At 40.5% G+C, this 72089-nt stretch overlaps 3 protein-coding genes across 4 annotated transcripts in view; all 3 read left to right on the top strand.

Annotated features, from left to right (window-relative positions):
• The window catches only part of LOC111261376 (uncharacterized), a 9856-nt gene extending 5445 nt beyond the window's left edge, over positions 1-4411 (top strand). Inside the window, exons 3-4 of one of the 2 annotated variants that reach the window (XR_002680926.2) lie at positions 3733-3833; positions 4135-4411. The gene's annotated coding sequence lies outside the window, so the exon portion shown is untranslated. Of the gene's footprint in view, positions 1-3722; positions 3834-4134 lie in introns of both variants that reach the window. The other variant, XR_002680925.2, reaches the window with a different exon arrangement.
• A 19663-nt stretch (positions 4412-24074) lies between these two features.
• LOC111261372 (carboxy-terminal domain RNA polymerase II polypeptide A small phosphatase 1) lies at positions 24075-26397 on the top strand. The gene has a single exon (XM_022834822.2). The coding sequence runs from the start codon at positions 24884-24886 to the stop codon at positions 25634-25636; it is 753 nt and encodes a 250-aa protein (XP_022690557.1). The 5' UTR covers positions 24075-24883; the 3' UTR covers positions 25637-26397.
• Positions 26398-28428: 2031 nt separating this feature from the next.
• Positions 28429-29151, top strand: LOC111261371 (CTD small phosphatase-like protein 1). Its single transcript, XM_022834821.2, has one exon. The coding sequence runs from the start codon at positions 28429-28431 to the stop codon at positions 29149-29151; it is 723 nt and encodes a 240-aa protein (XP_022690556.1).
• Positions 29152-72089: the final 42938 nt, after the last annotated feature.

Below are 72089 nucleotides of genomic sequence, written 5' to 3'. Positions count from 1 at the left end.
CACACGAGTTCATCCTTTCTAGTGAATGCTTACCCCACCGGAAAACCCCTAGGTTTTCCTTACTCTCGTTTTCCGTCATTGCAGGCGTTCGGTCCCTCCATTTTCATGGACGTACCATACTCGATTAGGACGGTATTTGTACGAGAAGAGTCTCTGTTGCTTCTAGAACCGAGATACCTACTGTCAATTAATGGTGCTAGTGTCTGGCTCCCAGTCACGGAGTTCCATGAACTTTATTTGCGTGGCCGGAGCGAGGCGGCTTTGTAACGTTGTGGAAAAAATGTAGGCTGGCATGGTACTAATTATACGCCAATGACCAATTATGGTGTAGCAAGTATCGTCGGCTATGCGAAGTAATACGGTATGTATAAGCTCATCTCGAGCTGGAGAAAGCTATTGTACACTCCGTAAATAGCGTAGGGTTTAAGCGTCGTAGGAAAAAACATAACTGCAGTTAGTAGTTTCAAAGGCATACTTCTTGTGCTCGCTTGGGTAATCGAATCTTTACGGTTATCCGAGATACATGTGAAGCGCCGGATTAAATACGAGTCTATTTTAAATGTGTCTCTCACTGAGGCCCAAAAGGGGCGCGAAGTGTTTGAAGGAAATACAGGAAACTGAGACAGCCTCTGGCCAGTCGATAAGTACTATTAAATATAGGCTTGTAAACCACGCGTTTGTTTTCCGCTAAATAATCTTCAAACCCATGTTTACATTATAATTACCATTATATTATTATATGCTATTTTTTATATATGGTTAGATAACAATTACATGCATGCCTACGGTTCTCAACAGTAAATGTTCTTTTGTGCTGTTTCACGTTTATCATCTCGTTTCTTTGCGATATATTAAATGCTTGGCCATCTTTACGCCCTCTGCTACGCCTTTCGTACAAGGACGAAACAGAATCTAACATAGATTTGTGTAATGTTCCAAAAATGCAGAGGCTATCACGACAAAGCACGACCTTCGAATTTTGATTTGATGAAGAAGCCCGTTTCAAATCATGCGCACATCGTATTTGTCCGCCATAGTTCTCGTTGTTTGTTTCTGGAAATTTACCAATTGATACCTATCGATGTTCGATACGCTTTTTTTCTAGAATGTTTCCGGAACGTCTCTAATTAATGAACCGTTTTATTTTACGGCAGCCGAACTGAGTGTCAAAGCTAAAGGTGGCGTCCACTTCCTGGACACCGTTTGTGCTGGAAGGCTGCGGTAATATACAACAATAGCGATCAATTATTAAAGGTCAAATCTGTGTGGTACGGATGCTGTTTTTTAAAAAAAAATCAAACTCATCGTAACACTCCGATAGTTTCGTTCTTCCACCCTTCTAAGACTGTTTTAGTGTCATTCCGTTGTTCCAGGGCGACGTAGCCTGGAAAGGTTGAATGTTTAGTGCCAGCTAACCACGTCGAGCTACGCTCTCTGAAAAACCTGAAAGGCTAAGGTAGAAAAACGAAGCAGTGTCTTTGTTAAGATAAGGCCCAGAAGACAAAGGGCACATAGCTGTTTAACATGTGCATATCGTTTTCATCATACCACCGTCGCCTGAACCCGTGCGTTGAACAGTGCTGATAACTTCTAGTGCTCAGGGTATCTAGCACAAACTGTAATTTCATCAATCTACGAAAGCCATACAGGCGAGCTAAACGAGTGTAGACGAGAACTCCCTATGCATGTATAATGTGAAGAACTTGCTTCAAAACTTACTTTTTGTTTCTAAATAGGCTGGTCCATTCGTTTTTGCTAAATGGTCCTAAATGTAGACCTCAGCTAAGGCAACCTTTTTGATTCTGGCGCAGAGCACCCTAGACGATGTACAAAGGCCTATCTACTACTGGTAAGCAGAAGGACTTCATATTGAGCCATTGATTATCTGAACTGCGTCTAGAACGTAGAGACATACAAATTTCATACATAGTTCTCATGATTTTAATTTTAGTTATTCTTTAGTTACGCATATTGCTTGAATTTGAATTGAATTTTACTACTTTTCGAGCTAGAGATACACTGATATTATGGGTGGCTAGAACGGACCGAGATGATTATCTAATTCGTTCTTAATTTTATTGTTACAGTATAGCAAATGTATGTTTACCACTAAATAATACAGAGCAAATTTTTTCAGAGAGCAAAAAATAGCTTTTACAATAGAACACTATTTTGAGTATGTCAAATATGTCCGAGAGAAAAACAAGTACGAGTTCCCGTATACGAGGTGTGAAGTTTTAGAATGATTAAAGCCGTCCGGCTGTAACTTTAGGCTGATTTTTGGGACCTTATACGATTGATAAACATCACTAGCCTAGATGTCGCATTCTGTTAAATGTTGGTAAGGAACGCTTAATGCGAACTAGCTAAGGAACCGGTTTCTAAAAAAGTAAACTTCGTTAGGTGTTTTAGGGGTTTCTTCACAATGAATAGTGTTTTTATTATCAATAGGCCTCCAAGTAATACGACTGCATCGGTTTACAGGCGTCTAACGGCCCTAAATTTAGCCTAAACCCTCCTCCCTGAAGTGTTATTTGGTATGGCCACTTACTGTTAAAGTTTTAAGTAGTTCATGGGTGTATTGATCATACGAAAGCATCGAACGGGCGTGATCTTAACGGTCAACAGTAGCATCGAATCGATGAGGCTATTCAGCAAATATTTCGAAACGGTCCTATAGAGAAGTGATCTGAAGAACTTGTGTTATGAGCCAAACACAGGCGTTCTTGTTCAATTAGGGACGACGTTTTGCCTTCCAGCCGGAACTAGCTTGCAACACCAAACGACTGGCACACTTAGTAAACAAACAGGTCGTAAATACCCCAAAAAAGTGTTTGGGTGTCGCCCATCACAATGGCAGGTCGTAACAATGCTGTCGCGTGTAAACTACAGTGACATTTCAACAGACGTATTTGTTTAAAGGAGACACTGAAAGAAACTTTGAAGAAAAATCCCCGGTGAAAAATCGAATGTTAGCGCTTTTTTTTTTTTTTTTTTGTTCAAATAGAAACATTGTCACATTGTGTCAATATATCCACATTAGCGTAGCAACAAACGTTTTTGGCCCTATCTCTCTACCAATATCCTTGTCGAATACGCATGCTTCGTTGGTACACCGCTTTAGTATTGAAATGACTACGTCCGGATTCTATGTCTGGTACCGCCGTTCGACATTTTATTAAGTCGTTGGCTCCTGCACAAACACTTTGAATATTTAATCGATTCATTCTAATTTCTACGAGTAAAAACATTTTATATTTCCAAAAACAACGCCAGGATAATTTGACAAAAGTACTTATTCAAGCCTTATTCATGTATTCGATTGTTCAGAATTTATACCTACCTTCCCTCAGCACAGCAAACAGCAATTAAATATCGTCGTTGCACTATAGCTAAAATAACAACAACAACAACAACAAGACAATAGCGACTATTAAATCGATACCCTATAATTTAAAGCCATTTATTTATGTTGTCCTAAACTTGGTCAGCTCGTACAGCATAAGTCTGGTGTACATAATGGGCGTTATTAGTTGAAATAGTCATAGGATGCTTATAAAGCCAGGCTTCGAAACAGGTATTGGAGAATCTGTCATAAAGAATAATAGAGATAGTTGCCAGATCCTTTGACCACCAAACAAGTGCTATGCCTTCGATAGAAAAAATTAATTTTTAATTGCTCAGAGGTCGCCAAGCTACATCGTGTCCTCAACATGAACCAGTTCCTTTCAGCTGTGAAAAAAAAAGGACACCGGAAAGGATAACCATACGCCAGTTGTCGCTGTCATCCCTGATACGCTGAGCTGGCTCGACGGAATGTACCACTGTGTCAAGTAAGTCGCGCTCGTGTGCTCAGAATTTTCCATGTATGAAGGAACCAGAAAATGTGCATCCATGTTGGGTGGCATATAGGCACTTTCTTTCTTTTTCAGTTTAGCCATGTGTAAAACCCACGTCTAATCATGAACGAGAGAGAAGTTACTACAGGGAACGTGCTTTATTCGTATAAAAAAAAGCGCTAGGAAGCGGTCGTGGGGCCCGGGAGGGCAGGCGACTGGATGTCCGTTGTCGAAACTGATTATTTAACAGCTGAGCTAAATAGGAATGGAATACTATCTTCTGCACTCTGTCTAGGTTGCCTCTTTTCGATTGTCCTGCTGGACGAAAAGGTGACTCGGGATAACGTCGAGTTTGAGTTGATAATCCTTGCAGTTGTGCAGTCCAGCCGCGACGCGAACCGACCCCCGCATACATGTGGGAAAGAAGACTTTGGAACCACTGGACAGCAAACAGTAATATTGTGCAATAATTTTGCTGCAAGTTGAACTTTAATTGTGCTCCACTTTTGTAACTTAACTTAGCAAGTTATAGCGTGGAGCTTTATGCTGAATAAACGCAGGTTAAATTTAAACGCGCCTGAGATATTCATTGTCTAAGTTTAAGCATTTCTATATTTCTAGTTGTAGTAACCTAACACAGTGTAACTCTTGTTTCGATTTAGTAAATAGAGTAGATGTTTCAAGTTTTAGTTCCGATACTGCCGTTATCGTTGTCGTTAAAAATGAAATTACGTTACAGAGGAAACAGGAAGCAAACGCTTAAAGGAAACCAGACGTAGGCAGACGATCGGTACCGTGGTCCGAGACTATATCAATATCATATATGCTAGTTATCTGAAAAGGGAACCATTAGTAGAATGATGATCTTAAGTGCTTCGATTTTTATATACGCTACTTAACCCGTTATCCTCAGACGGGCGACTCCTGCCAGCACAAAATGGAATGCGTCTATGACCGACTTTGAAATATAGGCCCTCAAGTTTGGTAGTCAAAATACCTTACCACTCCATTGTCCCTGGGACGCGAGTCGTAGTTTTTTTTACATAATAACTTCCTTTATTTGTACAAATTGTATAGTGCTTGTATGTGGTTTCTCATATGCGCACCTTGTGACGTCTAGTGTACACTTAGAATTTCCAATAAGCATTAAGGGACCCTAGGAGAATTTTATCTTAACAACTAATTGATAACGTATAGGTAATCATAATTAGATAGAGACTTTATGTAAATCGTTGTAAGCGTCAACCTACTGACCTCGCCCAATATTATGCATAGGTACTGCAATATATATTCATTGTATGTAGCTAGTGTGTTTGTTTTTTTGCATAAGTCTTTGTAGTCACACGAATTTGACAGAGATTCCAACGCTCGGATGTCCTTTTAGGCCAAACGATTGTCCAGGCTCTGTGACTCCAACAAGGTTAACCCCCGCTGTAATCATCACACTCTATCTAATTCTGACCTCTTTTAGCCTGAGTATCCAATCTGTCAGAGCTTTTGTGGCTAACAGACAGACCGTCTCTATGAGTTCTGTACAAACCAGTCACTATCTGACGACTTTATCTTGCTATAGTGAAAGCAGGAGGTCATAATGTGCGGATGCACCGACATCAGTGAACCGCTATAGGAAAGCGGATGAACGAGACCTACTGGCACTAGTCAGCAGAGGCACCCGATAAGAGATGGGAAATTCTGGCCGACCGTCTCGCCAAAAGCAGGGAGAAAGGTAGCAACAGTGGCAAAGGTCCCACGAGGAAAAATGATGTCCTGAAAACCTGACGACCAGTCATACAGTGAGGCAGCGCATATAAGGTAAGCTGAAGAAAAACTCCATTCAGCCAAGTGGTGGTTATGGTTAGCCAAAGCTTCGTCAAATCAGGTTGAGATAGAGGAGAAGATGGAGCTGTATGATTGCTCCGTGTCCTAACTGGGACGGAATGACAGCCAGAGCAACCGCAGAGGCCAAGCTTGAACCGGACGGAACTCGTTTAAATTCAAGATACGTAGTAGAAGCAGCTTAATGAACAGTTGGAAGCGGCAAACCGCCGTTTTGTGCACCCGTTGGGGTAATGATAGTACGCGGAGAAAAGGGGTGAGGCTAAGCGAAATCCGATTCAACCTTAATGCACAGTTATATTGCAGCTTTATGTGCTGGAAAAGTTAAAAAAAAAAAAAGCTGCTTAGGTAGACAGACGATGGCGACGAAGGAGTAAAAAAGGCACTGAACGCCGGCGGGTAAGTACGCGACAATTATTCCTATCACAATGGATTAGTTCGTCAATGGCTCGATTGATGTTTGTGCACGGTGCCATGACGGACTCAAACGTACGAGCATAACCCAAGAGATATTGTGTGGAATACTAAAGTTGGGCGGTTGGCTCGTACGACCTATGTGAAAGTTTGGCACATACGATGAATTGCAAAGGAAATTAGAATCACTATGATGAGAAGAGCCAAATATTGGTAAGGCTATTAAGCCCTACGTAAGAATAAGTGAAGCATAAATAAAGTTCTTCAAGCTGTAAACGAATAAATAACACTTTATGAGTACCGGAATGGAGAGGAAAATACAAATTTCTGGTAGGTGTTATTCTATCCTATAATAATAAAGATACTAATTATTGCTCTTCAATAATGTGGACGAATAGCTGGCTTGGATGGACACATCTAACTAATCTTCAACAATGTAAAATTAACATGAAAACAACTCAATGGAGGTAGTAATGTATTTCTGTGAAACGAATATTGGTATATAAAAACACTTTCTCGTAGACAATCATAGTTTGCTAACGACGGTGTGCCAATGGTAGTATCAATGCAACTTGTCATTGTAAGACCCTTCTAATCTCTATATCCATCACAAGTGGTTTAAAATTATCGCGTCAAAAATATCGTTTCTCGATGTGAAGAATTCAAAATTTTTTTGTGGCTCTAGTATTTTATTTATGTATGCCATTATGAAGCACCGTTGGGGCCCCATGGTGTTTGGTGCTTCGTAACAGCGATTTACCGTTCAGAGATTAATTATCAGTTTGTTTACTACCTTGAGTAAAATACTATATATAGTTACCCGTTTTTCCCATGCGAATTATGAGAAGCCATACTTCATAACTATTTAAAAATGTCTCCCTGGCAAGCTTGCATACCTTCAGAACGGAGAAAAATTAGCTTTAACTAACAACGAACCGCAATGGAAGCATAGCAGTTACTTCCTAATGTGATGTTATATGCGGTATTGGCCTCGTAAAGCCTCATGGGGTAAAGTGATGTCAACAGCTAAACTAGCTAGCGAGACGGTGATCTTTGCGTGTTTCGAACGATGCGCAAATTCAAAATACAACCTTTGCTTATAATACAAACTTACTAAGCCGTATGAAAACCTTTCCCATTTCTCTATTACACAATATTATTTAAATCGACATATCCGCGAGCACTTTAAAGAGCTCGCCAGCTTACGAATCGCCGGAAATTTCCCAGTTGTGTCAGTAGTTTTTAGATATGGCCAACGTCCCGCGTACAAAACTATTGAAAATTATCTCATTTTTTTTTTAAAATAGCTCACTACTAAAAAAATATTTCAATACAATTATTCCGCCAAATCGGCTAGGGAATGCTCCTTAGCAGGCATTGAACGCCTGTCATGAAGGCAAACAGGCAATTCAGGCTTCAATATGAAATGTTCGTTATTTGAGAAACGACTTAACTGTCTCATGGTTTCCATCATACGTTTAGATAAAGAAACATCTTTATTTACTCTCTTTACCAGCACCTCCCACATTGTCACCCATGATTGATTCTGCAGGCGGCCAACCGCATTGCCGGTAATTTCAGTTCTAACAAAGTATAATAATATATGTTCAAATAAAGGGAATACAACTCAAGCAAGCCTTTCTCACAGCAATAGCAAACACGAATTATTTTTTCAGTTTAATTTAGTATCATTATTATATCCGACAGACCGTGCTAATCGGCAAGCCATCAATCGCCTGAAATGCAACGAAGCGTTGTCTTCATTTACAGTGCCGCTACTGGCAGTCTGTGCTCAATAGTGACAGAGACTCTCTGACTGAAAACTGACAGATCTAGCGAATAAGCGGACCTTCTTATCGTTTTCCACCTGTCGCCAACAAGAAAAATTAAGAGAAGCTCTTATCTCGAAAACGTACGTATATTTGCATACGGCTGAGATCGTATTTGATACAGAGCATGCCTGCTCCTGTAGTGCGTTTGTGGTGAGTAAACAGGTTTCATGTGTGTGTGTCTTTGTGCAGTATTTACTTAGTGGGGCCAGAGAGTAAACTTTTATTCAGGGCATTCTGCGAAACCTGCAAGGTACGGAATTGATGATGGCCGACTTGGCAAGCTATAGAAATGAAGCAACGCTTTGAAGTTTAGGTGAGGGAATACAAGTTAGAATAGGGCGTATGCTGACGTTTATAGGACAGTGAAATATCTCACACGCGGTCTCAAGAGGCCTGCAATGGCTCTCCGATCGGTTGAGGTTCTTACTAGCGCCGTAAGCCTTTTTCAGATGTTCGCGCCTGTGATAAAAATGGACCCACACTGTCTTCTTGTGGTATAACCCATCGCGATGCTTGGTGCGGAACAGAATCATGCTTTCGGCTGTATTTGTGGAATGGGAGGTAGCAGCCAATTTGTGGAGGTGTAGTAAAAGGCACAAAGAATATTTTTTTTTTTTGAGACAATAGGTCGTAATGGAAAAGTGAGGTAAAGATATAGCAGAGGAAAGGTTGCAAGACATGTGGGACATCTTAACATAGAGAAAAACACTCTCAGGGGTTTCGATGAAAGAAAAAGCTCGGTTATCTGGTCCTAGATGGTTCGCGGGACGAGATCTTTGCCCAGTAAGTGTTCGTGGGGCTCTACCAAATGGTTCTACATTGATGCTGGCTGTACTCAGTGATCCCACAACTGAAACACACTTGACAATTGATGCCCCTAGAGGTTTTTTCATTCCGTTTCATGGGGAACCATATGTTGAGCGGTGATCCGTATTGTCTTTACGTCCTGGAGATAACTGCTTAGCCACTGTAAATGCCAATGCGCCTTTGGATTTTTTCGCTGTTGCAAATAGGCCACATTGCTACAGAGAATAGGACTGAGAATGCTAACTGGACGCAATAATGAAAAAAGATTTTTCTATACCTCCAACCTGGTTTTGCCAACCAGTATTCTATGGCGACTGTTAGACAGTCATAAAGTTGACAATGTAGAGCGTCGCATGAAGCTGATTGAGGCAATCAACACTTATTTTTACTTCGAGGTAAATTAGGTTAAATGATGACTATACTCATTGGACGTCGTTCTTTAGGGTTACGATACTCCTAAGAAGCGAAAAAGATTCGAAAAGAACACCCTGGTCTTTTTCATACTTGTTATCCTGATAACTAGACACATGTCGTCACTGTGTGCTTGCCGCTTGTTGTCGCTCTTGCAAATAGTTACAGTCGTTCTGTGCTTAGGGGCCGACGTACAGGATTAATAACCGACTAGCGAGCAGAAAAAAATCGCCGAATGAACGTATTATTGTTTACATATAGAACAACGATATAAGAAAAAAATAAATAAATCGATCACATAGGGTGAGGGGAGGGGAGGGGAGGCGAGGCTAATTACAAGCGGGGGTATCTAATAGCAAGTTATTTTTTTACTACAGCATTGTACTGTAATAAATAAATATGAGTTAGTCTACTCATCTACGGTTAATAAAGGTCATAGGTTTTAGCTAAACAGTAGATAGGAGCCACGCAATGCGATACTATATTGATGTCCAATGAGACTTGCTATTTTGGTAGTAATAATGAACCGCACGAACCCTATTTAAAAGTTAATATTAGACAATATTTAAACATTTTATACGGCGTTAATGTTTCGATGCCTTAGCTAGCATTTAGGTATCAACCGATACAATGATACACCGATCAATGATACGAAAACGTGCAAGAAAACTAACTGATTGTTTAATGCAAGGGGCATCATGCCACTTCCAATCCCACATCTATTTGAATACGGCCAGTTAACCGCGACATTCATTTAGCACGTGCCATAGATTAAGAGCAGACAAACAAGTATGATGAAAGGAAGTTATCCATACACGTTTCTTGAAACAGAGCGATACAAGCCATACTAGAGAGTCGCGCCGGGTTTTGACGCGGCCCATATTTCTTTGCGGGTGCAGTGTTGCGCAGGACCAACGAGTTTTGCATAGCCCCATTACTAGATACATTTGAAGTTCTAAAACGACCAAGTCTCAAATAGTTACAATGTAATCCATTCTTCCAAAGCATAGTTTGCTACCTTGAATCAATGTTCTTTTTGCTGTAAATAATAGTATGCATATTGTTTTCCGTATTAAAAACATCAACTTCGAATAAAAGAGAAACAAGTTGTTGCTTTGGTTAAATAACTTTAGTAGCTTAACGTTGTGTTTAACGTTCTGCCATCAAGGTGAGAAAAATAGTTCCGTATTGAAAATTTCGTTAAACGTTAACCGAAACAATGCTGAATATTGTGTATAGTGCCCATTTAGAAGATACACATGTGAAATTCAAGGGAAATACTTAAAGACTATAGCGCTTAACACATTTTCGCATATACAAACACATTTAACTAACCTTAAAGATTTTATCCTCAAGCGAGACAGGCTATCCCTTGCTTAAAATTCTATCGCAGGTTAATGAACCTGTATTTTTTTTTGTGTGAGGAACATGTATTCTCCTTCAGTTTACAGATAAGTATAAAAATAAAAATTCTAGCAATTAAATAGTTATAGGAAAAGGAGTCGAATTGCTGATATAAGATCACAGTTAGCCTCATCGACCCACTCGTCACGATTAAAAAATCCTACATTACTTATAGACTACTTAGCACTTGTTCACCTTTTGTCCTGTCAAAAATTAAACCTTGAAAACGATAAAGACCGCGATACAAAAATCTATGTTGACACTATGGCGTCACACAGCAGCAAAAGGATAGGCACGGGCTGCAGTTTGAGCGGTTGAATTAGAATTCGTTACAACCCCCGCCGAGATACCTGGAGGGTATTCAGTTCACCGTCTCCGTGTAGCGTTTGTACGTTTCAGGTGCTTCGCTTAATCCGGACCTCGATTTCAGCGAAACAATCTTCGTTGCGCTTCATCGTACCTGTGCTGATTTGGGTAGGCAACCAGACCCCTGCTTGAAAAACTTATCAACCTGAGGTTTCATGGCAACGTCAAGCAAGGCCCTCCTAATCCTCTTACGGCTGCTGCTGCTGTTGTCGTCGGAGACGTCGAAAGACGGACCTCTAATAAGCGAGCTAATTAGGCACGCTTGAAAAGAGTGACCTAATCCATTATACCGCAAATTTTGGCATAGAGAAAATACGCTTGGCATCATTGATGGATAGCATGGCCGAGGAAGACAAGCACACTTTGAGAGAGGTGTTAAATTTGATTATTTGAACCCGTTTCCAGCTGAATGTGCAAAAAAAGTTCAAAGAGAAATTTGGGAAGTTTGACACGGGTCGCGACTATGTTCAGCGATACGGCAATATTTTGAAGAAGAAGTAGTCAGAGGTCTAACTTGACTCTACTTTTAAACTACTTGGAGTGTTGTCACTTATAATAAAGAAATTCTATTTTCATTATATATTTAGGATCAACACCTCCTTTTCCAGTAAGTTTAAGATGATATTTTCCAACTTTCAATTAAAAGAGAAAAAAGCAAAATAAATAAGTTTCTCTATATAAATAAACTCTATATAACAAATATCTATCTTCTATATATATATATATATATATCTATCTGTATAAACGTCCTAAAGAGTCGCCTATTTTCTAGGAGAGCATTCCATAAATCAACCGTATCAGTAGGTCGACCGTTGTTCACAGTGAGTTTTCTGAGTTAGCGTCTGTTGCAGGTGCTAAATACCTATTAGGTCGTTAAATACAGTTTTCTTAGCTGAAACTGAACAACGTTGTTACGCAAGAAGCATTTGTCGTGTTATTGGCGTTCACTTCCCTAGAAATTATCGAGCCCGATGGGCCCGGCGTTAATGTCCGTGTGTCTTTTTCTTAGCCGATCAAAGAAAATAGGAAGCGTGCGTTTGCTCCATTGATTTGACGCGTCGCCAATGAGTTCAAACGAAGAAACTCAAAGGGTATGTAACGAAAAGGTAAAGCGATAAAAACAACTAAAGCAACGGCACAATTTTAAATACAGTCTCCTAATGCTACCGGTCGCTGCCTAACGCCCCGAACAGACTTTTTGAGCGTGTCTTTACAAGCTAACACACAATTACGACGGAATAATTGAAAAGTAGATACACACACACGTCGGCCGTACACTGTCTAACCACTTCGTAAATAAAGTTATATCTCGAGGCTGCCAAAAATATTTTATGAGCTATTGGCAGTTTGAATTCTGCGCGTAGATGTATGTACTTGTAAATATTCATCGTTTACGTTACTTAGAGGTGGGCAAACACAGGGCACTGGAGGATCTTTTGTGCTTTAAGCATTCCGCTGCTGTATTTAGTTTTAAACTTTCAATTATGCTTGGCTACACAGTAAATCTGTAATAGCCAATTCTTCCCTTCCTGACGAAAGATTTATTTAGGAGGCTATTTCTTCTATAGGCAGCTTGACATCGGCTATCATCTTGCCTATTCTTTTTTTCAGTTTAAATTCTTATCAAGCTTATAAATTTGAAATGATAGTAAAATAAAATACAATTAGAAATATTGGCCCTAAAAGGGTTTCCATCTTGAGAAGCCTAGCATGAACAAGTACTGCAGGTTTGTTAGACTTTCGTAATCCTTGTATCAGTGAATTGGCTTGCGTGCTGTCTTGACCCAGCATGCTCTCCGCTAGCTTATACTGTCAACGAATAGCGTTTATTATAAGCTTAGAGAAAAAGGCGGACTTTTCCGCTATTATTTGACAACTGGACATTAGATTGAATAGCTGTCCTTGTAGGCTCGTTGTTTTACATGCAGTGAGCTGTTACCAAGAGACAATGTTTGGACGATTTTGGCCGCAGTCACAATTCTGACTAGTTCCTTATATGATCATTTGTGTCTATTCCTATAAACAGAAAGGGGCCCACAACTTCTTTTCCGCAATAGTCTCACATACTGTCTGACTATGTGCGAATTTAACATTACCGAATGTTGTACCGTTTAACACGACCTATAAACATTGAAAAAACCATTGTGACACCTGATTCGAGCTATCGTTAGTTAGGAGTGCAGCATAGAAGTTTGGCTCGAGCACGGGCTAGAAACATATTCCTTAATTAGAATATCTAGCATATATTTCTACTCAAAGAATAGCTCGATTTGCCTCAGTTAGGCATAAAACCCAACCAATTCCCGCATGCATTTAATTGGAAATTTTATCACGTATAATATTCTTCGCTGCTACCTAAAGTTTACTGCACCGTGCAGGTCGAAGCTCATACTTCTATGGCTTAGAGATTCTAGCTGCGTAAGGGAGCTCCATCCATCCATCCATCCGTCTATTGAAACAGCAAAGTTCGTGACATATCGATGAGAAGACGAAAGCGCAATTGACAGACCACTTCCTAGTATGTTAAACATGCCGTAAGGTACTCTGCTTATTAGCTATTAGATCAAAGTAAAGTCCTTAGACCTGAGTCGACCTAGACGCTATCCTAAAACAGACTAGCTGCGCAAATTATCCTTAAGGATATTCGGATATTACGTCGTTTCACTTTATTATATGTTCAGTTTCTGCTAAATAGAGTTCATTATGTGCGCACGCATTCAGCTTTGTGGATGCGTAATTTCTAATTTGTCTTAACGCTCGATTGTTTCTTAGCAAACAAATACATTGGTTTTGTCCCTACATTCTATGTACGTTTTAACTAAATGCTAGTAATAGCCCTTACTTTAGCTGGACAAAGAAGCCGTCCTTTAGAACGAACGAAGGTCAAACATCGATTTTTCGGAGCCCAGCATTAGGGCAAAGAGTGGTCCCCTTCCACGAATTGATATGCAGAACATATTTATTTATAGCTAGAGTTTTATGTGCTTCGATCTATAGCACAGTAACAATACGCCTCAAAGACACACGCGGACTTCCGTCATCGGAACGAATAAGAGCTCAAAGTTGTGGTGATTTAAAAAGCGTCCTACATGTACATCTAGGTAAAAACTTGTCGCTTTTGTTAGTCTTCATTGTAAAAGTGTTTTTTCATATATGACACAATTTTATTCAGCATTCGTTTGTGTATGTCTTGCTAGGGAGGATCCGAACATAGCTACGACGTTTTATTACTACTGTTATTATTATCATCATATATCGCCAAAAAATGACAGAAGGTGAACACACAGACTTGAATCGTCTAATGAAGTTCATTACGCATGGAGGAAAAACACTCGAAGCCCTCTATGAAGAACTCAACTCTTGACAGGCCTCAGCATGTCATGCACATTGTTACCGGAAAAGCGTAAACCACTGGTATGATTGATGTTATTACTATATACTGGCAGCTATGGCAGTAGCAATTCTTATGCTTTCCATAGGCTAGAAGGAAAGCATTGTCATGTAACGAAACCAAGCAATGCATTTAGAGCTTCGTGTCCGAGTCACGGTAGTAGTCAAATTGGACAGGGTTTAGCGAACTACGCAATAGATATTGTATACTTATAGGCCATTTATAAACTAGTTACCACAAGCTAGATTAGTATTTTGCTTATTTTGTTACATTATATACAGTAATAAAAATACGTTGCCAGCAGGTTAAAAAAAAAAAAGCTCTTTCCTCCTCCACAGAAAATGGCATGCATTTTTTTAATACTTTTCTAACAAAACCTCATGACATTCTATTCAATGAAATTGTCGTCCAATCGGTCTCCATTTGGGTTTCAATATGCTCAGCTTTCGTCTTATCATCAACGGTTTCTTTATTGCTAATCAGTAGACCCACATATACCGGGAACGAGAGTTGCTATGTTTGACAGGCGAATTTATCTAAAATGTTGGTAAATCTAGATACTTGCAGAACTCTATAAAAAGTTTTTATATATCTACCTGAAATATTTATTTATCCAGTCGATATTTAATCGAACAGTCTTTTTGTCTATTTGATTATACGCATAGATAGACATTCGGGACATTACCAGTGACCTTTGATAGAGGGATTCGGCCAGTTAATTCCAAGTCATCCTGATTTGCAACCTACGCACTAGATGGCCCCTCCAGCTTTGCCCTTTCAACCTGTTCCTATAGGTGTTATGAGAAAGCTATAGGATGTTACAAAATTTCGAAAATCCCCAGGCAAAGTTGTAGTCGTCCGAAGTAGTTGATTCGCTGTTGACCAAGTGGAGCCACCGTTTGATGGGTCAGAAAGTTAGCGACCCTAACTGCTCTCTTAATTTGTTTCAACTAATGGCTTCTATTCGGTGCTGTTGGAGCAATTACAAGCTCATTTCGTCAATAGCTATCATTGCTTGCATAATAGAACGACGATTGCGTAAGCTAGAGATGGCATTATTTACAGGGGGTTCATCATCTGGACAAAGCAAACAAGATTAATCAAATTTTAATAGTTTAATTCTTCTGTAAATTTTCTAGACGGAATCATTATTATTTCCATAGAAAAGTGTGCCTCTTGTTGTACCAACGTCTCAATAGTATTAGATCTATAGAGGTCAACTAACTGTCGTCTACCGCTATAACTTAACGTGGACAAGCTTCTAAATCGCCCATTATTTCCGTTTGGTTCAAACGCTTCGATAACCGGTACACACTGCGATACACATTTGCTTTGAATAAAAACAAAAACAAAAAAAAAACTTTGTTTAAATATAACTCAGGTTACTGGGCTTGAATTAGATTAATCAGACATTCATTCGCATAATGTGGGGTTCTTGCGATTCACAGCACATAGCGTTTTATAAAGTAAAGAGGTAACCAGCTAGCCATCAAACGAAGCCGTGACGATGGTACAACAAGAGTGAAAAATCTTGTCTTCCCTGTCTTTCGATGCTCGCCAGCTCATTGGATCTTAATTGAACTTTTATTTAGCTGCTACCTCGTTTGTCGATCACCAGTAAACTAGCACTTGTCTCGCAGATAAACGAGACCGTAACCTGTACAAAAAAGCAATAATGACGATAGCGATAGCAAGGCGCCAAAAGAATAACGATGTCTTCTCCGGAAACGAAAAGGTTTCGAAATCCGTTTGTTGATTAGTGGTCAGAGGCAGGTTTGTTATAGGTCGAAAGTACGGTCGTGAAAATTAAAGAAGTGCTATTGGTAACCCTACGAAGACTTTTGCTTCTACACTCAGGTCAGTCCGAACTAAGCAGCTTCGCTGCGTCAATTCTCTCGGTTGTTTTGGTCGCTATTCGATTCTAAGTTTTATGCACAAATGCGCGAACTTTTCATCAGCTCTTTGGTTCCTTTCATCAACGGCAAACCCCTCGTTCACGTGTTTATCACTGTTGTATATGCAGCATTTGATTACTACCGATAATTTCAACGCTGTATGTCCGTGACAGATCTGAAGTGATCCGATTTAATGGACTCAACATACTGCCCCTAAGTATACTAAAACGAACGCACAATCAAGGCATAATAAATGTGTTTTTTTTGGATTTTTTTTTCGTAATATAGATTCTATGATATTATTTTTTCGGCTTTTACACCCATCAATGTATCAGTCATCTTTTTTTTCATGCTGAAAATAATGAAAGCTAAGATCGCTTCGAGGGCTTAGAGGTCATGTGCTTACCCGTTTAAAATTAAGGACACCTGGACTTCTCTAGGTTTATAATCGCACGTATAAATGTTTCGTTTCCCGCTAGAAAAGGCACAGCCATCGGAAGCAATGTTAAACAATGGGAAAAGACTTAATCGTAGAGCTCGAAACGATAATTCAGCTTCCCAAACCAATAAGGACGAACCTTCTTGTTTCTTATACTTATTACCTATTCTTGAGGAAACGCTAATTAGCCACTTTAGCCAAAATAACAGATAGTTCAACTTACTTTACTTATTTTGAATAGTTGTATCCGATTTGACTATACCTAAAACTATTCACTGATCTCGTCTTAGACTAGGCACAATGTAAATCTAGGATGTATATTTTCAAGCCCGTTGATGATGAAGCTTATGATGCAATAGTAGCGATGATCATCTCGGTAACGGGCTGATGTATGCGTTACGTGAATGGACAATCTCTGCTGTTGTTAGTATAGTTGATTAGATGGGCAGAACGAGTAAGAGCAGGAGGATGATGTCTGTTTTCATAAAATCTGAATCAACCCAAGAGTAGAAAAAAAAAAAAAAACAGCTGAGGTACGAGTGTTACGAAGCGCGATTATGTGGCCCAGACGAAGGTACACGAAAATTGTTTTAGTACCATTTTCTACCAAAACGAAGTAGTAACTTAAGCCTTATTATTTACGGTTAATCCGCGATAGTCATTTGCAAACTTTTTGGCCTCACGTATATTCTGACGATAGAATGTTAGACTGCGCGTGTAGGATCTATTTATATGGCTAAAGTGGTACATGCGGGCTGCCAGAACGAGGTTGGTTGAGCTTTTTTTTTGCCGGGGCAATAGATCGTTGAGAAAGCTCCCGAGGAGCTTGAGGATATTAGAATAGCTTTAAAAGAGTCGCATTCTATCAGCACGAGCATGATAGTGAATTTTTCTATTGATGAATTAAGATATTTTCGTTGTATTTAAGCTTGCCTTTATGTTAATGTTTCTAGTGAGAGTTATAGACGTTCCTTCAATAATTCCACGTTCGCTAGTTGTTTAAATTGCCACATGCTTCGTTCCTTAGCCACGCCAAGCTACGAGATCGGGCATTCGAGACGACCTAGCCTTGCCAGGCTCAAACTGAGGTTACACCTGATTTGGACCCATTAACTATAAAAATGTGTTTGTTTTTTTCCAGCACCATGGTACTTTTATAACAGCAAACAAAATGTACGGTTTAAATAAAAGAAACATGTCCTGGAATGGCGATGACCACAACAGATCTCATTAACTTTGAGACTATATTGAGACGATTGGCATAAGTTTGCCACATCGCAGATGACTTGACACACCTGAAATGCATCTGCCCAGAGACGCCGCGTCCGATAAAGGAAACCGTAGTATCTTTGGGGGTAACCTTTTTTTGCTGCTAAATATTTCCCTAAAGAGTCAAGCGCAATCGAAGCCTGGTTGTTCTAACAATGTATATATTTGCCCTCGTTGATTCAGATAAATATGCTGACAAAACGATTATGGCCATGATGGATCGATTTTTCAACGTGAAGTTAGTCCAGGAGTTTGCAACAAGTATCTTCGAGTTGAATATAGACGAGGAAATCGGTACTAAAGTTGAAAGCCCTATAATATCGATGAATGTATAGTAGATCTAAAAGTCTGCACATACGAAAATAAAAACCAGTGGGTCATAGGTAATCTCAGCGTTACTCCTAATAGTCCCGTTCCTTCCTGTCGTCTCAAAGTGGCAAATCCTTTGTGGTGGTCTGAAACGTTTGATTTGAGCACGCTAAAAACGTGCTTCAATAATTTGGCAGTATTAACAACGCCAAAGGTTTAGTAACTAACACTACTAAATCCGATGAGTTTAAATACAACTCACACAGGTTCGAGCTTAGCACATCATATCGTCTGCCTGGAAATGACGTGCCATAGGCGTGCTGTCACATACTGCAGACAGGTAACAGACTTTTCGTCAGTTATTGCAGGGATAAGGTCAGGATAATGATGGCGTCGTTATAATCACAAAGTTACCGGTTACCTAAGTTTTGATCTTTTGATAACTAGAAATGCTCATGAGGCAGTATTCAATAACAGGCGTCGCTTAGGGTCGCGGTAAGACATACTCAGCGAGGCGGTCCAAAGTAGCAAGTCGCATAGAATCGTCATTTTACAATTACGGCTTTGGCTTTCGGCAAAATGGGGTTTTCTCGAACTCACAGTGGCACTTTTATGCAACCGCCAACAACCCTCTTTGAATAAACAAGACCTAGGAAACACATCTTGGACACAGCATTAAGAACACGCCCCCACTGAAAATCGTAGCCGGAATTGGTCTTCCTGGATTTCCCTAGGTTTTCTCCATTAGACCTATAAATGAATATTTAACTAAAAGACTAACGAACTGTTATGTCTAAATATTCCGAAGTTTACGTTTCGTACTGACGTTAAACATCGCTTCCGACGACTTCCCAACATGAAATTAAGTGGGCCTACGCCCCGTTTCGGACCTAAGCCTTTTTATATGCCGCGGAAGAAATCCGAGTCTATATAAGCATGCCGTTTGACATTATCAGAGGTATCTCGTACATTGAAATCAGTGCACGACCCTCTGCCTGCCACAGAGAGCCCGCAAAATCAGATGGACAGCAGGGCATTGATACAATAATAGATCGCTCATATGTAAGATGCTGAGAAAGATGTCTCTTGATTTAATATCGGCTTAAAAAATGTACCTGGACTACTACAATAGACGAACAGAATTAATTACCGACAAAAAATGGGACGATCGAAACGCAACAAGGCAGACACCCATTGAAGACCAAACTGGTCTCAAATTAAAAAATGAATTAAAATGAATTTCTCGAAAGATGCAAACGCTCACATAAACGTGGGAATTGTAGGAAATACTAATTGTAGAAAAATTCGGTTCAATCAGTAATCTCTAGGATGGCTATTATTGTTGGAATATGAAATTATAGAATATACGATAACAAGGCTGAGATAATGGTGGAAAGGAGCGGAAGATAAGAGTACTTAATAGACCCGTGTACAAAACGAATCGTATAAAGGCGGAAATGAAGTTACAACAACGGTGGGTAATTACAGACGCAAAAGAACGCTTATAACGTAAATTAAATTCCGCTAATAAGTTGCACTTTTGAGCTCTCGCCCAAAGCCTTCATATCCGCACAATGTATTTAACATTATCCAGCGATTTCTAAATGAAGTAAACGTAATATAATATAGTACATACTATTCATATATTGCTTTTGCAAGCAGGCAAAGACTACGGTTTGGATTTCTTGCAAACATAAAGCGCAGCGCCAAGCAAAACTAGTGCCATGCATATGAGCCCTGATCTAATAGGTGACTAAGTAAGGTCATTAATAAATAAAGGCATACAAAAGTACGTTACTTTCATCGAGATACGTTGCCGAAGGGCGGACATTGTCTACCAGAGTTTTTACTTAGAAAGGATAACAAGATATCTAGTCAACCGAAGAAGTGAGTGAGGGCACTCTAAGGGCGGGCGAAAAAATTAAGGTGCATTACTAGCCAACGTAAAAATGTTAATTAATTAAGAGAACTAGGGTTGTACGGGCCCGCATTCGATGGGCTAGGAGCGTAAAATCGTGGCAAACTCTGAAGAAACGTAGCTCAGCTTCAGCCACACTCTCGTAAATGTACGCTTAGCAGTATTCCCCAATATAGTCTCTACTATAGAATTCCGTCCCGGCGTCACGGTTGACAAGTCTGGCCAGATCACGGCTCACAGAAGGAATCTAGCCACAACGTGTACATGGCACCCAGCTATCTACACAATCCATTTCGGAATATCGAAGTCGGCTCTTTAAGGAAGCGATCGACGCCCTTGAGAGAGCGACGAACAGCATTAGTTTATCAACGTCTGCTTATGGTGTTGACCGGTACTCGGGATCGTTCAAGCTATCCATGATTCAAGGAGCGACTGCTCCTTGCAATGGCGTCTGGAAATGCCCTAAAAGTGCTCAGTTATAAATCCAGTCTTTTAGACTGTGCTCACTCTGCGTACGCGAAAGATTCAGAGAAGATCAGGAATTCGAAATGATATCAAGATGCTGGCAGGTTAAAATAGCACTTAAATCGCGTGTGATTTCAAGTCGTGAATAATACATATATTAAACAATAGAGAGAAAAGCTTTAAAGAGACAGCCCGTTGCCAGATGAATCTCGTTCCATTTGGAATAGTAATTGAGTACGAGATACAGATATTGGCGACTATTTCACAGATGGGAGAAGCCCTTTTTCCTAAAAGCCCGAGCAAGAGATTAGGGAAACACTTTCAATCTCGTACACAGTGCGCCGTAGTTACGTACTTGAATCATTGGCAAATATACGCAAGGGTAAGTATAGCGGCTTTATTAGCCGCCATTATTGTAGCCGTTCTCCTACTCTGAAAGCCTCTCATCCGTTAATAGCTGAAACTGCATAAATCAAATTGATTAATAAAAAAAAAAAGCTTATTAAAATGTTTCAATTAATATTAGTTGAAGTGGAAAATTAAATTTCGGAGCTGGCTCATTTGCTTCCAATATTAGTTACTAGATATGATCCATATAACAATCAGCATAAAGTCCAATAATTTACTCTGGATGTAAGTTTTTTCGTATCTATCTATCTATCAAGATTGCAGGGTCAAACCTTTCGATCATTCGAAAAGTCTCTAAAGCCAGTACGACAATCTGTTGATATTAATATTTTCATTTCCATGATATCCCTATTAAACCATCTACAATGGAATATAAGCAGACAGGGGTTGTCGGGAAATCTATATGCACCGTCCCCTACCAGACTAGATAAAAGGGCCTTCCACAGAAGGTACCGTCATTTGTACGATTATCTTCAGTTTACGTTCGTATGTTATCGACAGACAGCGCATAAACGTGTGCACTATATGGACGCAGATACGACAACCCCCTGCTGCCATTCGAAAGCGACTGAATACCGACCGTGTACATGCAATAGTATCTTTATATTAATTAATTACAGCTTCTGATCATGCACACACATACGTTTTTGGGATACTTCCTACATTTAGGAAAGGCGATAATGAGGCACGTTTTGGTACTTACTAGCATTGGAGCACGATCGATGGGCGGATCAAGAGTGTCAACGGGTTACTTATTATGGTGCCGGCGTAGCTTGGTTTGAGTGTGCATATACGAAAAGAACATGTCCATTAATAGTACGCCTATCTAATGGGAATTCGATATGCTTCTCATACGCTAGGAGATGGGGCCCAAGCTGCAAGCCGACCACGGATCCACCCACGTGGTTCATATATTAACCGTATACTAATAGTACGATAGTTGTCATCGGGGGAACACAGGTCAGACCCAGCTGCCTCTGTGTTTATGAATACTTTGTTGTGTTCATATGTGCATCTATTGTTTATACAGCGCTTCCCAAGGCATATCAGGCCTTTCGAAATTATCATTTCTTACAACAAAGCACATTTTTCAATAATATTCTAAAGCCAATTTTGTCAATTAGAGCGCATAAACTGTTAAATGTACGTTTTGTTTCTTGAAATGAAATAGCATAACGCTAAATGGACTAAAGTTTCGTATCCCCCGAAACTGGACTGGCTTTGTAGAAACCCAGTTTAGCTGAGGTTGTTTGGACCGAATGGGCGAGTGAATTACATGAAGCGCAGCGCCACACATATGAGCCCTGATCTAATAAATGACTAAGTCAGATTTTTCCGATAGAACAACAAAGTGGATTTTTCCAAAAGCTCACCTAAATTTCTGAAAATAACAAATTCTGAACGTTTCACGATATTTCATCTACTACAACACTGGTATCAGTGAGGCTTTATGCAGGTAAATTGAAAGCGTCGTATACGTTTGTACGCGGTCATTTCATGTGTCGTATCTTGTGTTCTATCGAATAAAATAGTCAATATAAGACAGCTAAATTTTGTTGCATCAAAAAAAAAAGTCTTCTAATCAATTTTATTTCAATTCAACAAATTCATACGTAATGTATTGTTTGTTTCTTCTACCATTGGGATAGATCTGGCTAGATAAAAACAGACGAAAATCGAATCAGCTGGTTCTTTAATTATTAAAAGTATAAAAACCAAATACAAACTTACCTTTGAAGAAATATGGTAAGAAACGTCATTAAGAAAATAAGAAATAATTTGTAAACTTCGCTCAAAAAGATCTATTATTCAAGCTTACCGAAAATTTTACAATTAAAAGAAATACAGTACTGTTCTTTCGTGGTCCTAGGGACTACGGGTCCTAAGGACTAGACATGGCTGTGTTCGGTCCTTTTGCGCGAGTACGTATTTCGCTGCGTATAGCATACGCACTTCAGTAATCTAGAGCGCTGGCCTCGAATTTAGCGATTCCGCTTTAAGATTCACATTGCACTAAGAAATAAGCTATTTTACCTTGAAGGTTGTAACTTCTTAGTACAAGTTCAGCTCAAAAATTCGATGGCAAACTTATACGGACTAGGAATGATTGTTTTACTAGCCTTTTTCTATGAAGGGATCATATTTGGAGACACCAGAAGCTTCACTGCGGATCTGTATCGGTTTCATTTCATTCAGAATACAATTTGGCGTGCCTAAAAATAGATAAGTTAATTGCTGGAAAAAGAGTATGTGTGTCATCTAATTCTTCGGCGATTGCGTCCAACGCAGAGCCGCCGTAATCGGCGTTTGGGCATGCTATTCCCAATTAACCCCACGCAGAAAAATTTACTATGCAGTTATAGTCAATCGGAGTCCTCTTACGCTTACAACTTATGGACGTTTGTAGTCATTTTTAATCAGTATCCCGTTAGTAAATGGTAGAATTTTTGTCTTCTGTCCGAACTACCTATGATCAGGTAATCACCACAGCTCTTTGAAGCTGAATTTCTCAAATTTGCCTTTTCAAACAACATTGATTTTTCGTAAAACCATCAGGTATTTGTCTCGATGAGAGCCTATAGTTTCCAGGCCGCCTTCGATCTGTTGACGACCATGAAATCCCACCGTTATAGGCCTTAAATTATACGAATGAATTTTTCGATGATGCTACTTTATAACGACAGACTTGGGCGTCGAGCACAATAATCGTTGATTTATTATATAATAACCTGTCGATAAATTGCGGCGTACCTAAAATGGTGAGGATATGATATTTTCTTTCTAACCAACCTTATTTCGCCTGAGTCGCATTAATCGGTCAGTCACTGTTCTTTAGATATGAATCTATGACATAGCGTAATAATTTGCTCAAATTCTGAAAATTCGATTCATATTATATAGCTAAACACCTAATACGCCCTAAGTATATATTGTACGGCCGATGGTATATTTAAAATGGATCCTTTGTAGCTTAGTCAGCTCATTTTAAGTGTCAGAATTTAGTTATCTGGGTGTTAGTAATCTACCTTACACGATACTTAAGTTTTAATACAAATATATACGTTAGATGCCGGTCCGTTACAGCGGGAAGTTATCAACTTAGTGCTGCGCCATCTTGAAAAGGTAAAAACATACCTTTTACCATATCGCTCTTGAAGCAAAAATGATTTGGGCTATCAAGATGACTTGTTAATGTCTACAACTATTAATGCTTAGAGGAAACATTTCGTCAGTTCTTTGGGACGTCGATTATAATGTTTAAATTTTGGTCCCTCTGATCGTATTTAGAACTGGGATAGAACGATGCTTTACACCCCCAAATGCAGCCAGGAATAAACTCGACATCGCACTGATGAACGCGTTGAGCTTTGCAGAAGGTGCAGGCTTACAAAAAGAGACGTAATTCTTAACGTAGTGATAGTCGATTGATCGCGTACCGTGGACCACACACATTTATCCCGTAACGAGCTCAAATCCACCCCGCAACTTACTTCTGAGCGACTGCGTTAACTTGGTTGCGATAGACGGGCATTGGCCATCATTAGAACTTGTCGACCTACTAAGCGTAGCTGCTTATAGATCCAGCAATTTCTTTTGACACCTTTTCGACGCTATTCAGTGCTCATCGGTAGATCGTAGATTTCTCCGCCGATGCCCGAGCTAAAACGCTGATCAAGCGATTGATTCGTTCATCCATGGTCACTGTTCAAATGGTTGTCTCACGTAATCGAACGGTGTCTCCTCGCGAACGGATTGTTCAATACCTATTTAGAACTGCTGTTTTGCATTTTTCCTAAATACGAATATGGGCGTGTTGTTTTGTTGTTGTTTTTGAACGACGTAGTGCCGTCGGCCGAAGCTAGGCCTCAGGGTACTTGTGATGTGGACAATGAAAATTGACGAAAATCATCTGAGCTATAAATATCTGCTAACAGCGGCGGAACGGCGCGAGTACCGTGACCTGAACCCGATACCGAAACGCCCGTTAATCCCCCCTCCGTCGCTACAAGATGCTAACAAAATCCTGCTCGTGCTCGATTTAGATCAAACGCTCATGAACAGCCACTATATAATGCCTAATCATTATGATTTCTCTTTTAAACTTAATCTGGCCGGCGGCGTTAAAAAAGTTAAGGATGTCTTTGTGCAGACAAGACCATACGCCTACGAATTTCTTTCAATTACGAGTCAATGGTTCGAATTGGCAGTCTATACGGCATCATTGCCGATCTATGCTGATCAGATCATCGATAAGATCGACACGAACCGATTGATTAAGCACCGCCTATACCGGCATCATTGTGGTGTGTATCGAGATCACTATATTAAAGATCTTGAGTTTCTTGGACGACCGCTAACCAGGGTGGTTTTAGTGGATAACCATCCAGCCAGTTATATGGCGCATCCTGATAATGGTGTACCAATTTACTCATATCTCGGTCAGCCGGACGATAACGGCCTCAGGGATCTGATCAGCTTTCTGCAATTGCTCCGTAGTGTTGACAACGTCGTCCCATGTGTACAGCGATATGTTGTCTGGTGGCGAAAAAAACTTGGGGAGTATCTCCAAGCGTGCGCCGAAAAGGAGGCCACGGCGACAAGAAATGGCACCAACCTAGACGACAGCTGGTAGTAAAATACGAAAACTCTAACGACTCGACGATAAAAGAAACCGTCTAAATCTTCCACGTTTATTGCGTCCGCGCTTGCTCTCACCCTCTGTAAAACGATGGGAGACAACTTTACGCTGATATACGCTAAACACACGGAGCAAATAGCCTTGGTCACCTAGATCAACGGCACTGCGTGGTACAAAATTGTTATTTGTATATACATGAACACATCAGACCGATAAGGTACACTGAAGAGTAATTGACTAGAGCTGGTTTAACTAGATTCCATACAGAAGAATCGAATTCAGGGAGTTAAAGCGCCCGAAACAATTCTGAGCGCAGTATGACGCCCGGACATCAAGCAAAGGGCTCCAAAGAGCCAAGTGGAAATAAATTGAAAAAAACGAGGATTTTGGCGGAAACAAGATGACCCGATTCATCTCCGCCCTACATATTTATCTAGTTGGCTTTTATAATATAAGTATACATGATGTCATTGTTCAGTTATTATTGGTAAGAATGGCTCTTTGTTTCCTAGTTGTACATACAATGGATCAATAATAACGCATCCAGCTTTAGATGTTTACTATCCGGTTTACTCGGATCAACTGCTTTGTTCCTGGAAGCAGTGCCCTGAAACGCTTGCCTAGTCGGGTCAAATAGGTTGTGCCTATTTACGTCTCAATTAAATTATATAAGACTATAAGGACACTTGAACATCTCTGGCTGTCAAATATGACCTCTCTGTATCGTAATAAAACCGAGTAATGTAAACTCACTTGTTGAGTAACTTCAATCGCCGAAATTCAATGATTTATCCAAACAGAAAAATGTTAGAAAGTTAACGTCATCATTCGGCTAGAGAAGAGAAAGTCCACTAGCAACAGAGGGGATGGACTGAGAAAGGTGTAACCCAGTTAGTCATTCCATGACATCGCATCATGTGCCACCATCGGCTACAGTTTTTTTTTTTTTTTAAGTAAAAGTAAACGACATCGAGCCGTGGCCCGATTGAGATCGAAGAATCAGCGGGTCATTGATTGTCTACTTCGTTGCGAACGAAATCGATAGGTAATGGAACAACTCACTGTTTATCTAGTTAACCAAGAACTAATCTTCCAGATGTTGTTAAACATATCTGGTACATTCAACTTAACTTAGTTTCTGGAGCGTGATTTATCAGCTGTGTTTACAATGCATGGAATAGACAGATTTGCGTACCGCTATTACTCTCCCATCCGATATCCAAGCACGGACGTTTAGAACATTGAGCGTTTTCTATTACATGGAATATAGTCGAAAACAGACTAGGCGACAAACATTTAATATAATGTGAAACAAACGTCTAATCAGAAAATACCTCTTAACGAAGGTAACGAATTGACCTTGCCATATATTTTATAATAAGTTAGCCCCCGCTTAAAGGCCATCATAATGCGTTCCGGTGTACGAGCATTCGTTAGCCACCACACGTTACTATGATTTTGGTGATCCTGGCTCGACAACGGCTAAATTCTATATAACTATCATTGTAGCCACAATGCCCGTTTCATATAATGACAACAGGGGCAACAGCAGCCATGTTCGCAACATTGATAGTATAGGCTTTTTTTTTCACAGTCTATGTCCTACAGTTAGCCCTCAGCGCTAAGATCTACGCCGGAACCATAACGGTCCCGCTACGAGCGAACCCAACTTGTTGCTTGTTTCCACATTATAGACTATTCGATATTTCATGCAGACGAGGCAGTGTCACAGCACATATAGCATTATAGAGTTGAAAAGGAGCATTTCTCTCGTAGGTGCTGTTTCAGTGATTGCTTACCTGTATTGAGCCCACTGGACTATCAAATGGGCTACATTAATACGGTTGTGTTATCTTCACTGTCGAATCTGTGCAGATCAATATATTTTCACCATTAAGGTTGCTTCGACGAAAGAAGGTCTCCCAGCCAACCGAACGACGCGTCCGTAAGGAGCAGCATAACTTAAAAATCGAAAAGGCTTCAGATTTTTTTTTTCGACGATTTCGTTACTGTCCTAGATTGTACCAAGCTATTGAACGCAGTATTCTAAATCCCGATTCATGCGTGCCCGTCGCCTCATACTGAATACCAAACCTCAAAATAGATTAACCATGTATCTTCAATTATGTTTCACGACACTGTCGTTCAATGTTCAGATATAACAACTTAGATAGATTTAAGATCGAAACGCTGACGGAGCCTATTTTGACATGATTTTGTTTATAGTTTGTAGACACCGTTTGGGTCTCGCATAGTGGGTATGCTTGAATAAATGATATTTGCCATATTGTTTTACGCTTCTAATTCAACTGTCGGCAGGCGCTTATCGTGCAGTCGAACGACGGACTCATCGATTACTAATGGCTGTTAGGCCCGCCATACACAACCCTTTCAACCTCTAATACCTGTTTTATGGTGAGCGAAACACGGCCTAAATCATGAAATGTTATCTCAGTGACCTCTCTGATTAAAGATCTCAATATATAGGTCACGTAGCAATCATAAATAATTTATAAAATGGAAAATGATATAGTATGGCTTCCGATTCGTCAAGCTATATACGGCACTGTACATACAGCGAACGACTTCGAGAGTGCAGAAAAGCTGTTGTTATCACGAACTGCACCTAAAAAAAATAATAAATCGCAACTTCGTTCATCTTCAGCGGAACACTGGCCACCGATTATATCGGTGCCGTTTCAGACAGAAGTCATTAAGTAATATGTCTGTTTTTTCCGATAACGTTGTGCTATTGACGGGGTTGAATTTTGATTCGGTGCTTAGCGATGTTTTCGACAAAGGTTGATGAGAACCATCTAAGCCATCGGTTCATCCTGACCGCCTCTGAAAAGAAAGAGTACCGCGGAAAAAATCCCATTGGCAAAAAGCCACTCCTACCCCCGGCACAGGATACGCAAAAAAACCTCCTCGTGCTCGATTTAGACGAAACACTTATTCATGGAACATATGCTGTCCCGCCTGTGTATGATTTCAGCTTCAAGCTGCAACTGCCCGTGAGCAAGAAGACGGCCGACGTCTACATACAAATTCGGCCTTACCTTGATGAGTTTCTCAGGATCACTAGCCAGTGGTTCGAGCTAGCGGTATATACGGCATCGTTGCCGATGTATGCAGACAAAATTCTAGATAGAATCGATCCGAAGGAATTAATCAAGCATCGGCTGTACCGACAGCATTGTGCGATCTTTAAGGACTTCTATGTTAAAGACCTCGAATTTCTGGGCCGGCCATTGAATCGTATCCTGATTGTGGACAATCACCCTGCTAGCTATATGGCGCAACGCGATAATGGGGTGCCAATATATTCATATTTTGGGCAGCCCGACGATACGGGTCTCAAGCATCTGCTGACGTTTCTCGAGACGGTACGAAACGAAGACAATGTTATACCAAAGGCAAGAAAATACGCGGCCCGCTGGCGAGAAAGGCTTCAAGATTTTATCGAGACAACGCGAGATGTAGAGGAAACTAGCAGGGTGATATTGTAGTTTAGATTTGAATTGTATTTGCTTATATCGGCTTCTGAGCTCCATATCGAGGTGGAGAGAACCAGATTTTTCCATATTCGGCAAAATTAGCCAAAACCCCCCGCCAATTTTCATTCGATCAGCTCTGTTACCATCATAATGGCACCCCATCAAAATAGCGTAACAGCACTACTTCATAATACAAAATTGAACGGGAAGAGGACACAATTCTGAAAAATTATCTATCGTCTCCATATATTAAGCTATTTAGTTACAATTAAGAGTTCCTTGATGATTTACGAGTCGAAGAAAATGAAAAAGACATCCAAATTGCGTCCCTTAACAGGAATAAATGCAGAGGAAGCTTTTAGCGTTCCGTGCAAGCTTCGATCGACATTTTTGCCATTATCGTCGCGTAAAAGGCATACTCTCGCTACTACCATAAAAAAAAAATTACAGCTCAAGCGAGTAACATATGTTTCTAAATATATATATTTTTTTTTTCATTTAACCCAGCAGTGCGTAAAAAGTTTCGAATTAACAAAAATGGTTTTCCTCTGCCAATAGTTGTGTGGCAATTTGGGTTGCGAAAAAAATGGGTTAGGTTCCCTAATAATTGGCGTGCGCAACTAGCGCAAACGTGAAATAAAAGAACTCTGAAAAATGCTTTCAGACATTGCCATGGATTTTAAACCGCATCTGGAAACTACACGTGAAACTTTCGAACGTATAATAGTTGGAAAGCAAAAACCTGGTATGTGTGTGTGTGTGTGTAAATGTGCGCGCGCGTGTATATTAATAGGTAAAACGGTCCGGAATAGCGGCGCTCTTGCGCGAGGTGCCTGCTACTTCATAGCAGTACTAGTACGATTTTAACACGCCTAACGCGGAATATATTGTGGGAAATGCCGTTAGCGAGTTTCTTTCTATTGTTTCGCTCTACATTGAAGCGTTTGCCGTCTATAGCGGTTAGGCCAATGAGTGAATGAGCTAAAGTTTTGCTAATGAACTAAGGGACTTGCTTTGGGCATTAGAGCTAATAATTGAGAGGCCCACCCCAGTGGCATGCGCTGAGTTGATTAGATTTGCCCTTCGTATCGTACCTTCGATAGGTTTCTTATGAAGCTGCGCATTGTGAAACGCAAACCCGAATAAGATAGTAGTCAGACTCTGGGACACTCTTCGGGGATCAGCCGGAGTGTGCCACGGAAATCTTCCTTAGCCGACAATACGGGAAACAGGAGTTTTGCCTCGTATATTCCTTAAGTGTATTCTAGTCATACGGATATCACGCCTCTGCAAAGTCCAACGTTGTAGAATTAAAGAGACACGTAGGAAGATTAATCCATCGAAATGTATAGGTTAGTATGAATTCTCTAGGAGTTATGACGATCCCACTTCCGCAAAGATCGTACGTCCCTCAAAACACAGAGCGAGATTCGTTAGCGGATGCTTCCAGGATTCGACCTGGAAATCCTTTTTTTCATCGCCCCTAGCCGCGTTGATGTTTGATGGGTATGATCACTTCTACTGATTAGATGCGGTTCGATTCTGGAACGAGTGTGTCAGACGTGAGGTTAAGGTGTGATCAGTGTTGAACGAAATCAACTTCGGAGAATATCAATATCCCTTGTGTTTGTGTTGCAGTAAAATTGTGCTGCCATTTCTCAGACGTATGCTCTATTATCATTTGACGTTTACGAAGCGGCATTTTCAGAACAACTGTACAACAGCAATGTGTTAATATTCAGCGATTTTCGAAATAGTTGGAAGTACCCATTTACTGATGTTTCTCAAACATACTTGCGAATTCAACGTCAAGTAGATTACTAGAGGCTAAGATGATTTATGGCCAAGTTTGTAAGCTGGATTTAGCACGTGAGTGCCATCAGCGACTCTAGAGCGACTAGAACTGTTGCTCTAGATAGGGGTCGCTAGAGAGATAGCTGTCGACTGCTGCTTGCCTCGTCACTTCATATTGTCACAATATGGTCCCTTTCACGGCTAAGCCATTGGTTGAAAAAGACGAGAGGCCCGTTAACGGCACGGAAGCGTGACACGATTCGCATGATTAAAGAAAGCTGATAGAGTGCTGCCATTCGTACCGCAAGCTAAGGCATCAATCGCATTTTCGGCCAGTTGTTCTGGGATCCTATTCACCGCGAGCAGATAGTATCTTAGTAGGTTTTAAATGGCCGCTATAAGCCGCGTCACGTTCCTACAAGTTTTCGGTCCATCAATAACACATTTGACTAGAACAGATAACAAGTAAGCGACAATGATCAAACGTATAATCAATTTTAGTCACATGTCGTTAGTGAATCGAGGTTCAAAGGTATTACTGGGTGGGTTCAAAAATGGTCTGGAAGTAAACGCTAAGCGGAACCTACGGTGTCCCCCTCTTGGACTTCACTTGAGTGGAGTTAAATAATAAGGCATGATAATGAATAAGCAACGTGTGAAGTCAAAATCGAGTCTTCGGTTTTCTATAAAGTGGAACTTTTGCACCGTTACACGTTGCACGTTTTGTTAATTGTCATCACGAAAACCACTTTATCAGTGGCAATGTGCGACGTAAAATTTCTGAGATTTATGTTCTACTCTATGTACGGTTAGTATTTACACTAGAAAAAAGCTACAATTTATGTCGATATTCGTGGGCTGTATGCTAGTCGGAGCTACAGACAAATCTTTTTTTAAAATTCTCTAACCGGGATCTCCTAATTTAAGATAAGACCAGGACGGCTGAATTCTATCGCGAAAGGAAATGTGGGCGTACTTGAACCTGGACCACCAATTATACTTAATATCAGCAAGCAAATTCGTTACTCCGAAAGCTGTCACGAAGACGGTTAACATCAACGTGTCAAACGTCTGCCGTCCGGCAGATCTATACCCGAGGTCCACAACGTCGTGAGTCGTTGAGAGCATTCATAACAACTGACCATCTAAATTTCGCTCGCGACTTGGGTCACTTGGGAACTGCGGGTAAGGTCTATGTAGTTCAAGGTAGTTGAAGTTATTTAAATAAATGTTTCAAGTTTAAAGCCCAACACTCCCGCCAAGCATTACTTTAGGTGGTTGGCTTCTGGCATTTAACAAGGTGTGTATATGCTTGGTTTCAATCGTAGAGTGCCACATATCCCTTAGTTTGGTGATAAAAACTTCACCACTGTATTATCACGGGGCATTACGATTAAGTTATAATGAAGGGCCCGAATAGGATGCTTTGAATGGTGGTACATAAATGCCCAGAGCAGATGCTCCCAATTACTTTTGATCATTTTGTTTTTCAAACAGGTATTGAAGATGTATTCCTAGACGGGTCTGCCATCGAAAAGAATCGATGAGATGGTCAAGCTAAAGCACCTCATCTTCATCGGCAAAGTTGGAAACCAATCTTGTAGAGGTGTGAGCTTTAAAGAGCTATGTTAAGCATGTATTTTAACGTTGAAGATTTCTCTGAACGGACTTTTTGTTGTGGATTAACGAGCTTAATCATAAACCTCGGAACATCGGTCTTGCCTTTTTGTATCACAGGTGCGCAGTGATGTTCACATATAAATGACCGAATCTCATTGGATCGCAAAATTTTGCCCCTATCATGCCACACATTACGTAAAATCGTTTTTTGCCTCGACAGTTATTTACAAATGTTGTTGCCAAATGATATCAAATATTCCCATTGACGTGACATTGTGCTTCAGGTTTCCTGATACTTTAATAAGGCCATAGACTTAACATATCTAAGCTATTTTAATAGGGTGTGCTACGGTGGCGGCCCAAAATGGGTCAGGAAGTTGGAAGTACATAAGTACGTTAGGGTTCTGCGCAGTTCTTGCAGCGCTGAAGTCGCCTGTGACTTGCATTCATTAAGAAAGGAATCAAATTATAGTGGGAGCGAACTTGAGAATACGGTACGTTGCCAAGTGAGAAGTTTTCCATCGTTTGGTTTGGAAATAGATAATGGTATAGAAAATTTTTCCAGCTGTCCAGCACAGACCCTTCCGGATAAAACCCGGACTAACAACCAATCTAACAATCGGTGCAGCTAGCTAATGTACTAACGCGGTTCCTGGAATGGAAGAGTCATAAGGTCAATTATTTAAGGCTATTTACACTGATGTAGGACCTATCAGTAATCACACTGTACGTTGTACACCATGATACTGGTAGCGATTTCCAGCAGAAAACGATCTTCTTTGAGAATCAGCATGCGGGCTGCAAAACACTGTGTTTCATGTTATGGTAAGGTACACATTTAATTACAAGAAAGGCAAGGCTTGTCGATATGGGAAACCAGCATACCGAGAGAGACTTTGCTGTCCTGGAAGCACGACATGTTTAACTGTTCTAATATTGATTACGGCTACTGAAAAAAATCACAAATGGCCCGAAAATGATGAGTCGCTATACTATGACGAGTGAGTTTATCGTTTGTGCTTGAATAATACACCATGTGAATATTCTAATAGTAATTAGATACAAAAGGGTGATAATCCTCTCTATAGAGCGTAGACTAATTGCTCAGCAGACAATCCAGAAAGCGGAGCGACCTGTAGGAGTTTCCAAAAAAGAGCATTTTCTGAAAATTAAATTTCTGCAGCAACGGGTGGAACGCATAGTCCGTAGAACGTAGTCGATAACATACGTTACGTTAAAAAGATAGTAGCTATTGAAAGCACTATCTTTTTTTCGTAACCGAGCGATACTTTGGTGCAATTCAACAGCTAAATAGCCAAGTACGCTTGTAACTTATTACTTGAAACCCAACTAACTTTGGCTAAATTGAAAAATCTTCGAATATAAATATCGAGGTCATCTTGAAAACTTTTGCAATCATGGCGTCTACGATGAACTACTCACTCGTTACATTCAAGATAGATATGTACACGACCAGACCCACACTGGCGTCAGTGATAAGCAACAAAACGTGTAAATAAATCCAGCTGTTTTGAGACAGTCACACTGATAGAAGACAATGTATTTTGAATACCTCACGACTCTTACATCACGAGCCATTATGGATTAAATTCCATTATCGAAATAATAGCACGATTAAGGACCATAACCGATAAGGTCATTGTGCTGAAGCCGCTGCCTGGCTTTCGTATGCAATGTTCAAAGAAGCAAATCGTAGTGCTTTTAGGCATCACGCCTTGCATTACCGAGTTCTTCTCCGATAACACAGTGAGGCCACCTGAGCAGTGAGTACTGCCGGGTATGCGATGACTACCTGACCGCAGTGCTAAAACTAATGTTCCAACGGGTATTTCACACTGCGTCTACGGTGACCTCAGCGTCCCGTTTTGATCAGAGCTTTTTAGTCCTCTTACTAGGTCATTACCATCGGAGCTTACATAGAGTATGGAATAGTTCATCCGCAATCAAATATCAAGCAGGGCTTTATTTACTATTCCCTAACAAAAAGACAGCGTCCGTTTTTCTTCGATAGTTGGTCAAGATAATAATATTTCATGAAAATACATACGCTGGAATATTGTATGATCCATATATGGAAAGCAGACGTTCTCGAAGTACTTGCACACGATAATATAATGAGCATAACGTTGTGTAGAGTTTAACTTTAGAGTCTTAGCGCACTAATAAAGCCTACACATCAAAACTACGTCAACCGCGCAACGGGTCACCAGTTGATGCCCAGTAAAAAAGTCTGTCGATTATCCCTAAGCACCACCTCGCAACGACACACAGTATACTGGGTTAGCCCAAACACTGCGCCCGAAAGCTACACACATTAAACCCGAGGAAGCTCCCAGACCAATCTCAGATCTGACGCAGGCACTGGGCAACGACTGGCAGGTTCATGGCGAATTACTCGCAAGCTACAATTCTCCAAGGGTAGTTATGAGCTTATCCAACCTAAACGCTGTTCCGCTGAGATTACCTTTAGGTTGCGATATTAACGATTTCGGTATTAACTGTAATACGTCATTAAAGTTTCATGAGAATAGTGGCATATTACGGGCGATCAAGGATCATCAACTTAAAACTCAAATACGTCGTATGACACCATGAAACTTTTCGTATCCTTGTAGCTGGAGCATTTACAATGTTTGAAGCTTTTGCCAAAGCAATGGCTGATTCGCTAAAGAAGGCGACGGACGATGGATATTACGTCTGTGTCGTATGTAATGATGACCATCTTGAAGACGGCTTGTAAAGGTATAACCTGGGATACTTGGTCTGTTTCGCATATAAGCGAGCAGGAAATAATCTGTCAAACAAACGTAGATGGTTTTGATAGCCGTTCCTCTGCCTTCGTAACAGCCAACCGCGTTTCACTCACTACATCATGCTACACCGCTATCCACCATACTACCTTTCTCGCATAAGTACGTTAATGTAAAATGTGTTTAAAGAACTCTGTCTGTCTACATGTGCAACTGTGAGTTTCCGGAGTGGATTATCTGCGAAATTAACATTGCATACATAGTGGTTGGGTATTAAAGAACTTGATGTACCTACAAGGTTCAACATAGAGGTGTGCTTGAAATATTAAATACTAGAACTCAATTACAATAGTTAAACGTGAGAAATAGGTTTTATTGTTTGACATGTGAGCATGTAGGATCGTATTCCTCCTCTGCAACTTCGAAAAAAATGAGCGTGCCGCTAGTTTTATAAGGTTTTTTTTTTGTTTTTCTTATAAATACGACCTCGAACAGTAAACACAACGAATGACGGTAGGGAACAAAATTGGACTTTCTCGGGTACGATACGGCATTTAACATCAATATTAGTTCTTGTTTATAATGGTAAGAAAGATACACCTTGACCGAATTGAAGAACTGTTAAATTCAACGAGCCATGACACAGGCCTATATTTTTACATGGCTGTTAGCTGCCGAGTGATTTCGTTTGTCCTTTTCGACAGACGCGACCTGCACACGCACTTTTCGAACTGCTCAGGAGGTCTTCTGTGTATTCTTATGATCTGCTAACAGCACCGACCGTCACCTCTTTGGGCTTCCTACGAAAGGCAGGTTGTTTTTTTAGACAGTCCTTAGTGTTCCCGCTTTGATGTAAACTACTGTTCCGCGCGGATAAATTAGTTAGGCAGCACACTGTTCTCCTAAGTTTCTTTTTACGGTTTTTTTAACTATTTCTTTATAGTAACTTCAAATCAAATATGACTTCATCACTACATGGACCAAACAGAAGTTTGAAGTTATTTCGAATGCTCTATTTAATAATGAAGTTGTTCAATTATGTCTTATAGGCATACTGTGGAGGAGGTGAGCGTGAAGGCTTGCAACTGATTACAAATCGCTCACCATTTTATCAAATGGTCTTTGAATTCTTGCGAGAACGACCATGAGCTTCACTGGGAATTATTGCACCAGAGTGTGCCAGCCTTCATTACAGCCCCAGTAAAATTTTGTCAATAATGCGTCACTATTCCTTCACACAAATTAGACGAAGCTACCGCAAGTCCAGAATGGGAAAACCACAAAACATCGATGGACCATCCTCTATTCGTGGCAGTTCCCACATTCAAACTAGCGATTTTATTTTAATTGGAAAGCTTATCTAGAACACCTTGATTGGAAACAATAAATCGTTCAAGCTCCAGTGATCCGCATGAACCATCTTAGCTCTAGGAAAAAATTCTCCATACAAATCGCCACGCCGTCGATAATTGCATTGATCGGAAAGGTTGTCGTAACTGTTTATGCGAAGAAAACGGTCAGTAACTAACGGCTAGTGATGAACTCCCAATAACAGCGTTCTCTTTTTTGTTTACAACTAATACTAGAACCGTTTTTACTTGACCTCAGACAAACTATTCTGAGGGGCATACATGTAATGTTTGGTTCATAGGGGCTTGTTTGACATATCTGGACGTATCCGATAGTCCTAGATGTAAGACAAACTATCCAAAGTCAGCTAAACAGCGTCAAGTGGAGGATCAACTGACTGGAAAAACAAGATAAACAAACATTTCGGTTAAAACGGGTGTTTCGGCTGGTTATCTCTGATTGGCCGTTTATCGCTAGCAGTAAATAACAATGCCGACCCCGGTCGAGTGAGTCATTGCATTTCTTATGTGGTTCGTAGGATCACACCGGGGGCATCGTAGAACGGGGTGTCAATGACACGAAGCGCGAAAAGTAATGACGAAGTGATTATGATTCTATAAACAGCATTGAGGCCTGGGCCCGAAGCTGCTGGAAAATTTGCTACAGAGAAAACGTATTCAACCGACATCCGTAAGCTTAAGTTCACTTCGTGCACAGTTTATGTATGATGTATGCAGAGTGAGTCGATTATTTTAAAATAAATAAGAACGTGTTGAATGAGCCACCTGGTAGAAACTCTCAAATTTGGACAGACTTTGATGGACATACGATCATCCGCTACTGTTGCTACAAGCAGAAAGATAGACCTTTCGAGACAAAACGGCAAACTCATCATCATGAAAAACACTACGTCATTCTCAACATTTTCCCGATAGAGTTCATACCTAGAGGGCTCGGAAGTCAACCTGGCTCAAAAAGCTATTCTTTATACAGAATTTAGCAGGTCTTTAAAGAGGTGAACAGCAGTTCCCAATTTCTATATCGCTAAGATAAAGCTCGAAAGGTTAGACCTATTGAACTGTTCTGCATCGTCCTAACTTTTCAGCCTAACTTTTTTTGGGAGCTTGAATTTTCACTATCAATCCAGAATTTAATTCTGTTTCAAGTTTTTGTGTGTACCGGCACTTTACACCTAACCTTATTTGCAGATAAAGAGAAAGAGACCGTTTTGAAACTTACTAGTTGATAGTTTAGGTCGAGGTGTTGTATTGAATAAACGTAACCGTCAGAAATAATACTTCTAAAACATGCAAAATTTCCTTGAGAGATTTGTCTTTATTTACTGTACTTATTAGAAACAAGGCATTCCAATTTATTTGTCGTACCATATATAGATATAGTAAGGCAAAAGTCTCCTAGTAATCAGTCTTCCTTTTACGTCCGCTAACGTGGCAGGAGAGATGCAACTTATTACAATAAAGGATATATCCAATCGCAAAACATCTTTCTACGGGCAAGATATAGAAAACGCAGCCAGAGAGAGAGAGAGAGAGAGAGAGAGAGAGAGGAGAGAGAGGAGAGAGAGAGAGAGAGAGAGAGAGAGAGAGAGAGAGAGAGAGAGAGAGGCAGAGAACGTATTTTACTTATGGTAAGCACAGGCCGGAGAAGCGACTCAGTAGAGGCCAGTATGAACTCGCCTCCAAATGGCCTCTTACCTTTTTTTAGTGACTGAACGGCTATAGAAATATATATGGGATGTATACCAATAGATTTGTTAGTTAGCACTCTGATAACAGCTGAGTAAGAAGGGTACGCGAAAACGAGGATAAATAAATGTAAAGAATCTGGGGCGCGCAGCCAAGAGCTTATTCAATGGTTACGGCTTGTAATGTCAATTTTCATTGTTATTCGCTAGAGAACGAAGTACTCACAACAACGAGACGATTCCCAGCGACCGAAATCATACAAATGCTATCTGGATGGACCAATGGACAGACTGTGCCGCTTTATGTTTGGCATATTTCTAACGTCTACATAATTACAGCTGCTGTAGAAAAATGTAGTGCGTTATGCTCAATTCAGCATGTCAAGAAAAAAAATAATTTTCATCGCTTGGGAAACTAAATTAAATCTGTATAAATACAAGCTTCCGCGCTGATGTTGAGCTTTGGATAGGCAAGGTTTTACCTATGACGGGTAGATGGCGCCACGTGTCTCATTAGGTTAATACAAAGGCTGAATTTAGAGGAATACGTTTTGCTGGACAAGACGACTCCTTTGACTAGCGTGAAACATTTCTGAAATAGCGACAAACAAAAAATTACTTAAATTTGATAGTGTTTAATATAGAACCAACCTAATGGATTTATTGTTTACCACAACTGAGATTTATCAGGGTTGAAGTCGCTCGCGCAAATAGTCGATTATCCATAGCACGATCGACAGCAATTGAGGTATATTATTTTATAGCTAGAGTGTGGCATAATGTTCATGGCGCTTGAATGTATAATTTCATGTGAGATATGCTTATTTTGGTGGGGCATCATATGGCTTCTCTTTTGGAGAAAAAACTTGCAACCTTAACTAAGTCACAGGAACTGTTGGCAGCCGAGTACTGCATGTTCGTCTGCGTCAAAATGACTGGCATACCTTATTGCAGATGGATTTTTTCGGTCGAGATGGCTGTTCTAATCCGCAGGTTACAAGGAGCAATCAGTGCAGGTAGAAAACATATGTGCCCTATGTAATGATATCCTAGAGCTTCTGTTACTCACAGATTATTTACGATAATCTTTTCCTATAATTTTCATACTAGGTCCGTACGTAATACCTGCTGAAAATCCTTGTAATCGATAATCTACCTTTATAACCTTCCTAAATGTCACCAAAGTGTATTGATCTACGAATAAGATGATTACTAGTAATTATAAATTTAAATGTATATCGGCCATAGGATATTGCTGCCAAGATTGCGCAGTGATCGATGAAAGTGTCCTTTTGATAGGCGTAAAAATATATAATAGGGTACGCATAATTGCCATGAGGGCATTGAATTTCCAGTCTGGTAGAGTCAGATGATCAGCATAGCTTTGGCAGGACGCTCTGAACACTGTGGTTGATGGACATTAAGATACGTTTCAAAGATACAACATTAAGTTTAACAATGGTAGAATGTTTCGTTGGTCGTGTGTATATTTCTATCTAAGACATGAAATAGCAGACATCAAATCACTTCATTAAACATACTCAATAGAGTACTCATCATAAAGTACTTGCACGCCATACTGTAATTTTGCAGAACGAATTCATGAGGTAAATCATTGACAGGGGACTAATTAGCACTAAAATGAAATTTAATGCAGCGTAACGTTCATTAGATTAACCTGTCGGTATGTCTACTTATTGTGTGGCCATCATTAAGAAGATTTCCTGATTTTATATGTCGTGTTTCAATTTTGTATTTGATCACACTGTATCACAAGGGCAACCATAACACCTGGAGACAATTCCCAACAGACTTTGCTACTTTGACCTTGAGGTATGTGACGGAGACGTGTGTTTGCTAACGTCTCTAACTAATAATAATCTGCAAGTATAAGACTACGTTTGTTAGTAGTTTGGATGTGAATTGAACAACCCAAGACCTCAACTTACCGGCACATAGTTCTTACGACAAACGATAACGACCTAGGATAAAGCAAGTTGCCACGAGCCAACTTACTTCCCTTTGCAATAAACCCCATCTGTTGTGATTGTATCTTTTAAACCTTGAAGCTGCCCGAAAACAATATCATAATTATAATTCATCAGTGGACAGAAATATTTAGCGTCAACTCGATTGAGATCCGGCAGGTTTGCGAAGCCGCCAGCCTAATTTCACAAATATCAAACCAGCGTTTTGTCGGCCTTAATTTCCGGTCGAACAGCTCATAAGACGATTAAAGGAGGTCACAGGCTATGCGTGCAATATTTTGGTTCGCGGACGCTGAACTAAAGTTATATTTTGAATAAGTGTTACGTTTTGTGAGATTAGTAGGAGTAAGGTTTTTTGTTTGTTTCTGTTTCCTATTTAGTTAGTTCTTCCTTCTTAGCCGACTTTTCGCCAATATATAGTGATCGATATAAACGCCTCGATACTAAATTGGCGATCCATTAGCTGGTCCATAGACAAGTTAGTCTCGCAACAGTCAATACGTGCAAGTAATCTGACTTATATCGATTGAGAGTTCTTATACAATGATACCAAAACGCATAAAACTTAAAACGCAAAATAATAACAATAACTTAGCTTATAAGCTGCATATAAATGTTTCCTGCTTTCGTTGATTGATGAGTTTCATCCAAATGCTGAGCTGTCTAGATAACCGTTTTCCGTAGATTCGCTACCGTAGAATCTAGCTAGAGCGTCACTCTTGCAATGCCGGTATATAAGTCACCGCTTTACGTTTCGTCTAGAGATGCAGACAAATTAACAGAGCACTCGGAGCTGCTAACCTTCTGCGGACCCATTTAACGGTCCGTATGACAAATCTGTGTGACCATACTGTGAGTCCACTGGGTCAATTACGAGATGTCGCGTGGGCCCACAAATTTTGGCGACGACAACAACTTTGGCTGGGGGGGTTTTCGAAGCTCTGTAACATCACAGGTGACCCCATGGGAACAAGTTGAAATAGCGAGAGCTCGAGATGGCCAATAACCTTCCTTTTGAACCATTTAGTGTTCGGAAATGAATTGCGACGACTCATTATTGAGGGTCAGTGGAAGTATCTGGTATGTCAAAATGTGATAAATTTCACAGTCAGCACAACAAAAAGCATCGTTACGCATTTAGCCAAAAAGAAAAATGGTACACTGGATGTCATCGTTCGATAAGCGTATACGGCATTTATGGAAACGAATCTATTTGCCATCACAGAAACCCGGGCTGGATCGTTGAGCTCCACAGTGCCGCAAACATAAGGTTCTACAGCAGATTTTTTTAATCGAGTTGAGATTTAACGTTGAAAATCAAGCTCTTTTTACTATATTATCGATGTGCTAAGATCGATATGTATTAGCGCTCAGTCTAATACCTATCAAAATGTCCAAGTTTCTGCTATGGCTTCTTAAACGTAAACAACGGTCTTTCACGTTTCTGTGCTTTTCAGCTGTTGGCAATGTTGTATTTTAAATGTACAGTCATCTATACAGTGTCAAAAAAGCTATATAACCCTATAGCCTTCAAAAAGTTACATAATCTACCATGGAGGTCAAGTGTCATATAGCATCCGGATCAAACTTTTGCCTACAGGTGGGACCTACATTGACGCTCTTCGATGCACCAATAGAATTGTCGTTTTCCATCAGTTTAGCAATCTTCGATACATTGATGTTTGAAGTTGCCCATTTTCATGGGCGTGAAGACAGAGAAGAATATTGTAAATACTGCATAGATATAATAAAGGCTTAATGTGATTAAATAGACATCCTTTGGATAGAGAGTTAACTTGTTGTGTCACATGTTGTATTTACATTTGCCGCTATTCTAATTTACTTCATTCGTCAAGGTATAAAGTAATAATTTTTCGCTTTTCACCCATCCCCAGCTTTGGAGGACCCACGAATCAGTAACATAAATCATCGGCGATAGGCGATAGGTCCAAGCAGGACATACCATTTCTTCAAATAGAATATCGGGACGCATGACTAAAGAAATTAAGGCTTCTTTTTTTAACGTCGCGTAGCGTTTCTGAAGAGATCCGCGATTGCCAATGACTGCCAGTAAACACGACGAACTTAAATATGGCTGCCAGGCTTATCGTAACCTTCGGCATACAACTGGCTTCGAAATGCTTCAATACAATCAAGCCCTATAGCCCGTGTGACCACGTTTCACGGCCAATTCAATTGTGTTCACATTGGACCGTTATCCGTGGATGGTTTTAATTCACTTATAAAGCATACTTACAACTGGCACGAAGCACTGATACAACGGCTTGTAACTTCTTTATAAACTGATTGTAAAGTTATAGTATCTATCATTATAATATTTGTAACTCTTAAAGGAATAATAACACAACCGGATATCGCAACAGCGTCTGAATCTTTCGACCTACTGATTTGTCTGATCGCTGTCGAAATATCGACTCTTTCGACAATGAAATACAAATGGTAGATAGAAAAAGTTAAACGTTCTAAAGCATTCTATGTTCATTTCTTATTTGCTAGGCTCTCGATAAACAGCGTAATAGCGTTATACTAAGGCGTTTGTAGATAAAGCTTTAGGATGCAAAAAATGGCCTAAGTTCTAAACTGGATGTACTACATTTCGTTTCGTCCTGGAAGCTGCTAGGACTTCGAAACAGTGCGTAACAGCAGTAGTAAATGTAAAACTCGAGACATGTACTTTGGCTTGCTCGGAATAAAAGGGTCAAACGGAGATATGTCTATGCAAACGGTTTTGTCAAGAACTCTAACCAACGCCATAACGATGAAGCAGGCCGCACCTTTAAGGCGGATGAATAATTATGCAGTTAACCTCATTCAGAGTTTGGTTAATTGCCTCTACTTTTGCTGTCCTTCTTGTTATCCGAAACGGCGCACTACAGATCACTCCAAGAAGTAACAGAGAAGGCGGGCTTATGAAAAAAAAAAGGGAGAATCATAGACTTGACAAGCGGGTTATGAACCTTTCAAGTTTCGGTCCCTTAGACCTTTCACAGAGTGCATGTCTGTGATAAAGTTTCCGCATGTAGAGCACGGCTGAAGAAAACGGCGGGGCGCTTAATAAATAAAGCCAAGGTCTTTAAGGCAACCGTGGCCGGTGCCCAGGTCAGCAGATTGTATAGTAGAGCCCAACAGCAAGTTTACTTGAAAGGCTACTGCGTTGTTTAGTGCTAGGACATATATAAAGAACCTTTGAAGAATCCAAAAAAGTTACTTTGGACATGGCAATCACAGTCGTACTGCGTGGCAGCTTATCAGTACTGAAAATTGATGCTCAATGAAGGCCCTTCGATGGCAAACAGCATCGATCGTTAACCTACTATCTAGGCCTAAAATAGATTTCGATGTGGAACATTTTAATCTATGCGAAGCTATACCCAAACTATTTTGACGATGAAATATTTCTATAAGTATACATATATATATATATATATATAAAGACCCAAAAAAAGAGAATAGAAAAAAACGCTAACGGTACATTTGTTGGATGATGTAAATTGTTATAGTGTACAGAGTTGGAGTCATTTATATGTTAGTGAAGACTGCACAATCGGCAACTCAAAGCACCGTATCAGCACCTAAGGAGAACGGATCATCACAGCTACTTAAAATCGAATTCTTTCCCTGAGACACGCATGTATTCATAACGTGTCCTATTATAACAGTGATTATCAATCATTGTTTATACGCTGCTTACAAACACAAATTACAAACATACGCACATCAGGCCCGAACGAACGTATCGGACATTATAGTTTTAATATATAGTCGAACAGCATTCAAAATAATGATCCACTTAATCATAACATAATAAATATTCATATTATATTCCACGATGTCTATTAGATAGATATACCTAGCCGGATAGTACCATCTGCCATTCCAAACCTGGTCAATTTCGTATTACATATACACTAACAGCTCGTATATTCAGCTATATAGTTACTAGCACCAGGGCTGCTATTTACTCTAACTTAATTGGAGTTCTGATTCGTTCTTTGTATAGCAGGTTTTAGATCAGCAAGGGTCGTCTGAAAACAGAACGAACAAAAGACTAGCCATGTATACTCGTTTAGAGTATGTGCACAGTCTATATCCTGTAGTCAAGTGGTTTCGATTCCCTTCGGCTGGCTGCCCCCGCTGTTGGCGGTAGGAAATGGTTTTTTCTGTGTGCATTATCCTTCTCACGGAGCCACGACAGCGTTGTATGTGACGTAAAGTCAACAGCTTCAGCTGCGGTCTTCGTTGCTCTTTGGGAACCCATTTGCTTTCCTTTGCCAATTGTGCCACCCGACTCGAGTAGAGTTATGAGAGCAGATGAGTACGTGATCGTAATCGGCTAGGTACTGGCATATCTGTACGAGTCCGCCACATTAGTAGTATTAGAGGCAGCTGTGGCTGCATTCTTCGACTCCATGTTGATGTCTCGCACTCGCTTTCCTTCTACCTTCACCAAATATGGCAACGACTGTTCCAATGCATCCTAGCATAATGGGGCGATCGACAGCCTCAATAACCCAATTTTTTTTCCGGTCATCGTGCGTTTGCGAACGAAACGCAATCAGTACGGTGCCTGGCTGTATTTTGTCTATGTTTGCGTGCATTGCTAATTCCCAGCAGGAGGCGATGACAACAACAACAACAATAAGAGTGAAATTGTGGGCAAGCCAATTCAAGCTGCTGGATCTCGAGGCTTGTAAACGCTGTGAATATAGAATCATAGTACAGCGGCCCCCTACTGAATCTCAGAGTTTAAGCCAGTAGTGGCTGCATCATTTGGTTTTGCTCGCTCGTTGCACTTCACGCAGCCACTCACGAGCATCGCGGAGCCAGAGCATTTACCTAAGTATACCCCTAGCAGGACGTCTGCCTTAGTGACACGTGATTACTAGACGCTGCGAAGCGATGGCGGGCAAGTGAACCGCAGAACTGAGGATGGAAAACGTAAAAGTAACAACTACTACCAGGTCCTACTAGCGCCACTAGAGCAATGGGAAACAAGGCACCCGAGGTAACGGGCTCGGCAGAACTACTGTTATCACTGCAAATAGGCGCATATATATTATACTGCTACAGCGTCCTGCAATGAGGTCTGCGAAGCAACGAAACGCCTGCAGTGGCTTCGACGCGGCATCAACTCACATTACAACGAGCCCCAACCGTTTACCCAGCGATCCTGCTCCGGCAGTCGCCTCCGTGTGCTAGATACAAACTGCTATTATAATTATATTATATTTTTCAAATAGCATTTTCCTGACATGGAGTAAAGTTGGAATTAATAAACGAGTAGGCATAGATAGCAAGTATAAGACATTACATGGTTGGGTTATCCGAGTTCATTGTTCTTATTGCCTCGTTATTAGACTCATTTATGTACCTTCTCTACCTACTGACGTGACTATAGTCCTGATCACGATATCTGTCGCGATGTATATTACAGTTCCTTAGTTAAGACCTGTGCTTGACTTTAGCCATTAACGTCTCTAATTAAACATCGAATTACATACATCTGGTTTACTCAGGTGCCATTACTTGCGTAAGTTCCAAAAGTCCTTCCTGTACCTGTCCAATTTTCCATCCACCTTCCCCTATAATTTCCCCCGCGACCCGTATTGGAAGCTAACGCGTTCATACTGCCTACAAATCGACCACCGCTATCGTTAAGTAGTCTTTGTGACTGCCGTTACGCTGCGTCCGTTCAAATAGGCCAGGCGTGTTTCACAGCCTCTCGGTCTGTGTTTATATAACTATAAACAGGTTTTTATTCATACACTATTATTATTTTATATTTTGTTATCAGCTTATATATATACGCACAACCTGATTTTGCTTATCCATCCTCTTCGTTTTAATATGCCTCACAAACTGACACAGACTCGATACGAATTGATGAGTTAAAGCACTGATGCGTAAAATATAGTATGTGGTATAATGGGCAAACTGCCGATGATAGCCCCATGTTAAAGATGTGATGTTATTTAAGAATATAGCAATGGCTGGAAAATTAACAATTTTTTTTTTATAATAACTAAGCAGTTTCTATTCCAACTCAATTAGATTGATAGGTATTTACGTACGTTAGTAGAGCATGATTAGATTGATAGGTCTGCAATATTTCATTTCATAGAACCAGCAAGGCCAACTTATATGGAAGAACCTATAACTGGTGCTTGTTTCACCCCTGGGAATGCACTATTGAAGGGGTTGAATTCTCTCTATGGTCAGCATATAGAAGTGCCCATTACTATGCTTAGCGCGTCGGCCCAGACCTGTTCGGTTTGCGAATGCCTGACATCCTTCACATTATACGCCGACGCTAACCAAACGTCTGACATCATTAACTTGATCGGAAAGGTATTGGAGTGTTAGTACAGGTGGGTACAGGGAAGACTGTATTTTGCTGTTTGTACAAAACACACTTTATCGATTTTAAACTATACGAAACAGATAACGAAATTATAAGCGGTCAGTGTTTGACAATGTCGAAAGGTAGATTTGTTTTGAGAATTTGTTTGTTTGTTAATATTAGCTGCGGAGCTGTAGAATTACGGTTAGTGCGATGGATGTGTGGGGATACATACCTGGTATAATAGATATTGAAAATGCGAAATTTTTTATCTATCACCTATAACATAACGTGGTCTCCTCCACGTTTGTCTCCGAGATCTGCAAGTGCAGTCGTCCACTTGCATATCCTGATCGGTAGTCCTAAAAGGAACATAAGTGTGTACAGATTTATCGGTCCTGAATGGGGAATTAACCACAATATTTTAGTAAATACGCTTCCAAAAATGTATGAAAGAATGCCTTTAGAACTGTCCCAGATTTATGCAGCTGCAACTGTTTAGGTAGCTTTCGTAGTAGGGGATCTATAAGGTTACATATGTTTATTCCTGATTTTCAAAAAAAAAAAAAAAACTCAGTATTTGAACAAGAAAAACGCATCCAGCAAACAACCTACATGATCAGTAGCAGTATCATCTAAGGACTTGAGAATCCTTAAAATACCCACTAAAAATTTGACTTGACGCTGTGGAAACTTTTTTCTTACCAGATAACGACATATTATAAAAGGTCTATTTTAGTACTGATGTCCTCTTCCCTGATTTCGTCTGAACATTTAGGCCGTTTTAGCTATCCTTATTAGTCTCTGGCGACAACGTTGGGTGGTGTGCATTAGAGCACGATGTCTTTAACGCTCTGGGGAAAGCTATAGTCGTCATCATTAAGTTAATCTTTTGACGATGCCCTTTGGCCAGGTTGGCCAAATCTTAACAGCCTCTAAACACTGATCAAAGCACTTAATAGAAGTCCCCCGGTCATAGCTGGTACGTACACGACGGGCTAGGCGCAACTCGTCCGCTGCAAGACCTCTTCTCTCAGGACCTTGAGAGGTTTCGTATCACTGCTGGCTTCTGCGGGACAGGTCTACCCTCCGCTAGGAAGTTCCACGAACATAAATGGTTTTATCCTCCTTCACAATGGGGGCTGTACTTCTAGATGGGAAAACGTGGAATAAAAAATAGGCGAAGCCGGCCATTAGACCAGTACAGCTTTGGAGTGCAGATATTGAACAGGATAAAATTCGTGTTGCCGCCTTCACTCCTTATGTTCGAGAAGAGTTTTCAGTATAAGAACTAATAGGCTCAAAGGGACTAAGGCGGAGAAAAAAGCCGGGGTAATCAGTAGCCGGTGAAGTAGCGGACGCAGCAATGTTCAAAGGGTGGTGACCCTTGTCGACTGAACAACCTGTTGCTGTGTCCTAGAAAGCGCGAAGCACGTTTCATTGTCGCTGTTTACTGCCAGATGCTACTAGAATGGCAGCGTAGTGAAGACATCATTATCTCACTGAAAAATCTCTATAGAAACTAAACGCAAAGCTCAAATGCTGGCTAGGAATTCTCCTAAGTGGATATCGCAACGGCATGATCGGAGGAGGGAATAATGCCTGCGAATCGCTGACATAAGCTAGCAAGAGGTGGTACGCTGAACCCAAATCAGTCCTGAATGTATATCAGTCTTGAGAATGACTGCAGCGGTTGTGTGAATGGGTGGACTTAGCGTGAAAATTCATTTTTTATTTAAAAAAATTCAAAAACAATTTTGAAAAAGACAATGCCTACAGTAGTTGACAACACTATAGAGTTATGTATATCTGTTCAATATGGAGCAAAAAAGTTTTACTGAAATAAATAAGAAATAAACAGAAGTCCTTCTTAAAAACTGTTGTAAAACAGCGTTATCAGTTAAACAGAAGCCCAGTCGTACGAGAAATAGATTACTCCAAATTCTTCAGTTTCGCGCAGTAGACTATTACTAATCAGATCTTCATTTAAATTAGCAAAGTTTCCGTGACAATGACCAGATGTAACCACAAATATTCACCGAGTGACGGTAGCTATTCAGTACTCGATGTACTCGATACGTGTTGAGCCAAACATCCGCAAGATCGATTTCCTGTATGAAAATAAATAAACGAAGATAGAAACATTGTTCTATTGACACAATGTGTATTAACGGACACGCACAGAGTATGAACATGGCGCGCCCACAAGTTGAGAGAGCCATCGCCGAAAAAGTTGGCTATCAATAATAACTACAGACTTTCATTATGACCGTTGGTACTTTTATAATAATATAATTATAAACTGTCTGACAGTGTCGTTGCAAGGGTTTGAGAAATAGCTAGTTTTAGACAAAGATCGTTATGTAAATACGTATTTTTATGTACAGGCTGTACTTACCCGGTATTGAAGTCAATTCTATTTTGGAATAATATCTTCGCAGTGGCCAAATAAACTTATATCGCAACTTATTCTATGTTGAATAAGCTTATACTACTCTCGACGTCCTTGCATCCTATAACGAAATTTTTTTCGAGAATATCAACCCAAAATGGAGCCTAACTCCTGGATAGTAAATATTTATATATCCTTGACGTGCGCAACTTCAAAGCTATACAGATTTAGAGCTTAAAGTTCTGACCTCATAACATCGTGATTTCTCTAGAGAGTCCACATCACAACGCGGTAATGCATTGTAAAGCTTTTCTCAACCAACTTCCTGCCAGTTTTAGGCTTGCGATTGTTAACATTAGACTTAATCAGAAAATAACTTTTGATAACATTAGCTTCATTCATGTATAGTTGAATTTTTAGCAGGCTTTTACAAATCTGGCTTACTGATACACTTCGTTCCGACTACTACTACTAACATTCAAATCTAATTCATCGTCGTATGTATATGTATATATATATATATAGAGAGAGAGAGAGAGGGGAGAGAGGGAGAGAGGGGGAGAGAGAGAGAGAGAAACGGAAAAGGAAAGGATAGGGAGTCAGGATGCGATGACCACGTTTGGAAAAACCTGATATTTTCCCAGCTTTTCATTCTCGGCATGAAAAGTCAACGTTGTTATTGATCGCTCCAGGCAGCGAGGAAGCAGTAGTCAGGCGCGTTCAACTCGCTATTGTCCCCTATGCGATAGAAATGTTTAGCATACGCTAGGGAAACCATTTTTCAAATAAAATATTTTCATTTTCAATCGTATGCAGCAGCAGCAGCAGGCACAGAATGGTCTTTTAAAGCAGTGATAAGCCGACGCGTTGGGTTGCTTAGATTTTATATACAATATTCAGATGGCTCTGAAAAATAATAAACGTGCGCGTCTTTTTCCTTTGTTTATAGGTACGGCGGATAAGCACCATGAAACGTCATTTTGAATGCAGATTGCATTCAAGAACCGTTCGCGAGCGTACGGGGACGTAGGTTTACGTAAGACTGCAAAATGTATATTAGTATTTGCCTCGGCTACTAGCTTCTGCTGACCTCGAAAGGATACGCGTTTAAAGCGCAAAGAGAGTACCCTGTAGTATTGGACGACGTGTCTGCTTAGCTCGTAATGGAACAAATTTGCAAACAAACAAAGGTGGCAGCATCGAACGGGAGCCATTTTCGTGTTACAGTCATAATGGCAACACTGTGTACGCCAATAGTCTAAATGTTCAGGACCGAGTTGCAAGATCTGAGATCTCAGCTACCCTGAGTATTACGACAAATAAAAAATGCTACATTTCCTGCCAAAGCCCGAGACAAATGCTTCTTTGCGATCAGCTCTTGCGAATTAGACCGATAGGATATGCGCAGGTTTGTATGTTACTAGGCGGCGACGGACATTAAGGGACGCTGTGCTACGAATTGCAGCATAGCTCCTCGTCGAAACTATGTCTGGGCCGACTGGCGTTTCTTCTCGATATGGGATGAAATGACATTATTTTTTAGTAATAAGATTGAAAACTAATGGTGTCCAGTATGCCAATAGGAGGACGTCGACGAAATGCGGAATCGTGTTTGTAACTAATAAGAAGCATCTCAAACGAGGTAGACAGATCTTCAATGACGCTTAGAGATTGATTTGGGACGAGTTTTGCGGAAGAAGCACGACAATATTAGAGGTACAGCGGTGTAACGGTATGATAAGGGATTATGAACCTATGAAGCCACTTATGTTGTAAAGAAATATGAGAAAATAGAAATTTCCTAGTTATAGCCTTTCCGTTTTTCTAATAACAGTTAGTTCATGATAATAATAGTCTCAAGTGAACGCTCGAACAGCCCCTGTGCTATAAATCTAGGGGCTAGTGTGTCTGCGTGCTGAACTTCGACACGTGCGGTAATCTAAGTTTCAGGCTGGAAGGAGCTAGCCGTCTGAATGAATGCCGAACAGCTTGAGTAGCGGGCGTAAAATACGAGAACGCAATTGAACGTTTATCTCAACGATTCATTGACTGGTAACTAGTAATCGCTGCTTATAGTATCCATTTTTAACGGAAGGATCGGCTGTATGCCCCTAGCCAAACCCACGGTAAGCAGGCCGTCCTTCCTTTATCAGTCACAGCCTATTTTGTTTTGAAGAAAAACGTTTCTGTCTCGCCTGCTCCAGTGGCGATGTTCGTATTTCTTATTGTTTCACCTTTACGTGTCTTTGCATTTGTGCGCGTAGGCTTTGGTATGGATTGAACCCGAATCAAGAATAACACCAATCCCTGGGGGAACCAAGCACACGATGCTGCTCAAAGCCCATGAATTTTAAGCGGCCCTTCTAAGAACCTTCGCATTTTTCAAACCATGCAATTGCTTTTCCGATGATCCGTATAGTAGATGGTCAAACGGGTTGTATGACTGTCAGACGAGGCAAGATAGTATCGTGATAATGCCTGCAGCGAGCGGCAGTCAAGGATGTGATGGCGAAACAGTGGTACCTGGAATAAGAAGGAAGCGGCAATTTCAAAATTAAGGCGCTTGGCAAAGCGAATCTCAGGTAGACAATAGGACATTTATGCATCGGGTACATACGTTGCGCTGGCTTTTGAAATGATGCGTCCACATTTTAGTTATAACGTTCTGAAAAAAACGGACGACATGGGTCTGTATAATATTAACGCCCTGCGGATGCGTAACAAACTATTTAATAAAATAATTTTAGAATATATGATGTCAAACTAGGTAGGCTACGTATGTAGATTAATAAGCATCAATTAGCAACGAACAATCCTGATATGTTTATAACGGCTGTACAAACGCACTAATGAGATTAAAGCACAGATAACAGATGTATGCCATACATGAAATAAGCATTCATTTACGCTTCCACTAATACTGTGCTATTACTCTAGTGATTTTTGTGCTAATAAGGAAAAAAATTACAATGCCAATTTTTGACGTTGTAGCTACTAAAATCGATAAATTTGCTCTTGGGACACAATGTGACCGTTACAAAATACAGATAATTCAAAAAATTGACCGTTTCATAATATCTCACACATCGCAAGCAGTACATAGAGGGCATTTATTACACATGAAGATGATAGATTTCAGACAGAAAGCTTACTTTGGTATCACGTTATCTAGAAAAGCTTTATCGGTATTTCTATTTAGGTCGAAATCGGCGCTCGTTGGTCCGGGGTCAAACCAGCTTCCTAATGATAGTTTCATGCGAATCGAGCTTTCTGCGAGGCACGGGCTCCAGAATGAATACTCCTAAATAAGGGCATGGTGACGTTACATCTCTAGTCGTCGAAATGGAAAAAGATCTGGAAAGCATCGTGGCCATTGCATCAATAGGAAAAGAAAGCAACGATATTTTATTAATTTCCAGCATAGGACTACATCTAGACTAGAATCCGCTCTCGTAAACTAGTGAACGACCGACACCTATCTGAAGTCGTATTTGAACCTTAACAATAATTATAAAGCTAGCGGCACCATCCTGTCCTACTACCTATGAAATAGCAGTCACTTTTGCATACGTTTGCGAGTCAACACCAGTGCATCTGCCATGCAGGCAAAGCGTTCTTTTGGGTTCTTTAAGGGTTCGAGTTCTTTTGGGCCATACCTCAATTTTATACAAACGGATTATCTAATGCTATTGTAACATGTGGCCAGAACGCAGCTGGGCCCATATAGGTCACGGTATTAACGGATGAGCATTTTAATTGAACACGAAATGAATTAGGTCTTAAGACGTGTCTTTCCTTCTGGAGACAGATAAACCGATTGTGAGGTTGAAAAATGTACAATCTCGGAGGATAACAACGTAGAAATTGCTCGTTAAATTACACTAAAATCGGAACGAGCTTAATTAATCTGTCCATGGCACTATCTCGAATTGTTCTGCATGGACCATTTGTCCGCGATTCGTGTCAATCGCTGCTTCGCCGTCCCTCAATCGTCAGTGATTTAACATATCCTGGCTTCAGTTGCTTACAGACTGTTAGAGCAGCATTTGATAATACGAGAGGTGAAGCTCGATTTCCTTAAATGATTCGTACCGATGTCAACCTTCACAGCATAATCTCTTCTTCACGACCATCTCATCTATGGTTTTTCGTTTGGCGGCCCATTCGCCAATTTATTGATTTTATTAGTACAAAAATAGCGATATTGCATAAGCACACGCAGCAGGGAAATGATCAATTAAGGATTAATTTATCTTCAGATTAGATTTAAGTCGCAGAACCCGATGCTACGCAAAGGTGTTTATCGTTGCATTTTTACACCCCACTTTCGGATCAAATAAGCACGTTAATCAATTTCGTTAAAGGTTAGTTCGGGATCAAGTTATTTCTATCTTAAATACAAGTTGTAGAAATGGATCAAATTAATTAGAAGAACACATCATCAATTTTTTCTAATAAATTAGTCAAAACCAACCCGAATCTCCTGTGAATAGTAGAAGAGTTAATGAAAGGGGGCGACAGGTGTCACGACATCAGCTGGCCTGTGTTTCGGGTCGCGTGCGGAGGCTAGTCTTTTCACGCGCTTCCTGTGAACCCGAGCCTGCAACGTCACCTCCACCGAAATCGGCCCTCAAGAATCTTTTTCAGATGCCCTTTCTTTTTAAGACGATTAAATATCGTATACAGTGTTTAAAGACACCTTACTTAACTTCATCGTCTTTCAGGGAACACCTGATCCCCTTGATATTACCATATACCAACCTAAGTGATATCATTTCGTTCACAAGCCAAACTGACGTCTCAGAAGCAGAAGAATCGGTCCACCTTAAAGAGGTATCGTCAAAACCGAGCTGGCCCGAATATCCTAAAATGTTATACAATCAAGGTAATTGAATGGCTTATTTATGTCTAGAATGATCCCACAAACCGCATTATTAAATACGATATTTCAAATATAAACGCCTCAGTTATTTTATTCATACTAGATCCATGTTATCCGTCAGGCAAGAGGATTTGTCCCATAGGACACACAAGTTGAGATCACAAGACAAGTTATTAACGGGTGGAGCTTTGAGTCCTATCAACAACACGTAGACAGGACATAAGTTGTGCCACTATAAAATAAATATTAAAAAATCACTAACTAATATCCAATATCTTTCTAACAGACACTGAGTTATATGACATATACAGTACGAAGTATAAATAAATGTATTTTTTGTACAGAGTTGCGCTCTGTATCCTAGAAGAGCCTGTTCTACGATAATGCTCAACGATAGGGGCGTTCTCGACCACTCCATTTTCTCTGACATTTTCGGCAGACTTCCTTCGAATTCTGTTTATGGCTCAAGCAAAGTCGGAGGCCAGTTTTAGTAGACCCACTTTGTCTCCACATCTGTGCAGGCGTACTCTGACACTATTTTTTCTTTGATAGACATATTTACACAGTCGCAACGCGCTTCCTGGCTCCTTCGTTCTTGCAGAGCATTTACAAGTGAACGGAAACGGAGTCCCAATCCAATTTACGTTAGCCTGGAAGCTCACTCTGCCAGCAACTGCTACTAGGTTCAAAGTATACTAAAAATATCTGGCGTTGGCCTGTCTTTTTTCCTCTAATAGCAGCAGTTTGAATTGCTCAATGCTCCTACTTCGCAGTATTTCAAATTCGTTTAAAGGAAAATTTTTGTGAACACCCCCTAATGGACTGTTGGCACTAGCTCATTCAGCGGGTGCTACTCTCCCTGACCTTATGCTCACTTGCTACCTAGATCGTGTTCCAGGGGTAACGAAGATGGGCCTTCAAAATATCCAGGCGGCCAAATAGTCACCTATTCTGGCTGTATACAGCCATTTAACCATTTTGTATTGATACAGTTTATATAGACTTGCAATGACTTGCCGTCCGTTATACACCGGCAAAACGCTTTACGACAGAGAGCGAGCGTCCTCGGCTGTAACGCTGAAGGTAGGTTTTTCTCCTAATTTTCCTAAATTCCTCCTAAATTTCTAGTGGAATTAATGGTACATATATATGGGTTAAGGAAGATATATAGGACATACGTTTTCGAAGGAAGTATTTTTGGGTATGATGCCGTACACTAAATTAACGTAACCAGAAAGCACCTGAGCGGCATTGTCGGATAACAAGGTAGGTCTCATAATTATATAAACATTCGAAGAACCAAACGAAAATAGCAATTATTTTTACGTACGTTAGACCTGCAGAGATAACCTTAACGTTAGGTCATATATTGATACGCCAGACTCCGATTTGTCCAAAGTGAATCAACTTGTCGTACTGTTATGTCGTTATTCAATAAAAAACAACCAACAGTCTGACTACAAGTTCATAGTAGCAATATCAAAAAAATCATCACTTAATTTGAACCATAAGGGGTTCGACTAATTTATTCGCTGGGCTTATTATAATCCTGTTTGCAATATGTATCGTCAATTGAGTTATTCCAGCACAGTGATGCAGTAATCGATAATTGGACAACTTCTATAGAACCCCCGGCTGCCCAGAACGTCTAATAGGACTGCACACACATATTTATTCATCACTCGGTCAACATTTTAACAGTTCGATAGATTCCCATGATAGGCGTACGCGACGTTCCGGTCATATATATACCAATATTATATACATACATAACATATTATATATATACCAGTACTATATATACAATTCAATACGTAAAAATGTTAGTACACTTTCACCGGTAGCGAGAACTGCCTTGGGCGATCCTGTCCACAAGTTCTCTTTGCTTTGGCCTTGCAGTTTCTCCAAAACTTCCTATTCCAACATCGTTCCTTATCGCTTGCTACTAGTTAAACAAGAAGTCTGCTACAACAAGCCATCACCTTTCCCTATGTCGACAAATTGGGGATTAGATACCGCAGATTTTGACATATATACCTTCCTTTGTGCTATAGTTAGTGGCTGTAGGGTGAGGCGAAACGAATGGAACCTAGTTTACGGGACTTTATGTTCATTACGTCATTTAAGGAGAACTACAAAGGCACTAGGCTGTATGTCTACACTGACGACACACGGCAGTACAGTACTATGCCTCTAATAATTACGAAGGCTAAAGGCCTAAAAAACAGGCCTCTTTTGCAGTACATCGGTTGGAGTCACTACAACAAGCGACAATCGCTGACTGGTGGGGTGCCGCCAAATGTGGCGCTTCGTGCAACCGCTAGATATGATGTCCCGTTAAGGGTGACTTTGTTTAGAAAGCAGATCGGGCTAGTTGACTATGTCGGAACTAGAAATAAGCCTAAATGCATCTTTGGCGGAAGATTGAGGCGTAGGCTGGAGACGTAACTCCTCAAGGGGGTAACTTCATTGGATCCGAACATGTATTAAGGTTCTAGTCGTAGAAGAGTTCAGATAACCCAGTGCTGATGACAGCGTTATTGCGAATGTTTAGCTGGTCATTGTCGTTAGTAGAATTTTCGTTCAGCGAGCTAAACATACTCTATTGTAACATTTAGTTAAAAATGTGCATTTAATATATATCGCACAGGTATGTACAAACTGTATGTTTATATTTAACGCTATGTCTAAACAAGAACGGATACTTCGATGAAACTGTTTATGTAGCGATCAGAGTTACTCATTATAACCATTACTCCCAGCTAGTACAACCTCAATTGGGGACCGAAGCTATTACCTAGTCGTTTTAAGGATACTTTTTCGTTAATCTACACCTATCTTTTTTTTCTTTTCACTGAGGGCAAGCGGTATTGAGCATTTTGGATTCGCTAAAGGGCCCCTCAAATATAGTACATAGCAATAAATCCAATGGAGCTTCGTTTTGCAATGACGAAAGGCCGAAAGTTTCAAAAGCTCTAGGCGGTTAAAGAGTCCTCAGGATAACGCTAATGTTTAATCGGGCGACCCAGTTTATACTAACCCCTCCAGAAGTAATCTTTGAGCCATTATCATTTTTGAACTATTTAATTTAAGCACTATTAAGCGTCTTTCGGCTTACCTCATTAAAGTTTTCTATGGACTTTTCAGAAGCTGCATGAGCGCTGGCAACAATGTGAGCCGCCGACTTCAAAGAGAAGTAATTTTTTGATTACATTGTTTGAAGTCTCGTCTATATAGAATCCGCAAATGCTTTCAGAGTAGGTATTTCCGTATTAAAGTTCGATAATATTATATTTAACTGACGGTGTATTATCTAAGCTAACCTCTCTCTCTTTTTTTTTTTTTTTTTTTTTTTTTTTAGCATCGTACGCATTGCTGATCGTCCAGTGATAGATTTACCCTTGATGGTGTTTTTCGTCCGTTCTCGGACGGTTGCAATATATTTTCCATGTACGTTTGGGTTAGTGGTTGGTGTTTGTCAATAAATTATCCATCATTTTTAATATCCTGTTAACGCTTGATGTCGGATCGTACGCCTTCGTCGACCTTCATTAGGACGGTCCGACACGTGATCTTGACGATTGGCCAAATATGGAGAATTATTACTAATATGATTATAAAATATTCTCTGCACGTCTATAAGCGATGCTATTGTTTCGACCTATTACCCTAGCTGGTAGTGGCTTTTCATACGTCCCTAAGACCGAGAGACGTTTTTTTCTCGTTATTTTTAACGTTTTTATTTAGATTCTAATCACGCTTTGCAGATATGCTTATATGTTGAACATTTGCTATTGGATATATCTATTGGCAATCGGACAGCTGTCATGTAATTTCAATTATCTAGTTACAGAAAACATGTTTCAATCATTTCGGAACCATTCTATAACCTTTTGCTTCCGTGGAAGCTTTCATTCGCTAAGTACCATGGATTAGCAACCGATACTGCAAATTCTATCATATCTATTATATATACGGAGTCCCAGGTTATTGTGGGTAGTGTTTACTGAATAAAATATTTGATAAAATATACCCATAGTAGCTTTGCGGCCCGTGTTTTCCAGTTATCGTAGACGTCCGCTCGGCCAGTGATAGGACTCTCGTCATACTGTCCTGCGTACTAGTAGCGTCTTTTAGTTCTGGGCTCGGGGCCATACCAGACCTATTACTTGCACCCTTCGCATGACCATGTTACTTAGCCGTCGTCGCGATCGGTTTTACTTAAGCGAACTTGTTTGCTATACTGCAACACAGATGTGTTGTACGATATCACTGATTACACTGCGTTTCAGATACTGTTCATTGGTCCATGTTGTTTCCCGATATTTAACTCCGACGATAATGTTACGGCTCGTTAAGCTTGATATAGCTTATATAGCTATATACAAGGATGAAAATGATGGTCCATCAATCTACGTAGCAGGGAGTAAAAGTCACACAGTTTTTGTTCGACGTTTGCTTAAGTAGCGGAAGAATAAGACGTATTAAAAACATGAAACAAATTGTCAACACACTTTTGGATATATCTATCTATATACGTGTACACATATATTGAAAGGATAATGCTTGGCCGCATAGTATTGCTACGAAAGCTACTTTCTGCTTTCAGGAACTCCACTTTCCGGCACCGCCCGATTTCTCACAGAGGAAAGACATTTTGAGTAATAGCGAGTGAACGGGAATAGCTTTTAAAACAATGGCGACTTGCAATCAAAGATGAGCACTTGGAGCGACATTATGGCTTGCTATATGGACATCGTTGAAAACTGCCATCAACGCTACCATTGCTATCACCGCTGCTGCTTTATAGTCGCCGGTCGGAGCACTCAATAGTCAACTGTGAATTGCACTGAAGGCTTTAGGCCGGTTCAGTGTCATGATACACATATAGCTATAGGATTATATTAGGATGGCCTGTCTGAAAGGGGACATTTATCGGAATCACGAAAAGAAATCAGGAGTCGTCATTGCCAAGCAGGCAAACATTTAGCTGCGTTCTAAAAGAGCCAAAGTACAACAATAAGAAGCGAAACATCAATTTACTTAGAAAAAAAATGTTCCCGACAAATATTATCAAGTAATTCGCTAACAAACTTAATCTTTGAGTTTTTTTGTCGGAAAATACTGTTTTTTTTTTTGTTTTTTAAATTTCTTTTTTCTGAGGGTTAGAGATTTCGTGGAGGTCGGAAAGCGCCAGTTGGAGCTTAGCGAAATGAGTCGGATTCTGATTTCATAATTGCTCGAAAAGTCTGATGAGCACCCCACACCCACACGCTGCCCATAAGGATTCGGGGCGATATATATATTCAGCAGGCTCATATACGCATACGCCAAGACTTGCTGATTATCCCTTTTCGACTGTGACGCATAATAGATGAAAATTCTAATCGTTTTAGATGATCGATCTCCTACGTGTCATGGATCCTGGGTATCTTGCATATGCGCTTTCCAGCAATATATGAGTAAAATTTTCCTAGTGTCCTTTAAATAGATATTTTCAATAACACGGATGTCCCATACTAAATGAATACGTTCAAAATTACGCGGTGGCGTTACTTCCTCGACACTGTGATACGTAATTAAATGTTTTTACCCGCCAACATAAAAACTATTTCAACCATTTTTTTATGCGTGTTAACTGATAATTCGGCTGATTACAGGTCAAAAATCCTAACCCTAACCTAACCTAGATTTGTGGATTGTTGCTATTCATGAATGTTTATGGAGAATTATCTAACAAGAAACAATGCCAACTTTAGTTACTAGTGAATCCATTGGTGTTGCAGTTAAGGCCTCGAATCAAGAGTTCAACGTACGAAAACGTTTCGGAGAAGAATGCCGGCACCCTTTTATATATATATATATATATAATAGAGCGTCTTTATTTAACGCCTGAGAAATAAAACTATTGACTTTGCAGCTAGCTGATCCACCTCTGTTTCAGGTGTAACTCGTATTGGACACATAGTTTATATTTAACCAATCGCAGCAGTAGTCTTTTGATTCTAATCAACGTCCGCTAAGCGGAGCGTACAGAGGTGTCTCCCTGAAAAGGTCCATTCGTGAAAAATTTATTACCATGTATTATTTAAGGGTAAACGTTTGTTGTATGGTAGCAGGAAATAGGAACAGCTTCACACCGACCGGCTGCACATCGTTCCGAGCACACAGTGCAACCTATTGGAACTATCCTCAGGAGGCTAGTTAGGTCAGGCCAGGCTGTAATAACTACGTGGTCTGCTAACTATTTTGTGCCTAGCAGGTGCGATCGGGCCTTGCGTGTTCGGAACATTGAGCCTAAGCCCATACTAGTGCAGTTATTCAACGGGAAAGAGTAACACACGTCAAACGAGCGGAGAAGGTGCTGCCAGTCGAATCCTTTAACTGCGAGAGAAATTTTCGCTCGGGGAAAGGTAGCGCTTTTTAACACTGCAATTCCCGATACACCCGTGCGTTGAATCGATACGAGCCGCTTTCCGACGGATACGAAGATACTTACGATAGACAAGAAAGGTCAAACGTAATGCGAATCGTACTGAACTCTAAGCACCCGGACTGAAACAGTAACTGTCTTTAGTGCTGACACTGACAACAAATTCTACCTGTCTGAGTCATCGGATCTATGGACATTTCGTCGTGGAGTGTATGTCGGCCCATGAAACACTATAGTTGGAAGTCTGGATTTGAACAATTCGGAAGGTGTGCTTTTTTTAATATATTATCAAGCTTGATTCGGCGTTTCAATGCAGTAACGACCAAACTAGCAAGACGTTGCACCCGATGTAATCGTTTGCATTCTGTACCGTATTGCCCAGCCTATTTTCTCGATCGGATAAACTCATTGAGATAATTCGTCAAGATTACCGGCAAGGGTACCACGGACTAGGTCATTGGGTACCAAACCGGCTCGTCGAAGCAATACGTATTATACGCAAGTGCCACAAACAGAAGAGAAGTATTCAGCGATAGACGTAGCCTGGCGTACTGGACAGGTGAATAACCGCTAAATCCGAAAAGCTTTACCGCCTATGGCCCCCGTACGTGAGTCAACAGCGTTCTGTGAATCGTTGACCATGTTTGCATGCCTCTGATAGCCATGTAATAATGCTATTCATCCACCCCTTTTAAAATGATGGGTCTTACGATGGTATTACCAAATGTTGCGCGTACTGTCGACGGATCCACACGGATAAAACAACTCTCTCACTAAAGCTACAGTAACTTGAAAATGTACTAACTGCAATGTTATCTATGAGCGTAACAAAGCACCTAGGCCACTACAAAAATGAAGATCTTAAGAACAGCGTCGACACATATCTTTGCACAGATTTATCTGCGTTTAGTATATCATGGAAATGGTAAAAATGGTTTCATTTAACCACTAAAAAATAACTAGTCGATTGCTTACTAAGTGCTTTAAATGAAATATTTCGAATTTTACTTAGGTCACTTCAGTCCGTAATAGTTTGACTATGATTTGTGTTCACGGTATCCGTCCAAACTTATTCAAGTTACCTTTGGAGATAACACAGGGGAACCCAGGCATATCAACTCACTGGCACTAGATTATTTGTTACCAAGGATATACACTTGGGAGCAGGCTATTAATATCGAGGACGCAATTTTCCGTCGGAAGTTAAGGGTGTACGAATACCCCATTGTGCATGGGGTTGGGCCAAAGGCAATAGTGTTCCAATAATTATTGTCGACTAACGACAATAGTACAAAGATGTAATCGAAACCAGCGTTTGTCGCGCAATAGATTTTTCAAGTTAAGCCGTATTTGAGCGATAATATACCTGTATTTAGCTGGATGTAGAGGGTAATGACGCGTCCGTCAATCGCTAGCGAAATCATTGACCAACTTTAGAAGCATTACTAATCCTTAGAGAATGTAATGAGCTTATTCAAAGCTCAAACTCACTTCTACTGAGATCCATTTTAAATCAGGCTAGAAGACTGAACGGCCCGTCATGAAACGCCGTTGAACGATGCGAACATACAGGATCATTGTACAGAATTATCTTCTAGTTTTCGTGTCGGTCTTGTTTCTTCAAGATAGGTTATAGCAGTAGATTAGAATCTGTCGCAAAGCTATCGCAATCATATCGTGCCCGTAAATACGAAATATATATATATATATCTTTCGTCGAATGGGAAGCCATGATACAAGACGCACATGTACACGTAAAGCAAATTGCATTGACTGCACACCCATATAATTCAGCTATGCGCGCAAATGGCAATGTTCCGCTGTCTACATGCCAGGGAACCTATGACCAGTAAGGCTCATTGAAGTAACCCGGATAAGGGCTATAGTCGAGTTGTCAATAATTCCTAATAATTTAAAACTATAATTACTAAACAAAAAAATTGCCCTTGGAAAACTTTAATGCTTGCCGCACAAATGGCCATTTGTCATGCAAACAATAATCCTTAACAGCCTGGCAACAGTTAGCAGATAAACGGAGACCCATTTTTTTTGTCTTGAATATATTTTTTTAGTAAAGTTTGTTTAAATGCCATCCGATCGAGCAAGGGTCACTATCGTTGCAGCTGCACAAGGAATATAATGTGACGATCTTGTTGCAACGAGCGTCTACAATCCTGAACTAGTTCTTGTAGTTAAAGTCTAACTTTAGAAAAAGCTAATCCTCGTATTTAGGTATGCTGCGTGTTGAATTTCTTTTCGTACTTTTCTTCTAGACGCCACTGAGGGAAGGATTCGTAAATGGATTTAGGTTCGTGAAACGAAAACGCTAAAAAACGTATTTAAGTCTTATCCTCATGAGGCACTGGTCGAAGTAACTACCGATAGCTGGATAAACTATGGACGCACTGGTTGTGCAGCTGCGTACCTTTCTTTGAGCGTACATCTACTATCCGCCACGCCAACGTTATGGGTTTAGATCTTACGTTGGAGCGTCTTCTTAAATCAGTTCTCAATGTTAACATAGTCGTCCAAACCGATTGTCTCCCAGTCCTTTACTGGCTAAGGCAGAGGGCTTTGTTAACGCCATTTTTGACGTCGCGTCAAACTGCTACAAATTACTGTCTTCCGTATCAAATCCGCCTTTGCGAGTGCTTGGTTAAGACAGGAGCTGTGTCAATGCTCCTCGAAGATAAGCAACCTTAATTAACAAAAAATGTTCAAAAACACGCGTTAATCTACAGTGGCATAACTTTCAGCTGAATTTAGCTGAAAATTGACCATTTTACATTTGTAGGCACACTTAATTAGGTATGGGATGAAGACAGGTTGACAACATAGACGAGTGATTACGATGAGAGAAGTGTCAAAAGTAGAAAAACGAATTTATTCCTTTTGAGAATTGATTTTTACGGTTTAGCACGCCTGTATTCTCGCCCAAAATAATTTATAGTCAACATAACCGCTTATGTCAAATAATATCTCTGATTAGAATATAACTTCTCATATTCCTTTCGTACTTTTTTTTGAGTCGCGGCCATGTGCTAACTTCATGTCATAACGATGGCATGCCTTCACGAAGCTCCTACCAGCATCTACTCAAACCAGCGGTCGGCCAGTCTTACGATGTGATAGTAATGGCCTTAATTGAATAAATAGTAAATGTGCAATATCTATTTCCTAAAGACGAAATTCCTGCATTACAGCTTTGTCTAGTATAAAGGCTTGTTTCGGTCCATTGCTTCTCTCGGACTCTAGGCGGATCTTGCTGGTGGCTAGGTTAGAAAGGTAAGGAATCAGAGAACAGCACCCGCTCCAGATTTTGATTCATTGATTGCAGGCGAAAAGTGGCTAGTATCGACCTACTAACCATGCATTCTAAACGGACGGTCACCGGGGCACATTACAGCTGGCAGGTGTGACTCCCGCCCTACGTTGCAAGAACCGTATTCCTAATGAGAAACTATGCTAGATAGTTCTCCAGGATGAAGCACATAGCCTCCTCACGTATCTTTTGCCACTTCTTCGTGCAATGAGCAACAAAGATTTCGGCACCTAACGCGGACTAACGCTGTGCAGTCTGGTGTATCGTGGGCACTGCTACCGGTCTGCACTCATTGTTTTCTTTACATGTCGACATATCTGTGAGCTTGGCGTACCGAGTTGCAGCATCCAGCACTGTTGCATTTGTGCGACCATCTATTAGGCCTGTTTGATGGAACACAGTGTTTGTGCCGTGGTTAGTGAGGCTAGTTCGTTCCGCCCGCGAGCAAGTTGTAGCTACCTTGGACTAGCGAATCGATGGCGTCCATCAACGATGCTAGCAGTTGTGTGATGCCTTTTTGCTTTGAGCTGATTTTTTTCTAAACGGCTTTCAAAACGAGATTTACCGAATCTCGTGTAATGTACAAAGCGGCCTGTTGACAACCGAGCTATGTCCTTTCAAGTCGTATATCCTACATTGCTCTACAATATAGTTTATGATAACAGATTTCAAGTGCGAATAGTGTGTCTGTGCCCGTGTTCAAACGTAGACTACTTCACGTCTTTCCGAGCTTAATCAGCGAACGTGTTACAGTTGCCGTTAATCCAAAGCGAATTATGTTTTGTCCTAGCTGTTTTTTTATTGTTCTAAGGCATGCGCAGCTGCATTTACACCCTGTCTAGGACACTAAAAGCTACACAGTCCCACAGTTTTCACAAGGGGTCGTAAGCATAGAACTAGTTCCTATTCATTATGGTAGGAAGACACTCTCTAAACCATGTGCCCCTAGTCTAGATTTTCTCAGGAGAGGTACAGAACTAGTGCCTATATTAGTTTGCTACTACCTTAGGTGTTTCTAAGTTTGATAGGCGTATACGTCGCTACTATATCATCGCTGAGAAGAGAACGACAGGCTAGTTAAAACAGGAAGAAAGAGATAGAAGGAAGAACAACGACGGCATCGAAATATGTTACACAGTTTTGGGATGATTATTCGGTTCATAGGTATGTATGTATCGTAACACCGATGTATATTAGTAGTATACGCGCATCTTCGCAGCCGTAACAGACAGCATGACCTTTCACATCGAGATGAACTATATATGCGCACAGCTGTCGGGTATCCCTAGCAGCTGAGTACCGCTCATACCGAATGATGCGTTCGCTCGAGCAAAAACCTGGGCAACATGCAGTGTTAATTGCTTCTCGGTTACTAGGCCGTACTGCCCGGATGTCTCTCAGCAGTGAGGATGGGTCTTGTCTAGGCCATCATTTTTAGCAGAATTTATTGTTACAAGTGTGAAGTGGATGAGTGCATGTAGAAATTGAAAAGCGTATCTCATTTTTTCTCTTTTGAATAGTTCTTCTGTGATCTGAATGTTGGTCGCCATCTAGCCTACACTACATCAACTTCCCGAAGCCCTATTTCTGGTATCAATAGATGCTTTATGACACATAACCATCTTGAATCATTATGCTAACGCCAGTTGGATACATGTTTGAGCTCAATCGGTTGGGGGCCATCTCATTTGCTGCTTGCAATGAGGTATCGACATGCGTTGGTAACAGAGCACAGCGGCGTTCTCTTCGCGAGCTTCTAGCGTAACGCAAGTAGCTACATATGGAGATTTGTTTCGAGATAGAATGGTCGACGTTGTGCAGTACGAAGGCGACGCATTGTGTTTTTGTCCGCGTCTATGAAATAAGAAGCCTGAGCGTGCAAACGGTGTCCTATGTCCCAAGGCCTGCGACATACTAGTGTGTCCTCTTGCGTCAGTAGCGCCACTTATTCGCGGACGCACTGTTCTTATAGATAGCGAAGTTTAGACGGCAGAATGATGACTGTAGCGTAAGCATGCACAGCGAAAAGTACGACTCTGAACTTGCCACCTGCTAGAACGTCATACGTAAGCATATATACAAGAAATGGGACAGTAATGGTAATTGTTGCAGAAGTTGCCAAAATCAAACGATGCCAGCGTCTGTTCTTGTTTTTATATCTATAGTTTTTACCGCATGTTCCACTCATATCGAACACTCCTTTATTGCTGCGGATGCTAAGGAAAACGAATACTGTTGCCTGCAGATTATTGACGGCATGGTAGCTAAAATACGAGAACTTCATTCGACGAACGTATAGCCACTACCTGTAAAAACCAGCTGGCTACTTTATACGATGGCCAGAGATGGTGAAGAACTCGTACGAGTTGTTGTCTATGGCGGTCGGTAAAATTTTGCGTTGGGTTTGGATAACGTCACTATACATTTGATTATACACTCGTATACAGAGTGCTCTTGCGTTTGAGCGGCGCGAGCAATTAAACACTGAGTGGATTTGACTTATATTGTCTAACTTCACTGCGCGTTGCGTGAGTCTAATTATATTAGATAATTGTGTATAAACTATTATAAAATTTATATACTATTATACAAGTCAAATAGCTCTAAATAAAGAGCTAACTGTCAGGAAAACGGTATATCATATAGTATCACAATTTTTCAAGTAGCGAGAAAGAAACTCAAACTAAAATGTTATAGTGATGTGTAGAATCGTTACTGAAAGTGGAAAAATTCCAACCTATTAACTTGGTAATTTCGTAAGAGAATTATTTGATGTTGAGCTACTAAACAAGTAAATGCTTCGGATCTTACGTCCATGACAACCGTTAATACTTTGCTTTAGATGCCTCGCGCAACGCTCATTTTAGAGCCCAGATCGCTTCAAATCCTAGGTTACTGGGGAGGTTTTATTTAATAGTTGAGCCAGGCCGACCGAACCACACCACGCTGGAACAACTTACTAGGATGGTCCTGGCAAGGTACAAGCTTTTATCGTTCCATACATGTATCTATGTCGCTTCACCGTTTACTTAGTCCGCCTATTAATTTAGCGTACGCTACATATTTTCGACTCCTAACTGTTCAATAGTGATCAGTTACCACTGGCAGGCGCAGCAGTAAGTAAGGCCTTGTTGCGTAGGAGCCGGCTCGTGTCAAATCGATAGCTCCCACCAAAGAGAAGATTCGACCCAAAACGCGTTCCACATCATTTTTATCCAGTTAGGTCAGCATCGTTAGGCAAGTCGTCTTCGATCCGTCGCGGCTCTTGCCTTCTATGGGGTAAAAGCAAACTAAGCTTTCGGTTGTCCTAATCGAAAGGTAGTACACAAGGTGCTAACGGGAATAGACAATCGAGTGGAACACAAAAGAGGTAGCACGATAAAATGCAGACGTGACTCATGGATTGAGGCAAAGATCAAAGGAAAAGGTCAAGCCGGACACCATTATGCTGTATCGATGCGCTGAATCACGACGGTCACCATGACTTGACGGTCATAGCCCACGCATCGAGTGGCTCGACATCCGAATCTATAACGTGAAAAACTAGATCCCCGTCTGATACGCTTATAACTATTTTTGTGTAGTGTCTCATTATCTAATATTGGAGACAACTGTGTTGAACATTACGCCGAGCGCCGTCACTGCGTCACCACGTGGGTGCATTAAGATTCGACTGCAATACGGATCGCTTCTACTATTAAATATGTCGGTCCACATTTTAAGGGCGGCCAATACGCTAAGGTTGACGTTTTTGGCTTGCGTACTTGCGAAAGCGCAGGTTATCGTCACTTGCATAATTCTTTGAAACCATCTCCTTGAGAAAAAAGTTATCCTTGCTTAGTCCTTGCGCCGAATAGGATATCTCCTGATTATAGATTTTTTCCTATAGTTCACGACGACGCGTTTAGTCATGGGTCGTCTTCTGTTAAGCTTAATTTTAGGCCGACAAATGTGAATCTATATGTTTCTATCGAGGCAAACGCACCAATCAGATATCGGGAAACTTGGTGATATTGAGACATGTTTAATCTAAATTAATAGTATGGTTTTTATTTTACCGGATTTTTCATTAATTTTTCGACGCAGGGGTTGCTAGACTCGATTCTCACTCTCTATATATCTATTTTTAGTAATATTGTAAAGCCTTGTTTCAGATCATTGGGTTTCAGTATGAAACCGACCAGATCAACTCAGTTTGATTACGTATGTCTACGAACGTCGTCGTTCTTTTGTCAGCGTTTACCCGCTTAGATTTTTCAATTGGCTCAGTAGAATTTGTCCTTCGCTTGTAGAGAGTAGAGCTTTGCGGTTCGACTAGAATTATAACCCGTCTCAAAAGGCTCGTATGTATAACATAATATAGATATGTAAATTTTGAGTTCGTTCGCCTGATGCTTTCGTGTTTTGCCTAATGGGCATTCTTGCCGGGTAGCACTTCCAGTTATCTTGCAGGCATTCTAAACTTGTTATCGCATTAACCTGCGATCTCGCAAGTCGCAAACGATCCTGTGTCTAGTCGTATTTAACTCGAGACGAAATCAATCTTACCTACGGCTTGCTTGACCATTTCCGCTGGCCGTCGTGTCCAGTTCGGCGTTGATATTACGCTTGTCTTGCTACGACTGACTGACGTAATCGACTCAATAAAGTTATAGGGCGTTTAACACTGCAAGCGCGTTCGACCGGATGGAGATTCTGAGCTGTCAGAGGCAAGTGTCACGATTGTCATTTTTTTTTCTGCTTCGTATTATGATTTTACAATGACGTGAATGTTGACGTTTTGTCATATATTTAGAAATATCGACGTTCTCAAAGAGACAATGGATGTAGCTCAATCTTAGTAAGTGACGTATCTGTGTAATTGCTTAATAAATAAACCACCCATAATAAAATACAGAAAATATGATTTATAGAATATATAGATTTATAATAATAGTAAGATATACGCTTCTCAACAAAGCTACCAGCTGTCGCCACCGTTATTCTTCATGCGGGCACAACATGTTTCTAGAAATATTTTCCTTCATTTTCATGTTTTTAAACCTTTATTCGAAGAACACACTAGGCGCTTTTTAGGAAGAAGCAAAATCGCTTTTACCAAAGTGTTTTTCAAGTTTAACTCGCAGATGCAGAGCAAATAATGACGTAGAGAGTTAACTTTACTCGATCTCTGTTCATACTAGTTATATTGCTCCAATTTTAAAAGTATAAGTGTATTCTATACTTGTAAAATACCCGTAGACCAGTACAAATCGTAAATTTTATGCTGAAAAAATATTTCTTCAGTAACCTGTCTAGTTACACCTTCGAGCTGCTTATCTTCAGAAGGGAAAGATATGGCAGCCTTGGTTACGTTCATACAAAATGACCGCGCTCTTCACTTTTATTACTCCTGCCGCCTTCACGTCCAGTTCACATTCGATTGAACACTGGGATAGGGCCACTTCGCGTTCTGTCGTTGTCGATCTACGACACACCCTCAGAACGAAATCGCGGCGTAAAAAGGTTCTGTCATGCAATCTGTCATCTGGGACGTTGCGCTACGGGAAAACTCGTCAGCTAAACGGCTCGCCTATGTTTCGCCAAAGGCACAGTTGCCATGTGCACATGAGGTTATTTCTTCACGGCATTTCTGTTTCTGTCTACATATGACTGCCAAGTGGTTAGATCTTCCAAACCAAGAGGCGTACGTACCCTTCTTCCCGATTCGCGTTTTCCAATGGAAACACCACCATCTGTAAGCACCGTTCGTTGAAGGGACGCGTTTGAACTCATGCGGCGACGTTCGTCAAGAAACCCACAAAGGACGGTTTTGGGATGAATGGTGAGACTTACCAAGGCCTTTTTTTCTTTTTTAACGAGAAGCCGGAGAAGAAACGCTTGATATGCCAGAAGGTCTGGATTAGTCTAGGAGGGGCGCTACTACCGTCACCATGGCGAGTGCGTTTCCTGCTGGTGCGGATATATGCCTAATCGGCCCAATATATCGGTCGGGAGAGCGGGTCCGTCTAGCCAACCGACAAGGCAATACCGCTCTATAATCATTGAACCCATTGAGTCTAACCATTATCAACAACAAATGCAGAATCCGCAATTGAAAGTACCAAAGGAAGGTTGGCCTGTTGTTTAGTTAGCGATGGCTAATCAAGCGCATAACATAGCTATAAACGATAGGAAGGGGTGAACGTAAGGGGTGTAAAAAAGTTCAAGAAACCAATTCAAAAATCAACTCGAAATCTAATTAAAATTAATTAGCTTAAAATTAATTCAGGCTTCGTATTATCTATAGAGATAGTTGTAAGTGTCTCTTGTGTGCAAGTATAGAATGCGAGAAATAATGGGAGCTTCAAATAGGGCTGTTTTGCCATTTGGTAGCGGTCAAAGTTGATCCACTTCTAAAAAGCATACGGTGACGGTGTTTAGCCGCGTGTGCCGCTTTATTCGTGACGATTTGCGATGGGCGCACATATGTAGCTCAATACGGTTAGATAAAACGAGCCGATACCTTAAATATTTCGTGATGGGTGGAATAAATGGAACTGAACGCCATTGTGAAATAGGGTAGTTGCTAAATCTCAACAAGTGTACACGTTTTTATTGGCGAACATACGGCATGTTTGCCGCCAGCACAATGATAGTGGCAAAATGTCGGCTGTCAATTTCAGACATCTAATTTATGTAACTGTTGTTCTTAGGTCGTATCGAACTAAATTGTAGATTAGCATTACTGATATTCTGGCGAAATCGTTTTGGATGAAAATGTTGTTTCAATTTTTTTTGCGCGTCACAGAGAAACCAATAGTGGACGCAGGCTCACAGGCACGCCAAGTGACTGTGACATTCAAGCGTGTATTTCCCAGACCCAGTATGCGTTGCTGCCTAGTCATTAACCATCTGCTATGCCCGAATACGTACGTAGGTAGACCTGCCAAGACGACTCGCATTTGACACTACTATTGTTATATACGAGCAAGCACTCATCTCCATTTTATATTTGGAGTGACAACCAACAATCTTCCAAAATATGTTCCTCGTATCAGTACGTGCAGTATGTACAAAACGCCCTAAATGGGGACGTTAACCGATCGTATGATCCCCTCCGGGCGGTCCACGCAGAAAACCAGCAGTGAGGAAGACGAGGTAAAATCAATTGATCATAATAACCCGATTGTTCGAGATACACACGTAATTAATGCACTCGTACGTACTTCGTATGCAGCAAATAAATAAAAGAAAACGAAATATAGATACATAACAGTACGAGCAAAGTTTCTACCGGAGGAACCTTGAGACCTAACGGCGCTGCCAGCCACGACACGTGGTAAGCAAATAAAACAATAGGAACATTTCGCTAGAACGCTCGTATTATAGTATAGCGAGCAGGGCATTGCTAACTTACAATTATAATTATACCAGCGGTATTGATTTTTCAGGTAAGGCAGTCAATTACGTATAAGTTCATGATTTTCAGAAACAAACAATCGGAAGGCGAGGATCGAGCCAATTGTACTTGGCTAAGTGCTACCCGTTTTGCTTATCTTTAATGGTTAGAGGCCGAATATTGAAATCATAAAGCATATTCAAACAGGCTAAACAAGGTAGAATTGTTTGTATGAACGTCAATAAACGGTGTTGGTAAAAGAAGAGCATTAAGATGTCTTAGCTACTAAAACTATGCAATCGTACATCCTTGAAAGATTTTGTTCTTAATTTCTCTCACTTTGTTTGTATGCATATCATTTACACGGATATAGTAGAATTTCGCGGTATTTTGCCCACATCATAGATTAATACTCGTCAGTAGAAAGTTTCCCATCTGATGACAGCCATATCAACGTCACATGGTTTCCGCCTCTGGAATAACTACTTTAAGTTCTGTAAAAAAGAAAAGGCCCAACTGATGCTGGTATATCAACAAAGCCTTTGACCCAATCACAGGTGAACCTTTGACATATATCACGTTATATAAACGCAGATTAACTAGAAATTTGAAAAAAAAATTGTGTTGCCCTACGATACGTTCGAGTTACTTTGATGGCTACATATCAGATAATTTCGGAGATTTTTGGATTGGAAATTATAAACCGCTATTATCAATGATTTTCGTTTCTCTTACCTTTGGGTCTTTGAGGTGACTTGCAGTGATATAACAATTGAACACAGTTGTACACGTCGACGTGCTTCGAAAGTGACTCGTGAGCTTGACACAACATCGAATTGACCCTTGGATACGTTGGAAAATTATAATCCTTTACCTGATCTGACCTGGTAGAATGCTTCTCTACGCATTTGATTGTAGAAGACACAGCGCTGCAGAAGAACAGAGATGGAC

This window comes from Varroa jacobsoni, unplaced genomic scaffold (assembly GCF_002532875.2).
Source record: "Varroa jacobsoni isolate VJ856 unplaced genomic scaffold, vjacob_1.0 scaffold_551, whole genome shotgun sequence".
In the NCBI taxonomy this organism is placed as follows: Eukaryota; Metazoa; Arthropoda; class Arachnida; order Mesostigmata; family Varroidae; genus Varroa; species Varroa jacobsoni.
This window is presented reverse-complemented; position numbering and strand designations above follow the sequence as displayed.

Excerpts from the sequence above, each read along its gene's own strand:
- LOC111261372 (XM_022834822.2), top strand. The coding sequence starts at position 24,884 with ATGTGGACAATGAAAATTGACGAAAATCATCTGAGCTATAAATATCTG.
- LOC111261371 (XM_022834821.2), top strand. The coding sequence starts at position 28,429 with ATGTTTTCGACAAAGGTTGATGAGAACCATCTAAGCCATCGGTTCATC.